We start from the raw sequence: 72,089 nt of genomic DNA, 5'->3' as shown, positions 1-72,089 counted from the left end.
CAATGCAGCACAACAAAGCTCGGCGATACAATCAAAATGTCCATCTTCGCTCATTTCAAGTCTGCGACTTGGTACTCAGAAAAACCGAACAAGTCTGACGATCTCCATCTCATGGGAACTTGTAGCCAAATGGGAAGGCCCATTCTGAGTTGTTGAGTCTTAAGAAATGGAGCATACAAACCTCAATCTTTAGATGGTACAATTTTACCTAATACTTGGAATATTTTCTCTTTAAAACAATGTTACATCTAAAAGACAGGGACGAGCTTGACTTTTTTTCCTATTCACAAGAGTTTTTCCAAAACAAGAGTTTTGCTTGGAGAGGTTTTAACTAGGCATGCCTACCTGCACCTTTGTAACCAAAGGTCTAATAACATTATGTTACCGTTCTATGAAATCCGACTTCTTTGTTCATTCTTTCTTTAATGAACGACCTATACCAATCTGATCTATATCTATTAAGGTCAAATTTATGAATCATTTATACAACTATGACTCAAAGATCCTACCAATCATATGTTCAAAAATGTCAAAGCTTTATCCACTAATGATGATTTCTCAATTTGACACAAACAGAATCAACATATTTACAAAAGCAAAATTTGCCAAATCCAATTCAATAAATACTCAATCATTCACAAAACTCAGAAAAATAGTAATTTTCATCAAAACATCATTTTTATCAGAAAACCTATAAGTAATAGGAAACAAACTTTGGTATAGCACAATACTAACTCCTAACAAATACAGGCAAATTTTACAAAATTACCGATTACCTTACCACTATCCAATAATTCATTCATTGATTTAATCAATCCTCCTCAAAATATCAAACGATTAACATTATCAAAATACTATCTAACAAAGACAAATATCCACAACTAACTATTACATATCCAAAGAGCCAAAACACTTGACAAATGTCAAATTCAAATCATCACAAGTATCATGAAGTGAAGTGAAACAAAAAAAAGCATAAAAACAAAATGCAAACAGCAAACCCTAAATCTCTCTGCTAGGTTTTCATCTTTTTCCTCGGCAGCCTCATCATCATCTACTAACACTCTATCATGAACTACTTTACCTGGATCTATCTAAGAGAAATCATTCTTCGGAGCCAAAAACTTTGCTTGCGTTACTGCACGCTCAAATCCTTTAGCAAAAGCATAGAGAATTTCAGTCTCCCTACCGTTTTCCAAATTCTTCAACTTCATAGTCACTTCAATCACTTGATTCTTCATATTAGAAAGATCACTCTCCTTTTTCTTCAGTAGCTCTAAGTCTTTTTCATGGCTGTCCTTTACTAATTTCAGCTCTTCTTCTTTTTCAATCACTTTCTTTTCATATCCTCAATCACACTTTTCTTCAACTCCAAATCCTCCTTCAAATTTGTCGATTCATCATCTTTCTCCAAAAGCTTCTTATGTCTCCCTTCTTGGCTCCGACCAATACTAGCCAATCAGAATCTAAGTACCTGAACAAAAACAAAATAGCAGTTATATAATATATAACTCATAACCATCAAACATCATGCAATTAAGGTAAATAAATATAATACTTGAAGATATTGGTCAACCGCAATATCTCTAACCTCATCAATCAGGGAAATGTCGAAAGATGCTTGCAATACCTCGTCAGCAACGACCATAAAAGGAAACTTCTTATCCCACACCGAGGAGTCATCCCCATCCTCAGCAAATCCATGCAGCCCTTCTTGTTTACTCACGAAAGCAGTAAGATCTTCCAAGGGAATTTTCCTATCCTTCACTACTAATGAATTGACGACGTCAGCCTTTCTCTTTTTGAAAATAATACTCTTCTTCTTCAGAGCTGGTTGATTCACTTCTCCCTCTCCGTCCACCTTACCAGGGTACGATAATGAACCCTCTTTTTCAATATTTTTGGTCTTCAGCCGAGCTCTTATGCTCCGTGTTGAAATCCCTGAATACTTTCTACCTACAAAATAAAGAAAAACAGTTTCAAAAAAATAGTCACTCACTTTATTTATAAACATGTTTTATAAACTCTTACTAACATAGTTCACCATAGACATTCTATCTTCTTCCTATGGAAGCAGATCAAACACGGAAATTAAATTTTCTCTATTAACAACCTCCACCAGATAACCTATTATGCATTCATTCATAGCACTTATCTCTTCTGGATCTAAAATGTGTTGCGGTTGTGAACATTAAAACAGAAAAAACTTCTCACCGAGACGCTCGTCTATATAAAAAAAAATTTATCTACTGATTTTACTTTTAGAAATATTTCTTTAAAGTCTTTGAAGGAGGACTTATAAAGTTTGAAAACAGCAAAATCAGGAGAGCAATTTAGATTAATCCAAACCCCTTTCCAAATTCCTTTAGCTTAAAAAAAGAAAAAAAAAACTCCACTGAAGGTTTTATCTTCAAAAACTCCATTAAAATTTCAAAATACCTCAAAAACGCCCAACTGTTTGGGTGAAGTTGCGAAGGAGCATAGTTTAATTGTTTCAAAACATCATATTCAAAATCAGTAAATGGCAGTTTCACACGAAGTTTTTCAAGTACAACTATACATATAGAAGTATTCGAAATAATTTTTTCTATGAAAAACACGGTCAACCCTACTACATGGTAACAATTCAATCTTCACTCCAGATTCTTCTCTTACTATTTTTAATGCATCTATCTCACATACACTATCCTTATCAATGAATAAAGTCCTACGAATTTTTACATCCTCACTAACCCACTTGTATGAACCATCATCATCATCTTTTTGTTTTCCTTTCCCCTTTTTTATCAACTATTGTTTTCCAGAAAGCAAAGAAGAAATGGTACAAAAAACAGAAACTAAAATTCACCTCTTTTACTCATGCTTTTATCACTTCTTTTTTCAACACGTTTTCAAAAAAGAGAAGTTACCATTATGAAACCCTTCAGAATTTTAAATAAACACAACATCATATTTAATGAAATCTATTCAGTTCCATCATACACCCCCCGTTGCTTCCTTTTAAACTAACAACCCTAATTACATTGGAAAGTAGAACAGTGGCCTCTATACATTAATGATAAGACTTTTCCTTTCTTCAAAATAATTTACTTCATTTATTTTATTTTATTTTAATAAAGTAAGTTGAACTAGAGGCTCCATATCTATAGCTAAAAGTGCTGAGTTATAACTCACCACCTAAACCTCAACCTCCTTTATCAAAATATCACCAGGTCAAGTTTGGAGGCTATGATATGACCATTATAACTCGGCTATAAATGTTATAGATCGGTTATCAACAACAAAATACTAAAGCGTACCGTAACGCTCTAATATGCTATTATTCCTCATTTAAGTAAAATACTCGGAGAATGTAACCGTTTATACCTCATCCTAAATATAAAAGGGAGGTAAGAAATTGTCTTTGAGACACAAATATACAGAGCTTATTATTCACTCACTAACTTGAATATCGGAGTGCCTTTTCCAGATGTCCACCCCCTTGTTCTCCTGCTACCGAAGTGTAACTCATCTTGACGAAAAGCTTGCAGTTACTCACCGACAAACGAGCTATACAGCGGCCAACCTTCACAAGAATAGTTATCATTATCAAAATTATAACATATATGTCATAAAATTATTTATCGTAAAAACTTAAATAGGTAAAAATATACATAAAAATTGTTATATATCTTACACATTTTTTTATATAAAAGTTTTTTTGATTTGTGTAATTTTGTATAGTTTTTTTCTTTTTTATAAAAATTATTTTATACTAAATTTGATTCTTATAACAGTAATTGGTCAAATTTATTTCTGAAAAATTATTCGTTCTTCAAATTGATTTTCGAAATATATTTTTAATCAAAATTGTCTTTCAAATTAAAGATTTTAAGTTAGTTACATTAGACATTCCGTTATTTCCATTATTAACGACGTCAAATTTTGCTAATATGGCATGTTAAATGACACCACACTGACCACGGTATATACCTGACAGTTTTAATTGGCTACTAACATTATAAGTTTATACAATTAGATTAAATCAATCCTAAATTGAGGCAGATTTTGAGATATTAAAATTTCTTAATTTGAAATTGATTTAATCTAATTTTACAAACTTATTGATCATATTAGCACCTAATTAGTACTGTCAGGTATGTGTTGTGATATTTCATTACATGTTATATCAATAAACATGGAATAGAAGTGATAAAAAAATTAATGTGACCAACTTAAAATTTTTAAGAATGAATTTGATTAAAAAATCTTTCGGTGATCAACTTAAAGAATAAATAATATTTTAAGAAAAAATTTGACTATTTGGTCTTCTCGTAAAATGACAAATTTAAAGGTCAAATTATACATTGTTTAGCTATATAAAATCTGCTATCATATCAAGTAGCATCATTTATAAAAACAATTAAACTAATATGTAGAGGGACAATTTATTAATAATTATATATCTTATAATGTCATAGTAATTGTAGTGTATTCTTGGTTTATATAATTTAACAGAAGGAAATCTCATCAAAGTCATATTGGACCTAAGGCACCTACTTGGTCCAAAAGAAACACATTCATAGGTACAAATTCCTCTTGTATTCAACAAAATACACCATATATATGTGTGTGGTAGAACATCCACCAAAAGGTATATATGTCAATTATCCTAATTTTTTTATCTCTTTGATAATGACTGAACTGATCGTCAGAGTCCTTTACAGATATTATTTTCAATTCAACCAGAAAATTCTTGCTGATTGAAAATAATCTTTACTCTAAAGATCAATATTAAAAGTTATTGCTGAATACGTTCATATCTTGTCTCAAATTATAAAGTCAGGTCCAATAAAGACAAAAGGCCCACTTCAAAGGTGGCTTCTACCGGATATTCGACCTCTTTGAAAGATAAAACATGACAAAAGGGACCGGCTTGTACTTATCTAAATAAGTAACTGACTCCCTAAATCTCTCCTACTATCTCTATCTTATCTAGAAGATAAAATCTCAACAAACTCCCAAGATATAAGATAAGATAGAACTACCGCCATCAGGGAGGTCATCAAACTCTACTATAAATATACTGGCACCCCCCAGGTATAACTCACGTTCTAATCTACTAAAAACCTGTCTAAAACCCTTGCTAACTTAAGTATCGGAGTCTCTTGCAGGTACCACCCCTACCTTCTCACGAGAAACTCGGACAAACGGCACCACGGTATTAACAAGTCGGACGCTGTTACACAAAGGAATCTAGACCTCATGTTCAGACTCAAATCAACGTTTCAGGTAATTCTCGGAATATTGGCGCCATTGCCGGGGATTTGGAGCTCAACCTTTGATAATGGCGGATGATCAACAAGATGATCAGACAACCACCTGACATGAATGAGATGCGAGCATATTAAAAAGAGGCTGTAATACAATTTCTATGGATACTAAAAATTTCGTAAAAACTTCTCCCAATAGGCAGAGAATATCAGATAGGGATGATAATTCTACTTCTACAGTTGCCTTCTTCTCAAACTCAAAAAGGGGTCGTTTTCCCAGTCCATATCCAAACGACACCCGATTTCCCTAAATAAAGTTCAAGAAAGGGCGGAGAAATACATCAACATGGAAGAAAAATTCCAACTAAGGGAACCTCTTCCTCGGCCAAATCTGCCCTACCAAGCCCGGGAGAAGGAGAAGGGAAGCTGGTTGCTAATTGAAAAGGACCCTACAAAATAGTAGAGGTCTTAGACAAAGGTTACTACAAAGTGTCCGACCTCCAAAGGCGAGAGCTCCCGAGGTCTTGGCACGCATGTAACCTAAGAAGGTACTACAGCTAAGCAGCGAATCTCGTGCAGAAGTGCACTCTTTTTTCCCGATCTCAGAGTTTTTAATGGGGCACCAGTACAGGGATTAGGGGCACTCAATCCCCTTGCACGCAGATTTCTGTAAAGGAGCTTTTTATTAATAAAAATTCCTATTTTTTTCATTCCTATTTTTCCAAAAATTTCCTACTTAAGACGCATTAACTTAAACTCGACAAAACGCAAAAAATCATTGCCCGACCTAAACTCGATCGGCAAGATGAAAGCGACGAGGTACAAGTCAATATAAGAAGTTATATAAACAACTTGTATGAAGTGATCTCAATGAGATCGGATAAAAAACGAGTCATAAAAATAACTTGATAAAGGCCACTTACTCGAAGTCGGACCTATGAAAGGAAACTCAACATCTCAAAAGACCTAGCTTTATTTTAAAGGTAAAAAGGTTTTTTTCGAAAAACAAAAGAGCGATGTGAGCACTATTTATAAGAGTTGCAAAGAACAAAGGTTTAAATTTTCAAACGGGTCAGAAACCCGACCTCCATAGAAAGGAGCACCCGACATCTAAGCAGAAGCCACATAATTGTTCGAGCCTGACCTATATAAAGCTCGTACTCAAGCAGGGGCACTGTTCATATCCTGGCCCAAATTATAAAGCCAGGCCCAATAAAAACAAAAGGCCCACCTCAAAGGATGACCTCTACTAGATACTCGACCTCTTTGAGAGGTTGGACACAACGAAAGGGACCGACTTGTACTTATCTAAATAAGTAACTGCCTCCTCAAATCTCTCCTACTATCTCTATCTCATATAGAAGATAAGATCTCAACAAACTCTCAAAATATAAGATAAGATAGAACTATTGTCACCAGGGAGGTCATTAAACTCTACTATAAATATACTGGTACTCCCCAGGTATAACTCACGTTCTAATCTACTAAAAACCTGCTTAAAGTTCTTACTAACTTAAGTATCGGAATCTCTTGCAGGTACCACCCCCCACCTCCTCACGAAAAACTCGGACATGCGATACCTCAGTATCAACAAGTCGAAAGCTGTCACACAAAGGGATTTAAACTTCACGTTCAAACCCAAATCAATGTTTTAGGTAATTTTTGGAACACGTATCAATACTACAATTATACATCAATCACAATAGATATAAGTTCTTAGAAGAGTTTCCCTCGTCTTATATTGCCAAAGAACATTCTAATGAAAATGAAGAAAATAATGGAGAAAGAGAATAAAAGGGAAATAAGGAGAAGATGAAAGAAAAAAGAAGTTTGAGAATGATTTTAATAAGTTTTGGATTTAGTACTAGTCGACTAAATTGTCATCATCTAATGCTCTACTTTCTCAGTTGCAGACTTTACTGATTCGTTTGACAATGATGACAATAGGGATGGCAAAATTCCCCGAGACGCGGGGATCCCTGCGGGGACTGCCCCAAATGGGATCCGATTGTGGGGAATTTTCTCCGTGGGGATGGGGATGGGGGACAAAATTCTTCCGAAGCAGGCATGGGGACCCCAGCGGGGATCTCCGCCCCGTCCCCGCTATTCCCCGAAATTTATGAATTCCTTGAATTATCATTAATAGTTTATTTCTCATATATGTTTTTTAGTCATTTCTCACACACATATATACAGAAACCCAAAACTCCTAATCTTTATTTGCATAACCCTTCTTTAATTCAGATATTCCTAAGACTGTCTATACTCCATCCAACCTCTCTGCAGCCACCCCCTCGTCACCCTTCTCACCGCATTGTCACACCTCACCATGCCATCACCCTTACCGCGTCGTAATTTCTATTTGCGGCGTTCCTTTTCGTAACTCTGCTGTTGTGTCCATTCTCCTCTCTATTGCCGCATCTCCCACCTCGTCCACTGCTTTTTCCTTTGGCTCGTCATTGCGTTATTTCGAAAGAAGTCACCATCGTGTCATTTAGACTTTTTGTATAAAATCTTGCAGTTTTTGTATAAGATAGATACTTGCAGCTCTATTCATATGAAAATTAATAATTAGTTAGAACTATTATGTAGATGGGAAATGGGGATGGTGGGGAGCAATATTCCCCCACGGCGGAGAATGAGAACGGGGATGGAGAGCAAATCTGAGGGCGGGGATGGGGAGCAGGGAGGCACCCCTGCCCCCGCCCTGCCCCATTGACATCCCTAAATGACAATAATGATAATAAAGAATAGGAGGGAGATACGATCTTTATGACCATAACGATGATTTCTATTAGTTTCATAATGATGACAATGATTTTTTTTTTTTTTTGGATTTTAAGACTAATTGTTAATGTGGTTTTGATGTGATTGTATGATTTTTCATAATGATGTTAATGATTTCAAGTTAGTTTATATATGTTGCATATTATGTATATCTTTGATGAATTGAAAGAAAAATGGTAGAAGAACAACAAAATTTATTATTTTTAATCAGTAATTATTTAATAATATTTAAAGATGGACTAAAAATATATTACTGAATTGTTAGACTAAATAAATTATACTAATAACTAAAAGTATTGATAAAAAATAATAAATTTTATTGATTCTTGAATTTTTTTTCGAATTGAAAATATCGATAATGTTAAATTATAAATTATGTTGAAATTAGTGTATAATCAAGTTTTAGCATTTTGATTTTGTGGGGTTTGTAGAAAAAAAAAAAGAAAAAAATAGGTTATAATTTTTAAACTATTAGCAACAAAATATAGGAATAAAATTCAATGCAATTATCAATGGATTAAATCCTTCGCTATCATCTTAGAAAAAGTGGATCTAGATTCAGGTTAGCACAGATCTTTTAAAAAATTTGTCATTAAATTTGTTACTAATTAACAACAGATGTAATTTCTCATCTTTAACTATTAGTGATGCCATTTTTATCGGCCAATATTATTCGTCATTAATTTTGTCGCTAAAAATAATGTCTGTCTCCAATACGAAAAATTTTAGTAATGATAAATTGGTGGTAGATATTGAAAAACTTTGAAATTTAGAATGGAAAAGGTTTAGAATAGAATCGAGAAGGAAATTAAAGACATCTACAAATAAAGTTATTAGCAATATTTTAAACATACAGTAGTATTCAACTAATTCGGGGAAATGAGGACTCTTTCATAGTCTCTACACTTGGGGAAAAGTTTTCAGTAAACTCTTTTACTTTACAACTAATTACGGTTAGTGCATATCAAATAAAAAAATATAAATAAAAATTATGTCATTTTATTGTTTTTACATTTTAGGTTGACAAAAAACAAATCTTAAAACGGTTTAATCAGGTATCTTTTAAAAATAATTTTTTATTTTGCTTTTTATTATAATAATTTAAAAAAATAAAATAAATACATCTAAATAGATTTAGTATCTTTCTAAAATTAAATACACATCTAAAATGTAAACTAAATAAAACTCAAATTTAAAATTTATGTTTTAGTTTTAGCATTTTTAATTATTAAGATTATAATTTAAATACACATCTAAAAATTAAATAGTAAAATTCAACGTTAATGTTCCAATAAATGATGAAAAGATCCAAGTAATAATAAAAAATAAGAAATATTAGATGCGTTTTAATCGAATAATATATAAAAAAATTAACTTTATTTTTTACGTTTAAATTAAAATTTTAGATTTACGATTTTAGATGTGTTACGTTTCAAACATATTTTTTATATAACTCAATAATTTTATATGTGTTATAATTAAAAAGAATAACCAATTTTTACAAACATACATTTTAATAATTTTAAAAGCGTTAATGTTCAAATAACTAACGAAAAAGTCCAACTAATAATAAAAAATAAGAAATGTTAGATGAGTTTTTATTAAATAAGATATAAAAAAATTAATTTTATTTTTAACGTTTAAATTTAAATTTTCATTTATGATTTTGGATGTATTTCAGAAATATTTTGTGTATAATTTAATAATTTTAGATGTGTTATAATTGAAAAAAAATAATTTATACGAACATACATTTTAATAATTTTAAAAGCGTTAATATTCAAATAAGTAACGAAAAAATCTAACTATTAATAAAAAAAGAAATATTAGATGAGTTTTTATCGAATAAGATATAAAAAAATTAATTTTATTTTTAATGTTTAAATTTAAATTTTAGATTTATGATTTTGGATATGTTTCAAAAATATTTTGTGTATTACTTAATAATTTTAGATGTGTTATAATTGAAAAAAAAATCAATTTTTACAAACATACATTTTAATAATTTTAAAAAAGTTAATGTTTAAATAAGTAATGAAAAAATCCAACTAATAATAATAAAAAAATTATTGAAAACTATAGACATTGTGATTTTAATCTTAAACTATCAACATCAAAATCTCTAACACCATCAAGCACTTGCATAAATAAAATCTTCACAATATACGTGGAGGCAATTATGGAAAACAAAAGTAAATTTTTGTTTCCGCAACAAATTTTTTTCTTTTGCATAGTCATTAATTTTTTTTTACTGTGAATTGCTCATTCCAAATTTGCAAACTAAATATTTAGAAGACTAAGTAATTAAGTAGTTCGCATATACTTTTATTTTCGTATTTTAAAATGTAAAAATATTAAAAATGAGAAAAATGTAATTAACAAATAATCAATCAATCAGATGAAATCAGATAGATATTACGAAATCTTTTTTAATTTAGAACAGAATTTATAAACTTAAATAATAATAATAATAATAATAATAATAATAATAATAATAATAATAATAATAATAATAATAATAATAATAATAATTGTTAGAAACAAGAGAGAAATTTGAGAAAAGTATTTCTGTGTATTATTCAAATTGATCAAAAGTACAATGTACAAGGGGTATATATAGGTAGGGCTGGCAATGGGTAGGGTAGGGTAGGGTTTGGACCCTACTCTAACCCTACCCGCGGGTTGAGAATCTCTTAACCCTAACCCTACCCGCACCCTAAAATTCTAAACCCTACCCTACCCTACCCTACCCGCAGAAATATCAAATTTTTTTGAAGTAAATATAAAATTCAATCATTTTGAATTTTATACATATTAATAACATAAAAAATAAAAAACTAATGCTCTAAATTACTAAATTAACTAACTAGTTTAGTGGTTGTTCACTTATTGTAAGTCATTACATAAGGGAACTTGTGGGTTTAACTCTCACTTCCTTCACTATAAACCTAATTTTTAAAAAATATGTATTGTATATGAGGTGCGGGTTGGGTAGGGTAGGGTACACCCTAAACCCGTACCCTACCCTACCCGCAGGAATACCCGGACCGTACCCTACCCTACCCGAACGGGTTGGACCGGGTTGGGTACCCGCGGGTAGGGTATGAATTGCCAGCCCTATATATAGGTGCCAGAAGAATCAAAGTAATAAAGGTATAGAATCCTACAATTAATATACAGATATGCCATATAAATATAAACGATACTAACTGATCTAAAATGATTCTAATGATTCTCTAACATCCCCCCTCAAACTCAAGTGGGAGCTAAGGATACCATCTTGAGTTTGAATAACAAAGTCCGGAAACGAGTCGGGTGATGAGTTTTCATGAAGATATCAGCAGTCTGATCTAGTGTACCAACAACAATGAGACGAACAACATCAATAAGGATACGTTGCCGAACAAAATGACAATCAATCTCAATGTGTTTGGTGCGTTCATGAAGGACATCATTATAAGCAATCTGAATAGCACTGTGGTTGTCACAAAAAACATCAGTAGGAGACGACTGAGGAGCACCCAAATCTTCGAGAAGCCAACGAATGGAGATAACCTCAACAGTGGTGTCAGCGAGGGCACGGTACTCAGCTTCTGTACTTGATCGAGCAGTGAACGTTTGCTTCTTAGCACGTCAAGAAATGAGAGCGTCGCCAAGAAACAAACAGTAACCAGTAGTAGAACGACGATCAGTGGGATCACCAGCTCAATCAGCATCGGAGTACACCTGAAGGCACAAAGAGGAATGGGCAGAAAAATAAAGGCCATGAAATAGAGTGCCTTTGATGTAGCGAAGAATGCGAAGAACTGCCGCATAGTGAGTAGTCCGAGGAGATGACAAGAACTGGCTAAGTACATGAACTGGATAGGCGATGTCTGGTCGGGTGACAGTTAAGTAGACGAGTCCTCCAACTAGTTGTCGATAGAGAGTAGGATTTTCCAAAATAGTGCCATCCATAGGAGTAAATCAAACATTAGGCTCAAGAGAAGTAGACTCAGTGCAACTATCCGTAATTCCGGCTCGAGCAAGGAGATCTGAAGCATATTTAGCCTGAGAGAGATAGATTCCATGATCAGTGGATATGACTTCTAGACCAAGAAAATAGTTGAGAGAACCAAGATCTTTCATCTCAAAAGTACGCTGAAGGGATGCCTTGAGATCAGAGATACCATCAACATCATCTCCAGTAATGATCATGTCATCAACATACAGAAGCAGAAGAATGACTCCACGTTCACTTTTACGAATAAAGAGAGCATGCTCATGAGGACTGCAAGTGAAACCAAGACCGCATATGGTAGTGCTGAACTTGTCAAACCATTCACGACGAGCTTGCTTAAACCCATAGAGTGCCTTGCGAAGGAGACAAACTTTGCCAGAGGGACAAGGATAACCCAGAGGGGGTTTCATATAGACCTGCTGTTTCAAATCTCCATTAAGAAATACATTCTTCACATCCATCTGACTGAGAGACCATTTTTTGATCGCAGCAATGGCAAGAAGAGCTCGAACAGATGTGAGAGGAGCAACAGGAGCAAAAGTCTCTTCATAGTCAATACCATACTCTTGCGTACAACCCTGAGCAACCAATCGTGCCTTATAACGGTCAATAGAACCATCAGAGCGAGTCTTGATCTTGTATACCCATCTGCTGCCTACAACTTCCTGAGCAGAAGGAGGATCAACCAAATCCCAAGTGTGTGCCTTTTCAAGTGCCTGTATTTCTTCCTGCATTGCTTGTTACCAATGTGGATTTGTGGAGGCTTCTCTGAATGACTTAGGTTCATGTTGATGAAGGATAGTAGAAAAACAATGATAATCAAGAAGATGAGGAGGTGGATTCCTTACCCTAGAAGAACGAGCAGAAGGAGGAGGCATGACAGCAGGAGCAGGATCATCGTCCGGTCTGGAATCATTGGAAGATGGAGAAGGCGGAAGAACAGGAGGCTGTGGAGGGTCACTCGAGATAGAATCTGTAGAATCATCACTAGGAAAAAGATCAACATTGGGGTTAGTAAACAAAGGTGACTGAGTAGTAGGAATTGACTCAAAAGATGAGAACCGAGAAAACATGTGATGCTCCCAGAAGACAACATAACGAGATATACGGACACGTTTAGAGAGAGGATCCCAACAACGATAACCCTTGTGTTCAGTGCCATAACCAAGGAAACAACACATACGAGCCCGAGGTTCAAGTTTACTATGTTCATGAGGCTGAAGAAGAACAAAACATATACAATCGAAAACTCGAAGAGAACTATAATCTGGGGAGGTATGATAAAGACGCTCAAAGGGAGTAACATTACCAAGAATAGAAGAAGGGAGTCTATTAATAACATGGACAGCAGTAAGAACAGCTTCACCCCAAGTACGCTCAGGACACGAAGAAGAAAAAAGCATTGCAAGGACGGAGTCAAGAATGTGACGGTGTTTGCGTTCAGCTCTACCATTTTGTTGAGATGTACTAGGACAAGAAAACTCAGACAAAGTACCCTGTTCTGCAAGAAAGGTTAAGAGTTTGAAATCACGGTATTCCATAGCATTATCACATCTGAAAACCTTAATAACCTTGGAAAACTGAGTTTTAATCATAGTAGCAAAGTTGATATAGATCTGAGGTAACTCATGGCGATTAGTCATCAAATAAACCCAAGTAAAACGGGAATAATCATTAATAAAAATGACAAAGTATCGAGCTCCGCCCATAGAGACAGTGGGAGCGGGGTCCCAAACATCAGAGTGAATGAGATCAAAATGAGAGCAAGCAAGAGATGAATTATTGTGAAAAGATAAAGCAGGTTGTTTGGCAGTTTGGCAAGAAATGCAATCAAAAGATTCATTTGGAACCTGACCTAAAACATCCTGAGACACAAGAGGACGCAGTTTTCTTAAGGAGGTGTGGGCAAGACGTTGATGCCATAAGTGAAGGATAGAGGGAGAAGAAGCAGCACAGAGATTTGGTACAGGAGGAATATGAAGATTCTTGAGTTCAAACAACCTTCCAACCTTACGTCCAGTCCCGATGATTTGTCCCGTCCGAGGATCCTGTACACGACAACCAGAAACAGAAAAAGTGACTTCAAAATCCAGATCAACAAGTTGACCAACTGAAATAAGATTAAAGTTTAATTTGGGAATATAATAAGTATCAGGAAGATTAAGAGTCGACTGGGATATAGAACCCTTGTGTGTTGCGTGCAAGAGGGAACCATTTGCAGTATTGACAAAAGGTCCATTTGTAGTGGTAGACAGAGACGAGAAGAGATTACGCAATGGAGACATGTGATTAAAGTATCCCGAGTCAAAATACCATTTAGAATTACCTGGAGGGGTCGAAAGAGCAGCAGGGGTATTACCAGAAAGGGAGAGAAGACGTTGAAGAAGAGACGCAATATCAGATAGAGAGACAGGAGACGAGTTGAGAGGAGCAGTGGTGGTAGATTCAAGAGTGGTATCAACAGTAGAAGCAGGTGCAGGACGTGGTGGGCAAGTAGGACAGGTAGTAATCAAATGTCCCGAGAGCTTGCAATAATGACAAAACAGTTGTGCACAATGGTAGCTAATATGACCTTTTTGGTGGCATGTGCAATATTCAACAGAGGGACAGCCGGAGAACGAGTGCCCAAAACGGTTACAGTTGCGACAGAAGGTACCTTTTCTATCTGTGGCAGCAAAAACATCTGACTTTTCCATAATAGTAGTCACAGAGATCAAGGAGAGGAGAGAAAACTGCAATTTTGGAGCAGAAAATGAGGAAACGGATGGCAAAATCGGAAAGAGCTCACCAAAAAACCTTAGGGAGGGTCCCACTGTCTGACATGTCAGTGGCCACGTCAGATGCCACGTCAGCTGCTTCGTCAGCAGAGAAAGACACGTGGCAACACGCGATAGGAGGAAGGAGATGCGTCAGCGTTGACGCTGGCACGGAGCTGGCAGCGGGTTGGAGAACGCGGGTCGGTCCGGGTTGGGTCGGACGCGGTCTGGGCGGATCAGCGTGGATGCTGGCGACGACACGTGGCGCTGTCTGGGACCGTTGATCCTGGGCGTGGATCCAACGGTTCTGGATGGCGTCTGGGGAGAGAAAACCTGAAGCGGTGACCGAACTTCTGGCGGCGCGTGAGGGCGCATCTAGCGGCGGTAGGCGGCGAGGTCGGCGGCGTTGGAAAGCTTGCAACGAGTAGAAGATGAAGGTGGCGGCGGTGACGAACCAAGGCTTCAGGAAGAAGTCGAAAACGAAGGACAAAGTACTGCCGGTGAAACAAGATAAAGGAGGTAGAAACCAATTATTTCTGAAAAAAAAAATAACCTAAGCTCTTGATACCATGTTAGAAACAAGAGAGAAATATGAGAAAAGTGTTTCTGTGTATTATTCAGATTGATCAAAAGTACAATGTACAAGGGGTATATATAAGTGCCAGAAGAATCAAAGTAATAAAGGTATAGAATCCTACAATTAATATACAGATATGCCAAATAAATATAAACGATACTAACTGATCTAAAATGATTCTAATGATTCTCTAATGATTCTCTAACAATAATAATAATAATAAGTATAAAGTAGTAAATTTACCTGCAGAAGAGTAATACTCTTGAATTAAATTTTTTATAAAGAACGTGAGAGAGAAGAACGTATAAGAAAGAGAGAGAAGAACGTACATAGAAAATGAAAAAATCATAAAATTGGTAGGAAATTAGAAAAATTTTAGTATTTAAAATTTAAATTAATTTTAATTATCAACATATTTATCTATAAACTAAAAATGTGTTTTAATTAAAATTTAATTAAATAATATTATTTGAATTAAAAAACTGATCAAAAAGTGAAAATTAAAGGACAACTAGCATTTTTCATCTTAAAACCCACTATTTTGTATATATAATTTTTAACATTTAATCCTAAATATATTTTCTTGTCTTTTAATTTTTATATTTGTATCATATTTCAACCATGAAACGACCACTTAAGAACCCTAAAAATTTTCTCCAGGAATACTTTAGTATATGTGCATCCAGCTGGAGTTGACATTGATTGATATAACTAATATAGGGTGATGCCTTCGAAATCTCTAGAAAACATACATGTGTAATATATAGTGGTGTTGTAAATGCAAATTGGCTATATAGCCTTCCCAATTATGAAACATAGTTTTCAAGCTCTTAAATTCTGTGGGCTATATACAAGAGGAGCATGTGGAAGATTCTAGTGCTGCTTTACTTTAATTCCCTTTGATGATTCTCATACATAAAGTTTGTTGATGCCTCAAGGAATTTTTAGTCATTGTACCACCAAAATTTTTAATTTGTTTTTTTTTTCTTGTTCTTCTTAATTAAATGAAATGTTAGGTTGGTTTCTTTCACTAAAAAAGGAATTGGAATTGGAATTTAAAATCTTGCTGAGTATGATATATGTCCTCCAAAATTCAAACAATTGTTCAAGCTGACATCTGAAATTATAAGCATCCTAGCTAACTATGATGTATAAGAAAATTAAGAATGAAGTAGAGAATTTACTATATATGTGCTACCTAAGATATCAAGTTAGAGGAGAAAATATAGTTCAACTTCAAGGCAGGGATTTAGTTAAAAAATAATTTCAATAATTTTAGAAATATTTATTAATGTCGGTGTGTTTGTTAGGATTAGTTTAGGGTTTTTATTTTGTTATGCTTTCAATTTTAAATTTAAACCCCAAATTCTAACAAAAGCTAAACCTTAAAAGCTAAAAGTTGAAATCATAACAAATTGAAGGAGCACAGTGATCAAGCCTATATGGGATTTTCTTATGCTTTCATTTTTTTTTTTTTTCTTTTTGGCTTTTAGTGAAGGAGTGACTGATCTAGTGAGAGTGAAAATGAAATTTTTTGGCTAAAAACCTATTAATCACCTTTTCTGATATCTTTTATAATAAAAAGGATTAGGTTAGCGGCAAACAGTAATTCACAAAAGAAAAAAAAGTATAATTTAGGATTTGGCTTGAAGATTTATAATTTAGAATTTAAAAATTAAAATAAATAAAATAATATTAGAAAAATTTGACTCATATTAGCTAGAAAAAATTAATTCCCTAGTATTGTTCTTTGTAAATAAAGAAGCCTATTATAGATGCCTACCATGCTATATAAATGTGAGAGACAATTAACAAACCATGTCATAGCCCAACCAAATGAACCAAAGCCAAATACAAATATAGGTTTCACAAATAGGGTTTAGAAGATGAAGTTATAAATTGAAATAGAAATCAAATAAGGTAAAAACCTAACTGATGAACTTAATTATTTTTTTCACCTCCATTTATTAATTATTAAAAAAAAATTGTTATGTGTAAATATTAACAAATACAAATGTGTCAAAGAACTTTATTTTGGATGGGGGTGTGGATCCCACCCTACTTAGGTTTCATCCATCAACCACACATCAATTTTCCTCTCCAAAACATTTTCCTTCATGGCTTCATGCCTTACAAGGAAAGTATGCTTTTGGTACTTACTAAGTTGATTGGCTAAAACATTATATTTTTGGTTCTAAAATTTAGTTGTTTTACTTTTTATATCTTGTGCTCATTTTTATTAACTTAATTCCTCTTTATTGATCCCTCACCACTCACAAGGCTAAAAATAAATAAATATCTTTCACTAATAAGTGCATGCAACTTTAACATTTATATGATGGGCTACAGTGAAGCAAATAAGGACCACAGTCACATCTTTCACTCAAATTTTATTGCATGATTGTGGATCTATGCACGTGTCCGAATGAGAATAACTATGTGCTGTATGCAACGAAAATGATCTCGAAAAATTAATAATTATAGTAAAAAAAAAAAAAAAAAATCCTTATATCTAAAATACTAAAACTAGTTAAAAAAAAATAAAGCCAAAGTGGAAAGTGTAGGGATAATAGAATGTACGTATAATAAGTTGGCGCCTAATAAGTTTGGTACCACAAAGAATTTAGAATTTTTTTTTTTTGGACAATTATTATTTAGGTTTGTCACTTGTGTTATAGGTAGGTCTATATCAATTGGACTTTGTTGTTTACATAAAGAGGGACATAGAGCAATGTAACAATGACCCTTTGGAGGGACAAAGCCATGCACACGATTTTGCTTTGTTTCTCCAATTCTTCAGCTTCAGAAAAATTGAGGACCACCATTAATGGCATGGTCAAGTCTCATAGTAGTTATGATGTTGAAATAATATGGATTCACACAGTCACACTACTACTACTATATGCCACAGTGCCAGATTAGGATATTCAAATCATGATATCATATAGTTTATGAAATTTTTTCTATAGCTTTTATAAAGATATTTAAAATCTTCTAAAATAATTAATTAGTGGTTACTAATAAAGGAATTCAGAAGATAGACTAAGTTTGAAGCGAATTTTAATTTATCTACTAGGATAAAAAGATTCGAATACTGAAAACTCTTTTAATTGATGTGCTATGTCTCAAGATTTAGGGTTTCCTACAATAATTAAGAATGAGAATATAAGTTTACCTTAAGTTTAAGTATTCTGTTGGTCTCTATAATTTTATTAAAATTTTAATTAGACATTTATATTTTTTTTCTTTTTAATTGAAATTCTATATTACTTTTTATTTTGTAATTAGATTTCTTTATGTGAAAAATAGTAAAATGATTAGGATATTTTTCCCAAAATACATGCAGTTAAATATCTAATTAGATTTTTAATTATGAATACCTTCAATTTGGATAGAAATATTCAGTTAATTTTAATCTTTTTTATACTCGAAAAAATCTAATTATAAAATTAAAAATAGTATAACAATTTAATTAAAAAAATATAAAAATTTAATTACAAATTCGATAAACTATAAAAATCAACAGAATAATTAAACCAATACATAATAATACATCCCTTAATTAGTATGTGGTGGTGTATATGGAGGACCATAAAACCCTACAAGGGCCATGTGATGCCATGTGAGCAACTTATATGATTTAAACAACAACAAAAAATTCTGCTTCCTAAGGTAACAGAATGGAAGGTATACTCATAGGACATTGACAACAATAACCGAATGAATTGAAACTCCCTTCATATGTATGCATCAATGTGGTCCTCTTATTATCAACATTTGAGGACATAAGGGCCCCAATCATTTCTGAAGTGACTTAATTTCTCAAAGGTTCATCTATTATTTGAGGTTAGGATCTACTAAGCCGAAAACTTTTATGGATTACAATCATCTATAATTATGAGCTTATCATTGGCTAATCATCTTAACCCATCAAGGACCAGTTACATAAACAGTAAGTGTGGGTATATATTCTTCTTTTTTTTCTTATTCTTTTTTAATTTAGTTACGTGTGAACGTGTCTATGTGTCTTTAATTGTCAGAACCATGGTTTGATAGTTAAAAAGGCACTCGTATAAAATATATATAATATATATACTTGTTTATTTATTTGTTTAGAATTTTTACTTTTTTTTTTTAAGGAGAAACAAATTTTACACAGTGAAACATACAAAAAGACATAAATATAAAATTTAGTAATTTTTATGTTATTTTTGGCATAGCTGTCAATAATTTGCACCATTTTTTAGAATAACAAAACGACTTAGTAACACAATCTGTCACATCTGTTGTTTTGTTCTAAAAAATAAACTCATTTCTACACAACTAAATATTTCATATAACTAAAAAGAATTCGACTAATTATATTTTTCACATGTCTTTTCTCGAAAGCATAGAATTTTTACTTTTACTACTCTAAGACTCTTTATTCACATTTTATATTTGATGTCATCTTTCTTTAATAGGGGTGAACGCGGATCGAATTGGATATGGTCAAAATTTCGATCCGATCCGCACTAAAATCATCGGATCGGATCGGATCCAATATCCGCAGTTTTTTAGTTTGGATCCAATCCGATCCGCATATTTGCAGATCAAATCGGATATTGGATATATCTGCAAAACACAAAAATATTTTTAAAAACTTATTTTTATTAAAAAAATATCAATAAAATTTATTTTTTCTATTTTTTTAAATATGTTTACTCTTAAAATAATATTAAACATACTTTTCTTAAATAATAAATTAAAATAATACAACATATATGATAATTATTAGTTGAAATAAAACATAAAAAAATATTTAGTTATTTATTTATTTATGCGGATACGCAGATATGCGGATACCTACACAAAATCCGCAATCCGATCCGATTAGTGTGCGGATTTGATCCGATCTGATCTGATAGCCTTGTGGATCGGATCCATATCCGCAATTTTCGATTCGGATTCGGATAAACACCGCAGATATGCAGATCGAATCCGATTCATGAACACCCCTACTATTTAAAGCTTGATTAATTCTTAAATTTATATATTCAGACACATTAATTAATTGATGTAACACATGTTAACAACTAATTGACAAGTAGCACTTTTCTAGGATAAATCAAGAAATGAAACTACAGAGGTAGATCAAATAATGTTTCATATAATAGTAATTGGCATGCCTTTTTTGTCCAAAAAAAGTAAGAACTAAATTATATTGTAAATAACTAATTAAGGGTATTTTAAAAATTGATATTGGCATCAAATGAGAGTTTTTTTTTTTTCCCTCAACAAACTTTTTCAGTGTTAAAGAAAACAGATTAAAGTCACCAAAAAAAAAAAAAAGAAAACAGATTAAAATAAAGAGTGGAAAGGGAACTTCAAAAATTTTCAAATAAACGTTAGAAGTTGATTGTAATGAGTTATAAGATTTTGGTAGAATCATCACTATAAAAGCTAATTCATATATATGGTGAGAGAGTCCAAAACTTTATAAAACTCTTTCTCAATCTTTTGTGGTATGAGATTCTGCCCCTCGAATTACAAGAACTTGAAAGAACTGTTACCACAAAAACTAACTCATTCGGTGAAAGAGTTCAAAGCCTTATAAAATTATTTTTCAGGTGCTAACTCTTTGACATAGGACTTATTTACAGCAATTTGGTCCATAAAATAAACTCATAATATAGATGACAAATAACATGTATAAAGATGCTTCATAAAATTTTAGAGTTAAAAAAAAAAGTAAATAGTAATATTTTTAAACATTTGAAGTGAATATAATTTTAATGTATGTAGTGCCCGTATTTTATCATGTTAAAAATTTTAATATATCTCTATATATGTATTTGTTTTACATAGAATATTCACGTCATTAATTTTACTATTTCATAAGATATTTATTTTGTGATTGTTTCGTGTCTAACTTTTTACCACCAACAAATATTAGAATTAGTGGTTACCTTTTCACTAACAAATTAAATATCCCATAGTGGTTAAAATTCTATAAAAGAAAAAGAGAAAAAAGACATTTGTTTTCACAACAAAATTGCTAGAGAGTACATTCACCTAATCCTATCATCTTGGTGTGATTGGCTTAGCGGCAGGAAAAAGACAACATATTTAATTTTCTTATCCAATTATCTTCATTGGATATTGTGGTCCGTATTCTGATCGATCATTGTGGCAAATTAATTAATTTTGGCCTTCTTACACTACACCACATTCGACAAATAGCAGCAGTTATATATAGAATTAGCAGCAGTTTTTAACCGCTGTCAAACGAATAACAGCGGTTAATATATCCGCTAAAAGATAGCGTACGACTAAATCGTTAGCGACAGTTAATAATAACCGCTAGTATAATCGCTGCTACCTGCTAACGATGAAAAAAAAATTATTCCATACATATATAAGGAGATTAAATGATTAATTCACCTTATCAAACTTCAGCTCATCATGTATATATTATCATAATTTCAATTGGATTTTAAGGATTTTCTGTTCACTAGGGAATTTTATCATGTATTGTGGTGAGGCATGTCTTAACCCTAAATTGGAATAATGATCATTTCCCTCAACTACTTCAATTTTCATTATGAAAGTGACTTTGAATAATACGAAAAATTAAAATGAATACGTATATATATATTGGAAAGAGTGACAGTAAAATATATGTATAATTATTTAATAATAACGTTTATCATAAGTGTATTTTATGATTAAAATAATACTAATTTTATTGTAAAGATAAAATCTTTCAATACTATTCTTTTTATTCACAATTTTTAATGTTCAAGAAGACATTAACTCTCCCAAGCAAATAATAAATTAAAATGTCACATTCAAATTTTGTTGATAAAAAAGTTGAATTGAAATGATTTTATCTTTATTATCAATTTTTTTGAGTTATAATAAATAAATTAATTATATGAAGAAAGAACTAATAATAAACAAAAAAATAAGAATTGAAATAAAAAACAATGAATTGAAATTGAAAATAAAAAAAAATAAGTTGAAATTGAATACAAAGAACTTTTTTTTTTATTTTTTACTTAATTTTTTGATACAACAAGAAAGGGATTCTTCAATCTAATTTATCCATACTATAGTTTGAAAATTGAATCGAAGAGACTCACTCAACTTTTTACTCAATTTCTCGATGTAATAAGAGAGAGACTCACTGATGAACATTATTTGTCTATACCATGATTTTATTACGAAACTAAAAAGTATTTTGACATTCCTCTAATAACTTAATATGATCTACAATAATTTACGAAGTATTTGTAACATCTTATTAGATTAATAAAAAATTAAAATTCTAAGTCTACAAACATAAAATTTAATTTAATAACTAAATAAATAAAATTAAAATATATCAAATTAAATTAAATATTTTAAAAATATAATCTAATAACTTTTAAATAATATTTAAATTTTTTTATCACAAATATTTTAAGTACGTATCATATTAGAATCTAAATTAATAAGTATTAACTAGATAGGTGATAAATAACAATTAAAATAAAATAAAATACTTGGAATGAAAACTTTTCACGACAACTAAATAATATATGACGAAGAATCTGGAAATGGAATATGTTGAAAGAATATATAAGAAAGAGTAAGAGAGCTAGCTAATTATTAGCTGTCACTCCCAGATTCCTTACTTCGTACATCAAAAGATATTCATATAAAAAATAGAAATTAGCTAACCCATTTTTTTAAAAATGAAAATGTTCAAAAAAATGATCGTATCATATAGTATACGACTATACGGTATATTAGCAAACTTCATCTATAGCATCCTCTTTTGCTTTTTATCTAATTTATTTTTGTATATGTCAAGTGTTAATTTAGCATTAGTGATTATATAGGTTGTTCTTGTCGGCCACACACACACATAAAGAAAAGAATAATATACTTATAATATATATGTTGTTCTTCTATTTTATATGGCATCAAATCATCAACTAAATACGCAAGAAGGTTACGAGATAATTGATGGCAACTACGTACTATACTTAACAATTTAGAACCGTACTTCTCTCTCTTTTCCTTTTTTATATAGTATAGAAGCATGAACTTTAATTTAAGGCTTTATGTACCTAACCCTAGAGATGTAGCATTTGATTCTTGTTATGAAATAACTAGAAAAGAAAGAAATAATGGAATAATTAGATGTGTTTCTTTCTGTGTTAGAATTATATGTTTCTTATATCCTTCTATTTTAAAATATAAAATTTTGTATTAAAACATTAGCAATATTAGTTTTTTTTTAATCTATAATTCCCTCCTTTATATATTTTTGTCCTTTTTAAAAAATAAAAAATAATCAAATACTACCTAACTATTAGTCCTTTTTTTATTCCAAATAGGTATTTATTTTGAGGTGTTTATCTAAAATCAGTACCATATTTAGTACCATATTTTGAGTCTAAACGTGAGGTCTAAATGCTTAGCAAATTTTTTGATATTCTTACCTAAGTGATGGTAAACATATCTGTAAAAGATTCTAATATTTTAGTTAGTAAAAATTCTAATAAATTTATAGTAGAATTGAATTAAAAAATATTTAAATATTAAAATATTAATAGAATAATAAATAAAAAATTACTTTAAATAATTATGGATGATTATTCTCTTAATTGAGAAGTTATCCCATATTTAGACCGAATTGTAGGATAGCAGTCCAGTTTGAGAGCTAAATGCTATTTGATACTTGATAGAATCTAAATTGAAGTGTTCTAACTCCAAGTATGAACAATGCTCCCAAAAGCCAACATAATAAATAATTGCTAATTTAAAGTAATAATGTGGTTGAATAATATATCTTATATATCCAAGCAAATATTTGATTTGTCCCTTATATTTTTTCACTACTAAAAAAATTATTTTTAGCAGTAATAAAAATAGTCGTATTTAGCTGTCTTATATTTTGTCGCTAAAAAGTTTTAGCGACAATTATACAATTGCTAATAAAAAAAATTTAATAACCGTAAAAAATATATATTAAATAAAATATATAATGACGGTTATGTTATTGTCATTAAAAAATTGTTATTAAAAGTAATTTTTATTGTAGTGTTTATTTATTAAGAGAAAATTAAATAATACAATCACTTGGGTATGTATTAATTAAATTCATTAAATAATTTTTTTTCTCATGTTTAAAATGAGCCCTATTTCTTAGAGTAGTCGAAAAACCCCAACATGCATAATAAATTTGACCAAACAAACCTAACAAACAAAAGTACCTAAAAAACTTGCATTGTCCAATTATTCCCAATGATGAGTGCCCCCAATGCAACATCTTAAGGTAACCCCACTTTGTTCACGTGGACATCTCGTGATATACGTGGGAACACAATGCAACTTTTTTATTTAATTGACTTTGTATAATAATGTTGTGCGTATAGTAGAGATGCCATTTTTCTTTATTATTTCCTAAAATAAATATTGGGTTCCCTACATACATATGAAAAAGGCTACCCAAAAGCAAGGCCTACATCAATTTTAAACCATAAAGATTCCCCCAAAACTAAGAATATAGTTAATAGAAAATTAAAATAGTTTATAAGCATATAATAAGTTTAATACATAATCTTATTAGAACCTCAAAAGTTAATAGTGGCTAGCCTTCATTAATAATAATTGATATTATTAATAAAATAGTAAAGTTCACCTTTTCTTTATAAATATGTTTAAAAAGTTTGTATAAAAAATTATATATATACAAGCTAAGAATCTATCAAAAACTTTTAATAATAATAATGAAAAACCCATATAATTTTTTTTTCATGTTTCATTTAATCTTGGAGTAGCAGTCCTCCCTAGCTACTTAATTCTCATTTTCTTCTTTAAAGACATAACAAGGGAAACTCATAAACCCTAATTCTACTTTCTTCATTTACAAAATTAAAAGAAGGAATCTCTTAAGAGAATTAAAACATAACGAACCATGTCCATGGCTAGTTCTTGGATACCCTTAAATGAAAATCAGTACCGCGGCGGATTAGTCCTTAACCTGCCGAGTTAGGAAATACCGTGTTCATGGCTACATCTTGTGCCCTAAATTAAATGACACCCTATGTATGTACAGTTGTATATACTCATATGTACATTTATTATTAAAAACATTATAGGCCCCATAATATCTAGATTCTATACCAAAGTGAAACATACCCCAATAAACTTTCAACTCCCTCTTCCACTTCAACTCCAAGAGTATTTTCCTTTTGTTTTATTTGCCCCCATCCCCTTTAGCTTTTTGGCACATATATATACCCTTCCTCCCTCCCTCCATTCCTCAACATTCAACAACCAAAAATCAAACCATAACGCACACAAAGAAACCTACTTTTCTTTCAACAACACAACAAAACATGTCTGGGGTTTGGGTGTTCAACAATGGTGTGTTCCGTTTGGTTGAGAACCCACAAGCAGGAGGCTCATCAGATGGGAGGCATGGAAAGAGGAAGGTGTTGGTGCACTTGCCAAGTGGTGAAGTTGTTTCTTCATACACCTTCCTTGAACAAATCTTGATTGGGTTGGGTTGGGAGAGGTACTATGATGGTGATCCTGACCTCTACCAATTCCACAAACACTCCTCCATTGACCTAATTTCACTCCCCAAGGACTTCTCTAAGTTCAACTCCATCAATATGTATGATATCGTCATCAAGAACCCCAATGTCTTCCATGTTAGAGACAAGTGATGATCCATAATGAATTACAATGGCTGACAGACAGACAGTCTGACAGCCAGACAGATAGATGATACGACGATCATCTATCTATATGATCTCCTTAATGGCTACATATATATAGATAGTAGCTCTTCTCATCCTTTCTTCTTCTTCTTTTTTTGTTCTTGCTTGTTGCTTCAATGTTATTGTGTGTGAGAGTGTTTTTCCTCTCCCTTTTTCAATTTCCCTTATCATTAGGGCTATTATTATGTTAATTTTCATATATATAAGTATGTATGTTTCTTTCTTTGAACCATGCTTGTGGATGCTTGTGTTATAGTTGTGTGCTCCTATGGCTAGAGGATTATGGCAATAACACTAGTAACTTATTAATTAAGGTATGTAGTAGTTGATTTGTTTTTGTGCCATCTGTATCATAAAGAAATAATTTAGATGATATTTGATGGTGTTTTATTTTAGTGCATATATATGTGCTTGAGAAATGCATGATTATGTAAGATATTGTATGATTTCCAATAATATTTTGTGCATTTCATGAAATTCCCAGTTCTTAATTAACTCTCCTTCTACATCTTCTTCACAATGCTTAACTAATTTACTTACTTAGGAAGTTGGGAGTTCAAAACATTAACAAGAGAGAGTGTGAGTGAATTGAGAGAATATATATCTCCAAATTCTATTAATTAATTAATTAATTAATTAATGTTTTGGCATTTATAATAAGAATACTATAGGAAAGGCCAATTCAGTACACAAAGGTTTCTGTGTGATTGAAGATTATTGGCTGAATTGAGGGGAACAGAAGAAAAAAGATTTGAGTTTTTAATAAGCATGTTCTTTGTCAGTTATATATCATATATGCATTATTTTTTTGGTGACTATATCATATATGCATTAGAACATTTAGAAGGGTAGTTAAGGGAATTAATTAATTTATCACATGGCTTCTTTTTCTTGCTCACAGGTTAATTAACTAACACATGAAACAAAAGTGAGAATGTTTCTGGAATATATAGAATGACTAATAATCATTTAGACATTGTAGAGTATATAAAAGAAATAAATATAAATGCATATTTTTTTAAAATAATTTATAAGTAGGATTATTGTAGAGTATGAAACAAACATGATCTGTTTTCTAGAAGTACATAATTTTATTAAATTAATTAACAATATATAGTTATATACTAACAAAAAGATTCAATCATGAAATGTTCGGGGAAGAAAAAATTCTTGTAAAAATAGTTTTATTTGCTTCCTCGTACACCTCTAGAAGGCCATAAGAATGTCTGCTGAAGAAGAACTAACTCATAGTGAGTTTGAAAGGGCAAAAGAGACAAAACAAGTCTCCGATCAAAAAATAAATAAATAAAATAAAAGAGATAAAACAAGTCATCCAATAAGATTGTAACTGTTACTGAAATTGAAAGATGGATCCCACAGCCAATGATATATCCCAAATATGTGGTACACACATCTATATTCCCTATATCTAAAAAAATAAAAAATAAAAAACTACAAATCATATATAAATAAACAAAACTAGCTTCAATCTAGTATTTAAAATTAAAAAACATATATATTAACGTTTCTAATACTTGAGAAATTTAATTAAATTAAAATTAAATTTAAATAAAAGAATAATAAATAGAAAAAATATAATTATCCAGTTATCCAATGATTTAGGATATAAATATTTGACTCACGTGTAACGACAAGTGAAAAGTGAGGAGAAGGGGATGGGCCTTCACGTGAGCCTTATTGTGAAAACCTCAGTCATTTTCTGTGCCTCACTTGCCACGTGCTTCCCATAGAATCTGCATTTTTTTATTTTTATTTTTTTGGATTCCAGGAATCTGTATAACTGTATTTGAAAACGATATCTCATCCACTTATTTACCAAATACCAAGAGGGAAAAAAAATAATATAAAAAAGAAATCTCATCCATTTTCATTATATCCAGGAAAAAAAAAAGGTGTTTGAATCCATGTTTTCCCCAATGTTCGGAAGTACATAATGTAAAACATAGGGTATCCCCATTATAACAACAAATCTTCATGTCCTAAATATTTTTAGGTATTATTTTAGGATTTAGGGTTTAAATTTTATTTTCATATTATTAATATTTATACTTAAAATTCACAATTTTATTCTTAGCTCTAAAAAAGGCTTTTAAATTAAACGGATTAAAGAGATAAATGAAATTGAATATATATATAACTAAAAAAGGTACTTTTCGAACCAAATAAAGCCCAAAATTCCATTCCATATTTAAAGAAGAACGGAAAAAGAAAAATCACTATTGCAAGTTGTAGAACAACTTGTTCAGCTCTCTCTACCTTTATAAAAGGAGCACCTTCCTTCCAATTTGTGATGAGAAAAAAGGAAAGAAAAGAAAAAAGAGAGGAAAAGCTTTTGCAGGAAAAATTAGAAGAAACAGAGAGAAGGAAATATTAAAAATCAAGAGGCATTGCCAACGAGACTATGAGAAAAGACCAATCCACAGGTATGACAGAATAAACCAAACATTTTGATAACATATCTTGCTTCAATTCATGTTATATATGTGCATATTTATGTGAAGTTTGTGTTGTTCTAAATGAAATAGGCACACTAACATTACTCACTCAAAATTTAGAAGATTATGGATATTATATTAGACCTTGTTTCAATTTTCATTTCATGTCATGTGTACATGTTTAAATGAACTTAGTCTAAGTTCTGGAACAAAAGAATATAATGCAACAAATGAAAATCATACAAGAAGAAAGAATCAAAGAGAAGGCAGAGATCTATCTTCTGTTGTTTATTAACAAATCAAAATTAAATACAATAAAACTTTGCAACAGCAACTAGAACCCTTCACTAATCATTAGAACCATCGCATCACTCAAATTTTCATCATTTTCTTCTTTGAAAAAGAATAATAATAATAATAATATTGCCCTTCTTACTTTTATTATGTACACCACAAAATGTTGGGGATAATAAAACTTCATTCTACCAGGATTATTTTCTGATTAATTTAACATGATTGACTCAAGAGTCAAAACAACCATAGAATGGAAACTATTACTACAGCTAAAGAAAACAGCAAAACTAGAAAAAACAACAAATCAGTAATCACCCAAAATATAACTATATCCAACCTAAACATCAGATCCTGCTACTATAATTTTCTCACATGATAAAACTTTAGTGGATTACCTTCTGCATTGCGATCAGGAGCTACAAAATCTTTAGTTTTTCCTTTTTCACCTTTCAATTGTTCTACATATTTTAAGTTACATCAGCTGCATTATCATTACAATGCCGATGTCAATGCATTTGGCGCTGCAATGATGATTGCAATTACAAACCACAATTTAAATGCTCTATAGTTATCTTACTTACCACTGCAAGTTACTCCATGCTTCTCATTATTCAAGAACAAATTTCTCACTGGCCTCAAATACCTTGCTGAGCTCAAAATTTCCCTTCATCCAAGATTGTATTTGTTGTTGAGACTGAGTTTTCACTTCAATCAGTGTTACTTTACTCAACCCATTTTTTCAAGACCTGTATTCTGCTATAAATAGCTATTGTTTCAGATTCAATAATCAATCTGCAAGTTCATCTTGATGAATTCAAACGCTATGCAATCTTGATCCCTTCCAGTTACCAATGTCAACTGCCAACAACATTGCAGTTTGTTTCTGGTCTATAGCTAGCTAACACAGGGCCACCATACACAAGAACAAATCCATATATAAATTAATGGAGACATCAGGCACTGAACTTTGGAGCCTCGTTCAGAAGTTTATGAATTTAATTATTTTGTAAACATCTTATTCTGTAAAGTTCCTGCACTTTGTTTGGCTACCCCCATCGTATGTTCATCTGATATTAGTATCTTACACAGAGCACGCTCTCGTCCTCTCTAGTGTGACGATCTTGAATTTGACCAGTCCATCTTTTCTGTTGAGTTTAAATAAGAAACCATTCCAGCAAGGCAGCAATGGGTTAAGGCACCTCCTTATATTCTTATAATGTGCTGGGGTTCTGTCTAAATAAATATGCTTCTTAGTTTTCTTGTTATCTACTGCCCCAATGAATTATAACTGTGAAAGTTCCTGATTTGTTGAATCTCCATGTCTAACTATCTTGAACTAACAAATAATAATAATAATAATAATGTTTAGACGTTTTCTTTTTCAAAATCAACTATGTCGCTAAGTCTCTAACTGCCATTGGACACAGCAATAATAAAGCAACCTCTCAAGCCAAATAGAAAACCCACAGGCAGAAAGCTATATATAAAAAATGACTAAAATTAACACGCTCACATACACGGTTTCTTTTTTTGTGGCAACTGTATAAACAGTTTCTGTTTTCACTTTGGGACAGTGTAGAAACCGTGCCAAGCTCAGATTTCTGTCTATGTTAGGATTTATTTAATTATTTTATTAGAAAAAACATTGAAAAAAATAATTCCACCAAAAATAAGACTTTAATTCTAATAAATTGCACAAGATGGTATTAAAAAAGTTATGAAAACTGCTCAAAAGCAATGAGTTCCTTCAAATAAGCATCCAGGATGGAATGCTTCAGTATAGGGATGCTTTTGTATGCTCAAGTTACTATGTCAATATCAGTATTAAAAAAAAATACACGCCTAAAACATTTGGCAATAACAACCGAACAAGATTATGTCCATATACTAGTTCACAATTCTTAAATAGCTTACCGATGATTTTTAATAAAATTATCTAAGAAACCATCAGGAATTTGCACCACTGATCAAGTAATTCATATGATAAAGCATACAATAGGTTAATTTATCCATAAGCATATCTACACTATCTAGAAACCTAAAAAGGTAAAATAGACCAACATCAGCATCAGTGATTCATGTCCTGATTACCCAGCTCAAGCATCAAGCTTGTTTGTAATGGTAGTCATCTATGGTGGAGTACACTAAACCATCATCTCCCAGAGTCTTTAAAGACAACCTGGCATCATAAACAGCTTCAAGTTAATATGCGATTGGAATGCAGATTAGAAGAAAACAAGTACATAGAAGAGTACAAAAAATACATGATCTTGTCCATTGGAAGCTTAAGTTCTCGAGATAGTTCATTGACATGTATTCCTCGTTCATCTGACCTGCAATTTAGAATCATATTGAAGTCTTTCAGCGTCATGTGTACTCTACAATGAGCAATTAACATAAACTAAACCTTGTTCACTAGGTGGAATCTACTACAAGCATCAAACATATCATAACTCATATATGCCCTATTATAGATCATATTTGTGATTAGCCCTATCACAGAGTAGTCAACAATCCTAAATTTATTGAAACCAGTAATTGGAAAGATTCTAAAAAAATTACAAATATGAAAGTTTGGTTGTATAACTCACATGTCTGAATGCTGTTGCAGATAGTCCATAACCAATTTATCACAATCCTTGAGTCCATCCACACTATACTGAGCATACCCCTGAGCAGGAGGGAAATCATATCATAAATCTAATCAAACTAAACAAGTACTATAGCAACTGGAGTGTCAAATGTCATACTGGATTAGATGAAGGTTCCTGTGAACCATTCGATGCATTTTTGACAGGAGTGATCAAAGATGAGCCTGATGAAGGATTTGCAGGAGTGATTCCTTCTGCCTGAAATACATATAAAAAAATTGTAAATTATTATGAATTATTATGTATATACAAAGGAATGATGTATGAGAGTGCACACAATTCTCAAATTATCATATTCTTGAAAGTCTATGCAGTCTAAACTGCTATAATACTACGATCAAACAGAAAATAGACTAGCAGAATAGAAAAACCATGCCTACCTTTACTTTGGTGTGGAGGTGATTATGTATGCAATCAATAAAGTGAAATGAGATCTCATCAAAATTTGTCACAGGCCTGTTAAAATCACCACAAACAAGATAAGCATCGTACAAGCCAATACACCAAACTGGCATGTTACAAATATGAAAAATTCTGCCAGTGATTAAAACATAGATTGTATTTATGCCACACAACAAGGTAAAATGCCATAAAAACATAGACCTTAAACTAGCAGATCAATTTTCCAAATATGCAAATCCATCAAATAGACTAAACTACCAAGATTCAACCCAAAGTTCTACATTTGCAAAATAAATAAATAAACATGAGGACACTAATCACAATCAACAACACATCTAAAATCAAAGTTCCAAGACAAAACCATCAAAGAGTTTTGAACAACATGCATCATATAATCCCAGTAAGACAATCTGAAATAAACTAAAAAAACTACCAAAAACTAAGCTACTTTACTCACATGATTGTAAAGGCACTCAATCAGACAACACAACATAAATAATGCCAAATCATCTTTAAGACTAAAATCAGTAAACACATTCTGTAAGGAATGGTGACAGCCCACCATCAATTCATTCATATCAACTAGTCAACTACAAATGAAAAGGAAGTGAAAAAAAATCTCAAAACTTAAACAATTAACAGCAGAAGCTGAGACAAACATAATCAAGAGGTCCTCAGCTAGCATTAACTTGCATACACATTCAGTGCTTTTTAATATTTGTATAATTTTTTTTTTAAACATTAACTTTAAATATAACTTTATCCAGCAAAGTCAAACACAACCAATAGAAAGTAACTGCTAGTTCTGATATACCCATTAATGAAACATCTTTAAGCAGCCATGACTAAATGCAGTCCAGGAAAACTGCACCCTAATGTAGATTAATAATGAATTCCTAGCTCACTGGGAACACCTGCTGATTGGCAAGAACTCTAGACATCCAAATCAAAGCAACTAACAGCTGCAGGTGATGCCTAAATGAAGTCAGTAATCAGTGTAATCTTTTACTGAATTCAACGGTTGAGACTTGGGCTCAAATGCTTTGGGTCTCTCTTGCAATCCTGCTATATATTAAGGGCCTAAGCAATTGGATCAATTTTAGTGATCATCCAATAATAATATTTTTTATTTTCCACATATTTAGCCTTCAGTTAGGCATTCTGTGAAACTACATTTTGCACGCAACAAACTAACATAGTAAATCTAAAAAGTAAACCATGGCACAATTGATCATAGCATACAACAAATGGATCTAGCACACATGCCTGACTGAGAAGACAACAAGCTGCTTCACGCCTTGAAAGCTTTTCAAGTGGCCATATACACGAACGTACATACCATCCCTGTCATTAAATAATTTGATAAGGTAAGAGATAACAGATGCAGATAGAGACTATGCATGTTGCTAATAAGCACTTTAACATCCAAAGTTAAGAACTTACTGTACTTCTTCCATTTCTTTGGTGTCAAAAGCCTCATTTACCCTAGCCACATCATCAACAAGAAAGTCAAACTCTTTTCAGCTCTCCAAAATACATCGCCTCATATAGTCAAGTTCACAAAAGCCACTAGCACATGTATTAACATTTATTTTAGATAGAGATTAGAAAATTAGAACTTACCATCTTCGGCATTTGATTCGTCCAGTTCCATCATCCAAAACAAAATTAACATCAGTGGTTCTCTCAGCTTTCTCAAACATCATTCCAACCAATGTAACCTGAATACACAGGGTCAAAATAGTACAAAATAAGATAAATTTATTCTGTCCTTCCAAGATCCGATTTTAAACTACACACTTGTAACCAAAAAAATTTACCGTAAAAATCACCAGGAGAAAAACAAATCCAAATTCATACATTTTTTATTAAAATTTGTGTATCAGACAGATAAAATAGCACAGCAGCAGCTAAAACCTTACATTGTTTACATCAATACCGTTAATCACAAAATTCGATTTTTCATCACCAGAATGAGTAGCTTCACTTATCTGCTTCACTGTCACCGGAATCAAACCCTGAGTTTCACGGCTCTGTAAAAAAAATTAAAACTTAAAAAAGTCAAAATAGGTCGAAACCACAAAAAAAGGGGTTAGTCAAGAGATTTAACAAGCGAAAACACAATAATACTGCACAGTATTTCATTACCAACAATCTTTCAAAAGGTAAAGTTGCAATTAAGCTTTCGATGCAAACCAAAACACTTTCTCCTTGTTATTATTTTCCCCTAATTTAGCCCTTTTTTTTTTCTACGATGATTTCCTCTTCAGAGAAAAACCGAAAACTTTGAGAAAAGAGAAGGAGAATAGAAGTGAGAGAAAGAAGAGTTTACTTTCGCGGGGGAAGGGGATGAATCATTGAGGTTGGTGGATTGGGATGCCATGAAACCGCCGCCGGAGAAGGCGGTGGTGGCGTCGAACTGGGAGCCTGAGAACATCTTCAAAAACCCTAGAAAGAGAAAGATAGCAGAAACGAAGAGAGAAGAGTGAAGAAACTGAGAACGCGATGCGAATAGATGAAGTGTTCAAAAAGGGAAATGGGTGCGTTGTTTTTATTTTTTGGTTTTTCCCGCCAATAATGCTTCCATTTTTCCCGCCGTTTGGGTTTCCTTCTTTTAACTCTCTCTTGTCCGATACTCCGATCAGATCTATCTACTGAATCTTTTGTTTGATGCCCTTTTCTTAAAATGAATAAACTACTATTTTATCCTAAGAAAACCCAATTCCAAAAAAAATGAAAAAAAAAATCTCTTAATTCTTCACATATTATTATTTTTCATTTATTCTACACAATTTTATTATATACTTTTTTTTATCAAAGATAAGAGACTCGAATCCGCAATTTTTTAATTGAGTATGGAGAGACTTTTTTTTTTGTGAAAAAGGGGGTCAAAGACCCCAAAAAACAGAAAAGAAATAGAAACTAACAAGAGCCTCTCGGCCTTAGAGAACCATAACTATCTAACCAAAGAGAATTTCTAACGTCAGGAGGCGGAGTATCAAACAGATGAAGATCAAGAGGAAGATGCTGTCCTTTCTTGGCAAGAGTGTCAGCTACAGTATTCGCTTCTCTCAGAGTTTGCTTCCATTCAACCTTATAAATGCCATTTGAATTATAACTTATTAGCAATTTTATCATGTACTTATTGGGACAGAGAGTTTTAAACTATTATTAATAAGATATTTACACAACATAAGAAATAATGGATAACGTGTATAGGTTAGATTCATTTCATAAGTAATAAAAACTTATTAGAAAAATATTAGTAATTTGAGTTCATGGCATATATAGATAAAATATTATAATATAATTTGTTTAAACGATAAATCACTAAAAATGTACCTGAATTATTTTTGTACTGATAAAAATGTTTTTGAATTTTGTTGTCGATAAAAATGTCCTTAAATTATTTAAAAATGTGATAAAAATATCCAAAAAATATTATTTTTTATAAATAATAAACGACTTTTATATTTGACAAACTGTTTATTTATTTAATCCAAAATTTTATAAGAATATTTAGATAACTATTTAAAAAATACACAAAAAATCGAATAAAAATTTGATTTCTAGATTTTTTTTTAAAGTATTATCAATTGTTGACACAAAAAATATACATAGCAAAAAATACCAAATTTTAAGGATAAAAATATTTTATTTTTCTAACAATGTTTGCAAAAAACACATTAAATTTAATTTTTAAAGTATTTTTTTGAGAATGTATATTTAATATTGGACATTTTTATCATGTTTTTAAATAATTTAAAGATATTTTTGTCGATAATAAAATTCAAAAATATTTATGTTAGCACCGAAATAATTTGAGTACATTTTTGGTGGTTTATCCTTTGTTTAAAAGAAGAAGGGTAAACTACCAAAAATAAAATGCAGTCAAATAATTTTTCTATCGACAAAAATGTACTCAAATAATTTAGAAAAATACGATAAAAATATCCAACATCAAATATGTATTTCTTTTAAAATATTTTAGAGATTTAATTTTGATGCAGTTTTTTTCAAACATGGTTAGAAAAATGAAAAAATTTTATTCTTAAAATTTCATGATTTTTCGCTAAATATATATTTTTTGTGATTTTTTTTAAAGTATTATTGGTTGTTGACAAAAAAATAAAAATATATATATACTTAGTAAAAAAATTACCAAATTTTAAGGATAAAAATATCTTATTTTTCTAATCCTATTTACAAAAAATGCATCAAAATTCAATTTTTAAATCATTTTCTGAAAATATACATTTAATGTTAGACATTTTCGTGGCTAATTTTTTTTTTGTTATGGAGGAGGGGCAAGTGTTGTGCTAGGTTATGGAATGAGGGGGTGCTACACCGAAATGTGGGACAGTTTTTGGCTCAGCTTTGGTAGGAAGAAATCGGACCCTCCGAGTTCTTTGTTTTGAAAATTTTGTAAGCAAATCGGAGGGTCCGTTTTGTGTGTAGTATACGAAATTCACCTAGAACAAATCGGACCGTGCGATATGTCCTCACCAAAACGGATGGTCCGTTTTCTTTGTTGGTTTTTTTTTTTGTTTTATTTGGTTATACTAGTCCCTGGGTCCGATTTGTGCGTATGAGAAATTTTTTTCAATTTACAGGAAATCGAAGGGTCCGAGTTCTCATCAACAACTCGCAGGGTCCGATTACTGTGTCTCTGACGTCACAACCCGGTAAAGCTCCCCTCCTCTCCATATCCGCATTCTATACTATCGTTGCCTCCATAATAAAATTAATTTGCGCATTTTCGTCCCATTTTTAAATTATTTAAGGACATTTTTGTTAATAACAAAGTGCATTTTTATCAACAACAAAATTATTTGAGTAAATTTTTTGTGGTTTATCCAAAAAAGGAATAAAGCATATATTTAACTTTAATTTCTAAAAATTTTGAATTTTATACTTAGAATTATTGACAATGTTCACGTTTTATTTATTTATTTATTTATTTATTTATTTTTTGCAAGGTGGTACCATTATTTCTTGAATCAAACTCTTTTTAAGTAAGAAAATTGATAAAGTAAAAATACAAGTATTATAACCACTTTTGAATTAAAATAGTCCAATTTATATATGATAGAAGATACAAATTTAATAAAACAGCTTAGGCTCACAATAAAAAAAAAAAGGGACAATGATCTCTCCCTAACTTTTAATTTTTGCATATAAATTATATATAAATTTTAGTTTAGCTTCTAAAATTTTTATTTTAGTATTGTCTTATTATAAAAATATTTTTGATCTTTTCTTAATATTTCATCTAACTTCATTCCTGTTAATGATGAGTAACTCATTGTTTTATTACTTTATCTTTTTTTTTTTAGAAAATCCAAATTTTTATTTCTTAATAAATTCTAAGGAGAAATTAAAGAGAGATTATGAAAAAAAAAGCTCACTCACTCTTTTTTTTTTTTTTATCAAATCATCACCATCTCAAAAGTTGCATAAAATGATCAAGTGACAACTCTTCTATCTTTTGCTATCTGTTTTATCGCATTATCGCAGGTCAACTAGAGAAATTTATTGCTGGCGCTACATGGAGGTGGTGGTGGTGTGGTGGATAGCACTGGTGGTTGTGATTATAGTGTAAAAAATGAAGAAAAATGAGATTGAAGTATATAAAAGAGTGCAGTAAAATTTGAGGGAGGATGAATTTGTTGATCAAATCTATGATAGCAATGCCAAACAATATAACTCGTACGACTACAAACTCGGCATTATAGTCTAGAGTTTGGATTAAAGAACTTGCCTTCTTTAGAGAATCTACCCCCTCTGTCTCGTCGTCCTCCAAAACCCCTTTCTTGATTGATAGAGGGTGAAAAATTACCTTGTGTCAAATGAGCATGTACCATTAAACTATCTAGATTTCGATACTTATCTACTATATCATCATGAGTCATAATGAGAGTTTCAACTTCACTAATGAATAAATTTCTGATTTTGCATTGACAGTAAAAATTAGTATTTGATAATCAGAATTCTGACTCTCAAGAAGTGCTTTAATATACTCTACTGATGTAAGAAGGCTTTCTAAAATTGCAAGAGACATGTTTAATCTTGATTACATACTCAGAGACAAATAATCCATATTTCTTGATGAGTTTCGATTGTACCTTAAGTTGTTTGATATTGTACATGGTTAACTTGGCGAATTAATCTTAATCTTTTTCCAAATTTAAAAACTATAAGCACTGCCTACCATTTTATTTTTGGAATTCGGATCTATTGATACAAGCATTCGTAACATGAGGTTGTAATCATCTTGTCTCCACTGCTTGTAATGGTAAATTCTTTCCCAACAATTCGATCTTCTTCAGAAAGGTATCAAAAGGAGATTTTCTCTGGTAGAAAATGATCTTGTAAATCTTGTCCATAAATGATAATCATAACTTGTTGTAACTAAGTCTCATGATTATTTTTACCAAGTTTGTCTCCAATTGAGGTGAATAGTCGTTGATTAAGGAAGGATGCAGTAGTGGGAATAAAGGTGACAGCATTTTGAGGGTTGTTATTATTATTGACAGAGTTGAAATTGGAAGGTAATTCAGCCATTAAAAACTAGAAACCTAAGCTCTAGATACTATCTCAAGAGAATTAAAACATGTAATTTTAAAAAGAAAGATGAATAAAAAACACGAATATGGTGATGATGTATATGAGCTAAACAGTAAAACCAAAAAAAGACTTAGTACAACTTAGTAACGAAAAAAATGTAATAAAGCATAATTGTAATTATGAAAAAAATGTATTACACACTTTTTAGAAAACAACATAACTTCCTATTTATAGCATAACTCATACTAACCCATACTAACAGAATCTTTTTTTTTTCTTAACTTGCACTAACACTATTAATCAAATTTATCTTAGTATCTACTACATCTTTCACAAAGAATGATGATACGTTAAAAATATTTACGGGTCAAGTAATACTAGATCTGTCTTAGTCAAAATTCATTTTTAATTCTTAAATATTAATGAATTTATTTTTTAGATTTTCATCCAACTCTAAACCTTTAATAAATTTAATTATTTTTGGGTAATGATAAAAATTGAGCTTTAATAGAGTTAAAATCGAGTTTAAAAAAGTTAAAACTAAAATATTAAATTTTGTATATATTTAATTTGTACGGTAACAGAAAAAAAAATGAAAAGTAGAAAGAAAGTACAAAATTTGTCAACATTAATTCATCGTATTTGAAAAATCAAACATACTCATTATTAAATATTTATATTATCACAAACGATATATTAAATGTCATCATCAAAATAAATTAATATATGGCAATATAAATAAACTATCAAAGTATATGCCAATGAGTAATAGTTCAAATGGCATAGTCTTCCCATACTCAATTAAGAGGTTGCGAGTTCAAGTCTCCTATCTTTGGTTAAAAAAAAAATTATCAAAGTATATAGGTTTTTTTATTTAAATAAATTAAGAGAAGAACTAAATTACTTGATTCCCTAAATGGATTTAAAAAACGTGATTCTCCTAAATCATATAATATATAAATTGTCCTAAACTTTTGTGTTTTAAATAATATATGAATCATGTTACTCTGGGACGATTTATGCATGAAATGCAATGCTCAAAAATACATAAATCGTCCCAGGCCTTTGTGTTTTATAAAATGTATATAAATCGTCCTAGCTAGGCCACCATGAGTTACATTTTTTTATCCTAAATCTCATTGCCCTAGCACGATTTATGTGTAACTAGTCATCCCTCAAGACCCTAGCACGATTTATGTATTATTATGGTAAGGCACATTAGGTTGGGACGATTTACATTCAAAAACACAAAGCTCATGACTATGGAATAATTTATGTGCTAAAAGAGGTTATAAATAAAGGAGAACCATGAATATCGATCCATTGTTAAGTTGAGAGTTTTAGAAAGATGGCTGAGAATGTGTTTTTGTAGTTCATTACCAGATACAAATTAATGAAAAAGTAAAGGTGTAACGTTCAGTAGTAAAAAGTAGGTCAGAGTGTTCGTAAATAGTATATTATAGAAGTAAATAAAATTACGATAAAAAATAAATAAAATTCATATGAATAAAACCAAATAAAAAAATAAAAGATTTTATATACAACATAAATATAGTACAATAAAAGATAAAAAAGAATTTATATAAACAAAAAAATAAAAATAACATAAAAATAAGAATTTATACAACAATATTTGTCATATGAATAAAAAATACAATAAAAATAAATAAAAATCATATGAATAAAATCAAATAAAAATAAAATTCATAAAAAATATACATATAAAAAATAGTTTAGTAAATGATAAAAAAAATCATATAAACTAAGAAGTAATATGTACTCTAAAATATAAGATCAGCACACTAAAAAATAATATAAAAAATATTTATCATGTACATAAAAGTACAATATGATCTTATATTTTTTATATTATTTTTTTAGTATTCTGATCTTATATTTTTAGAGTACATACTATTTTTTTAATTATTTATTATACTATTTTTTATATGTATATTTTGTATGATTTTTTTTATTTTATTTGATTTTGTTCATATAATTTTTTATTTATTTTTATTGTATTTTTTTATTTATATGACAAATATTGTTATATAAATTCTTATTTTTATGATATTTTTATTTTTTTGTGTATATTTTATTGTACTATATTTATGTTATATTTATGTTGTGTATAAATTTTTTTTATTTAATTTTATTCATATAAATTTTATTTACTTTTTATTGTAATTTTATTTACTTCTAATAATATACTATTTCGTAAATCCTCTACATTCGTTGAATGATTTACGAACACTTTGACCTACTTTTTACTATTGAACCTTACACCCTTACTTTTTTATCAATTTTTTTCTGGTAATGAACTACAAAAACACATTCTCAGCCATCTTCCTAAAACTCTCAACTTCACTATGGATCGATATTCATGGTTCTCCTTTATTTATAACCTCTTTTAGCACATAAATTATTCCATAGTCATGAGATTTGTGTTTTTGAATGTAAATCGCCCCAGTCTAATGTGCCTTACCATAGTAATACATAAATCGTGCTAGGGTAATGAGTTTTAGGATAAAAAAATGTAACTCATGGTGGCCTAGAACGATTTATATACATTTTGTAAAACACAAAGGCCTAAGACGATTTATGTGTTTTTGAGCATTGTATTTTATACATAAATCGTCTCAAGGTAACATGATTCAAATATTATTTAAAACACAAAAGTCTAGGACGATTTATATATTATATGATTTAGGGGAATCATGTTTTTAAAATCCATTTAGGAGAATTGAGTAATTTGGTTCTTCTATTAATTTATTTAAATAAAAAAACCTTAAACAAACTAGTTTGCTCGTAAAACTATATCTTATCTTATGATTTCAAGTTAATAGAGCTTATATTATTTGATATCTATTTAATCTCAAATAATATGCATTTGCTTTAGTTATATTATACGTGCGTAAAAATTAAGAAAAAAAGACTTGCGTGCAATTATTTGTATGTAAAATTAATAATTAAAAACTATTAAATAATTTAATTTAAATAATTATAATATAAAAAAATTTTACTTACCAATTCATATAAAAATAATTATATATAAGTTTTTACTAATAAAAAAACTTTTTTATTAGTTATGAAAATTAATATTAAATTATTTTATCGTTCTTCGTTTCTTGTTCTAAAAATCAATAGATGCTATGTCATAGATAAATATATTTATATGATTTTGAAATAACCTCGTAAAAATTAAAAAGTGAGATTTTTCTAAAAAATAAAAAATATACAAAATATTATGTAAAATAACTTATGAATAAATGTATTTAACATATTAGTATTATTTGTTATTATAACAAGAAGGTATAATATATAAAAAAGTAAAAAAAAAATATATTTATGGAAATCATCCTTCAAAAAAATTGAAAAAAAATGAAAAAAAAAACTTTAAACATGTCTAAGAATATTTCATGCATTCCTGACACATTTGTGATAAATAGTAGTTCCTTAGTGTAAATTATAAATATTATTTGTAACTTACATAATATTTATTTTTTTCAAAGCAGAATATAACAAATATTTATAAAAATAATAACAAAAAGAACAAAAATAATAATAAACATATTAATTATATAAATAATATTTTTTTAAATGTACAAAATAATATATACAACACATATATAATTGTTGAGCAATAAAAAATGACAATAGACCTAGTTGGAATATAATATTTGTTGTTACTTTTAGTAATTTATTGTTAAAAATAATAATTCAAACAGGTTATGAATTTAAAGTAATTGTTCAATTTGCTACCAGCAATTACTTTAATAATAATACAAAATACTATTATATTAAAAATTGGAAGTATGATTTTTCTCATATAAACAAATATATATAATTTAAAATTACTAAAAAAAATCACAGTCATTTTATGTCTTCAAAATATGCATTTGAAAGTTGGAACAATAATAAATTAATAATCAATACATAAATTCTTTAGGTAACTTTAAATAAGAATATATAGTTGATTAAGAAAAAAATAATGAAACAATGCTAACAAGATAGGTAACCATAGAGATATAAGTGACTAATTGTAAGATTTGAATCTGGAATCTTGAAATCGAGTAAACCTTTGACTACTTTTAAGAAAGAAAATTAGGACATGTTATGTCACTGCTGAGTGAAAGATTAGAAATTCTTCGACTTCTTCAAAAGCCCATAATTTTCTATGAACTTTTCTCATTTTAGAGAGCAATAAGGTGCATTACAAATCCTTATGAAATAAAAAATTATTGATCTTGTGAAAATGGAGGGAAGTGCAATAAATCGGAATGTATAAAGTGTATTAAAAGTATGAATGATGAATCTCATCTTCTTCTTCTTCTTCTTCTTCTTCTTTACATGCAAGCATCGAATTTCCACATTCATCCATTTAGATGTACTCCAGCAATTTGACTGGGTTCGTGTTGGCGTTGGTTTCTAGCGCCTTCATCGGTTCCAGTTTCATCATCAAGAAAAAGGGCCTTCAACGCGCACGCGCCAATGGCCCTCGTGCCAGTTACTTCCCCTTCTTCTTCTCTAATTCACTCTAATTACTCAATTAATTAATTAATTAACATTTTCATTGTGTTGATTTCCATTTGCAGGTGTTGGAGGCTACGGTTATCTGCTTTAGCCTCTCTGGTGGCTCGGAATGATTATTAGTTAGTATTACACTGCGCCATAACCTTTATGATTTCAAAGTTCAACCTTTTTTGTGTTTTCTTAGCTGATTTTGGAGTGTGTTTGATTACAGTGATTGTTGGAGAGATTGCTAATTTCGTAGCATACATCTATGCCCCAGCTGTTCTTGTTACTCCTCTTGGTGCTTTGAGTATTATAGTTAGGTAAAAGTTCCGATTTTTCAATTTGAGTAGACTCCCAATTTGGTAAACTAAAATAATGAGGAATCAATAAAGTAGAGTTATTGAGGATTTGAATGTTCCAATTCTTTTATACTCAAGTATGTCTGCATGAGTATTTACATCAAATACCGTTGTTACCTTAAACTTCTTATCTTTGTACCTATTTTCCTTTCATAAAATTGAGTTTTTGTGTATCATACCACATACTTGTATTCATATTCTGGCACATTTTTTTGGACGATGGGAACAAATTTGCCATTTTAAAATTTTGAGAAATGACTTTATCCTACATGTTTCTACCATTTCTGCCATTTTTGCTACAATATGTTGTTAGATATATGATTATGTAATTATAATACTTTTTTGTGGTTTGTGAAAATGGGGTAGTGCTGTGTTAGCACATTTTATGCTTAAGGAGAAGCTGCAGAGAATGGGCATGCTGGGGTGTCTTATGTGCATTGTGGGATCGACTGTTATTGTACTCCATGCGCCTCAAGAGAAGTCTCTTACTTCTGTTCAAGAAATTTGGCTATTGGCTGTTCAATCAGTTGTGTTGCCCGTATATCTGTTCTGTGGTTTCTTTCACTCTGTTATATTCACTACGACATGAAGACTCTGGTTTTGTTGTCTCCATTTTTGCCCCTTATAGTGGTGCTGATTTCTGTTTTGCCATGCAGCATTCCTCTTGTACACTGCCTCTGCTATGGCTGTAACATTATTCTTGATCTTGTATTGTGTTCCGCGCTATGGCCAAACTGGTATTCTCGTTTATATTGGAATATGCTCTGTCATTGGATCCTTGACTGTAAGCGACTCTTCCAACCCAATCTACTTTACATTTTAATGGTTGACAAAATTCTATACCTCGTGTCATGTTTTGCTTTACACTTCTGATAAATTTTTTCCTTTCTCTTTTCTTTCTTTCAGGTCATGAGTGTTAAAGCAATCGGAATTGCTATAAAACTTACATTAGAAGGTGTAAATCAACTTGTCTACTATCAGACATGGATCTTTCTGATGGTCGCTATTTCCTGCATCATTACTCAATTAAATTATCTTAACATGGTTAGTGACTTAGTATCACTATTGGTTTTGTTTCCTTTAAAATGTGAACATAATTTTTGGCATTCGAAATAAAAACTTAGAGCCACATAAGTTTGTATTCCTTTTGTAAGAAATGATATGCTTTCATGTTTAGACTTTCTATTATATGTCATTTGCTTAATATGAGGAAACACCTCTCTTTGTTGGAGGTGATTATAGTTTTATGGACTACAAGTCCAGTTTATTTTTCTTTGATCACCACTGATTATCATTCTTGCATTTCTTTCCGTTCCATGTTCATATTGAAGATTTTAGCTAAAGTCACTTTCCAATTGAAGAAATGATTTGAAAGCTAAGAGCTAATCTAGAAGCTCAATGTGTAACCCTCTAACCCAAATAACATCCATGTCATGCTTGACCTAGACTAACAATTGATGATCTAGAAGGCTGGATTCGAATTTTTTATTTCCCATAACTTTTGTTTGCATCATTTGTGTGGAGTTATATGGTGACAAACACTTTCATATTTGCAGGCGTTGGATACATTTAACACTGCAGTTGTGTCTCCAATCTATTATGCCTTGTTCACATCTTTTACAATATTAGCTAGTGCAATCATGTTTAAGGTTAGTATTCACTAAAACAAAACGAAAAGTGTGCCCTAAAAGAATGAGTTATCTGACACATCAATTGCTTAACTATCTGTTGTAATCTTCTATCATCTTTTTCTTATTAGGATTATTTTGGTCAAAGTATAAGCAGCATTGCGTCAGAGCTATGTGGTTTCATCACTGTGTTATCTGGCACAGTAGTATTGCATAGTACAAGAGAGCCAGATCCTCCAGTCTCTACAGGTAATGCCTCATTGTTTCCTATTTTCTCTTAATGTTTCAGTTAAGAAACTTCTGCTGTTTCTGGAAATGATCATCGCCTAATTACCCTTCTTGTACAGATTTGTCCCGAAAGTAACATGGTATATCCAAGGCAATGGTGAGTCTTGGAAACAGAAGGAAGAAGACGGGTCAGCACCTTTTAACTTAATTACGGTTGTACGACAATATCATTTCACGTGATACTGGATTATTAAGTGATAGAACTGCAAATTAGAATCACCTAATGCTGCCATTGAGTTAGACACATCCCCCATACTCCAATGACATTTTTTCTTCGGTTGATTCTACATTAAACTACATAAATGTGGTAGTGTTACTCTGTGACTCCATCTATCTGGTTTTGCAACAAGTTTCAAGAGGCTCCTATCACATTGTTTTGGTAGATAAGTCGTGCTTCCTTTTTTCGGAGGATGTTTGTTTCTGTGGCAGCGTGTGAAATGAAAGCTCGTGCGCACAATCACCAAAAATTCTTGGGTGGTTTTTCTCCTATTTTGTATTTTTTGTTGTATTGTTATTATTTTGCATTATTTTTACCCTCTTATGCTCTTTTCCCAAGTTGTACCCCCCAGTTCTTAGCTAATTTTGTGTTCATATTTTGGTGTTCCTCTGAACGTGGGAGCTAATCCATGTAAATTAATTAGTGTAATTTTAATTATTTAACTAGTTATCATTGGAAACTTATGAATATATATATATATATTACAATTTTGATTCATCTATGGTTTAACACCATCAAGATTCGGAACGAAAGTAAAGCTACTCACTCAGCCTTTAATTGTTTGATCTGAGTTGAGCTATGTCTTGGAGATAGGTCAATGAACTTGCTTGGCCATCTATACAAGAACATTGATTCAATTATAGAAAATGCTTCGAAATGTTATCTTAATTAGTATTGATGCCATTTTGAATCTTAGTTTGAATTCTAAAATTGTGGTTTGGATGAAAGTTACTTTAGTTATAATAGCTATTATTGTATATCACAAGTAAGTGCGTTATTCTGAACTTGAGGAAAAAATGGTTGCCAGAGTTACACTTATCCTACTTTGATTAATATTTTTACATTATCAATTTGAATAGAATTTAAGAAAAATGTCAAATCATAGTGACTTTATTAATGTTATCGTTCTCCTCTAACTTGTAACTATTATCAATGTTATCGTTCTGACTTTATTAGTTAGCATTTAACAGTATATAATTAATATGTTTTAAGAAGCAAAATTAAATTAGACAATATATGTATTTATATATAATATATGATGATTAATTTAATGACTAATTTTTAGTATGTATATAATATTTTTGATAAAAATTATATATAAATATTCTATATTCTATTATAAAAAATTTTCAAAGAGTTCTCACTTAAATTAATATATTTTAAACTAATAATTATTTAAAAAGATACCTTATTCCCACCTAAAGTCCATTCGGCAAAGCCATTGAGACCTTAGATAAGACCTAGCCCACCACTCTTTCGGCATTGCCATCAGAGCAAGAGAGCTAGGGGATCAAATAGTCCAATACTTACGCCATTGTTCTATACATATCTATATTCCTATACCACTGATCAAACTAAGCCATATGCTACCCTCTAATAATGTCAAATTGGCATAATTCACATTTTAGAAAAAAAAACTAAGGTAATAATTAAACCAAACTAAATATACTACTAAAATAAATATTCAGTATATTATTTATATATTTTTCTTGCTTGAATAGTCTCCTCCTCTTTTTGTAAATTCTCTTTGGTCCAATAAAACACACATATTATGTTATAGTTCCTACATAAAACATTAATTAAAACAGAATAACTATCATGATTAAATAATTCAAAGAGTTTAAAGTAACAAATTAAATAATTTTTAGAATAGAGAAAAAACCACGTACGATAATCAGTTATGTCAAGCATACTCTTTCTTTTTAGTTTTTCTCCTCTAGATCTTTTCTCCTGGCGTTCAAAAAATTTTTGAGAGTGACTAACAACTTGTGCGTAAGTTCTTGTTTTAACATATTCACTTGAAATTCTTGACCATTATTTTCCTAATTCTTCGTAGCCTTGGAGAAACAACCTGCCAAAGAGATAGTTTGATATAATGAATGATTACCAAATTTTATAGGAAAGTTCTTTCTGGTATTTTATTATTGGGTATTCAATCCTAAGAGAAATTGGGTTATGCTTTTGGCCACAGGAATTATACCATGAATTACATGCTTTGAATAGATTTGAACAAGATTATCAACATAAATGTACAGACAAAGATCAAAAAGGTAACCATGGAGTATTATTACCCTTTGAATAATATGCAAAACTTTATCTGAAAAGTTTGACAAAAAATTTTTAACCTAAAATCGAAAGATCTTGGAGGAGTCTTGATCAAATACAAATCAGACCCTTATTTTTGCAATGCACACAACTTGATGACAAGACTTATTCAACACTGAATTATTGATCAATTAATTGGATCTAAGACAGTGAGAAAGATATATGCAGGACTCTAAAGTGGAAATTTGAAATAGAAATCTATATGTTATGCTTCAAATGTACCCTCTTTTGTTACACTCCTTTTCCATCTGCCTTTGGGTCTCATAAAAAATTCATAGTTGCCAAATCACCTACTTTGGGTTTCTTCTGATTATTTCTCAAACTTTCATGGAGACAAAACTATATATTCTTGTTGGGAATGTGTTTGAAGCCCTAAACCTTATAATATATTGCACACTTTTGAAGAAATAGTCAACTTGATCCACAAGTTTTACCTTGCAACATATTATATATCTAGTGGTATTTCTTCCTTACAGATGTAGATTTGATCTTCAATATTTTTGTGTAGGTGATACCCTTGCATTCTTGAAGGCATAAGTTAAAACTCAAAAGAAGCAAATTAAGCATATAAAGAAAAGGTCACTTTGGTCTAGAAGTTTGGAGGAGGTAATTTTTATTGTATTTGATCCACTTATAATTTCAGAGATAGTAAAGAGAACTTCTATTTATACATTCATTTTCTGCATAACTAGAGAATTGAGATAAGTTGTATATAATTCATAGTCTAATGTATTGCAGATTATGGAGATGCTTGTAGACATGGTGCAATTTTTGAATTCGGAGATAAACGATGTCTTTGGCGCTGTAGGTATGTACCCGCTAAAGGCTATTAGATCTTGTTTGATTCACTTTATTATGATTTTCTAGCACCTAATGTTAATACTTTTCTATTATCTACATGATTAACTTGGTTGACATTATTGATAAAAGTTAGTTCCTTTTTGTTTATCCATGGATACCTGCAGATGGCCATAGACCATTAGTTGGACACAAGAACAATCACCAAAGATTGGGCCCTGTAGGCCTTGCTTTGCACTATGTAAACATAGTGCTCCAAATCGATACTTCATTGCAGTTCTGCTCTCTTTAGTGCCTTCTGTTGAACTGTGTTTAGATATAACTAATTATAGTTCTCTTGAGTGAAATGGGATGACATGAAAAGCTTAACTTTTTCTAATGAATAAATTATCAGTGTTACTTAGCTTTCACTAGAGTTAAAAGAACAAGTTAGTCTATGCTATCATTGAAATTCTCTGGTTCACAAAGCATTGACTATATGTTCATCTCTTGATTGCACTCGTTGAGTTCTTATGACTTTGTTTGGAGCATATTGTTGGCTGAGCTTAGTCGAAGCTAAAAATTGATAATCAAGGGCTCGACTCAAGTTCAAAATAATAGGCCCGGCCTAACTTTAATAAGCTAGGCATTTAGTCATAAAATCAGTCGCAATACTAATTACAATATTTGATAATATAGCAGATTTAAACAACAAACATATAATTAATCCGTACTTGTGCTCTTGTAAAGTCCAATGAACTGTTTGTCGCCGTTTATTGTTGTCACTAGAAGCCATAGGTAAAGGTTCGTGTTGGATTATGTTGCTGTTGGCATGTTGGTTTTGTTCTCTTCTTGCCCCTGACATGGCTGATGACGGTAAGGTAATATCCATTGGCACTGCCATGTATGCCGTAGGCGCCATTGCCTCCATCCTACCATGATAATATTACCAAGATGTATTTACATCTCAGAAAAACAAAGTATCCAAATATCTGTATGGGCAAAAAATAAATAAAGAAATAAAAAGGGAATGAAAATATTTAGAGGAGCCATCTGTGATGTTGATGATGAATCCAATGAGGCGGTGGTGGTGGTGGTGGTGGTGGTGGTGTTGCATTGACCATGGGAATGGAGAGAGGGCTGTGTTCCAATGGGGTAGCAGGCACAGGTATCATGATGATCATGTTTTCAGGATAACCGTGTTTGATGGCATTAACGTCGGTCATCACTTTCAAGAATCGCTCTTGCAGCTGTGCCGGAGTCTTTCCAGGGAGTTGAGCAGCCACGGTTTCCCAGCGATTGTTTATAGCATCATGGAAACAATTGGCCATAACCGACTCAAAGGCTTTGTTCTCCTCCCAAGTCCAGACCTGAGGTTGCGGTTGAGATTGAAGTGGTTGATGACCACCCACTGCGACAATCATCTCTAACGGTGGTTGATAACCCCAAGTGTCATTAAAAAACTGATCTGTCATCTTTCTTATATCTGTCGGCGACTTGGATTGATGCTGAGACTGAAGCTGGGATTCTAGCTGAGCCAGAGGCAGAGGCAGAGACTGGGAGCAAGGCTGAAGTGGAGATTCTAACTGAGGCAGAGGCAGAGGCAGAGGCTGGGAGCAAGGCTGAAGTGGACATTCCAGCTGAGGTGGTTGATGAACATGGAAGTCAATAGCACATTACTCTTCCATGTTCGTTGAATGCTGGAGCTGAGGCTGAGGCTGAGGCTGAGAATGCTTGGTTGCTTCTGTCTCCTCTCGGTTCGTATCCATCATGAAAAGAGCATCCAGTTCCTCTTTCATCTTTTCTGGGTTATCCTCCATATCCATCTTTGAAAGAGTGTCATCCCAAGAATGCAGTTGATTATCGTCCAAGTCCAAGGGAAACAGGTCTTCCATTATCTCCTTGGTATCCATGGTTAAAAGAGCATCTAGCTCCTCTTCAGTTATTGCTGCATCAAATATTTCCTCTGCAATCATTCCTGCGTTCTGTAGGTCTCCCTTCTTCTTAGTTTCTTAGTCAGCTTCTTGGTTCTTCTTCTTCTTTGTTTCTTGGAGAGTTTCTTTAATTTGGTTGAATCCTAATAACACATTTATTGAAACTTCACTATAGACTAGAGTTGGTTAGTTTAAATTAAATTAAGGGAACTTCCACAAGGATTACATTCCATCATTCCTGCGTTCTGTAGGTCTCCCTTCTTCTTAGTTTCTTGGTCAGCCTCTTGGTTCTTCTTCTTCTTGGTTTCTTGGAGAGTTTCTTTCGTTTGGTTTAATCCTAATAACACATTTATTGAAACTTCACCATAGATTAGAGTTGTTTAGTTTAAATTAAATTAAGGGAACTTCCACAAGGATTACATTCCGTTGGAAGATTTTTTTTCTTCACATTTAATATAAGCTTCATTTTTTAGATTAAAGTGGTTTTGATTACATTAAATTATGGATAAAATCCAGAAAGATTTCATCTTCAAAATTTTATTTTAGAATCTTTTAATTTTTGTATAATGTAAATTTGGAAAATTTTAACTAAATAAAGAAAGTATTCTAATAGGATGTCGAGCTTCTTCTTTCTTGGCGTGATGAAGTGAAGTTAATGGCAGCAACTCTACGAACCCGAAAGAGATGAAAGCCAAAGGAAGAAGCCTATGCGTTGAAAGCAAAGAAGACTTACAGGCAGAGGTAGGGACTTAGGCAGAGGCAGGGACTTAGGTTGAGGCAAGAAATGCAAAATTAAATTAGACAATATATGTATTTATATATAATATATGATGATTAATTTAATGACTAATTTTTAGTATGTATAAAATATTTTTGATAAAAATTATATATAAATATTCTATATTCTATTATAAAAAACTTTCAAAGAGTTCTCACTTAAATTAATATATTTTAAACTAATAATTATTTAAAAAGATACCTTATTCCCACCTAAAGTCCATTCGGCAAAGCCATTGAGACCTTAGATAAGACCTAGCCCACCACTCTTTCGGCATTGCCATCAGAGCAAGAGAGCTAGGGGATCAAATAGTCCAATACTTACGCCATTGTTCTATACATACCTATATTCCTATACCATTGATCAAACTAAGCCATATGCTACCCTCTAATAATGTCAAATTGGCATAATTCACACTTTAGAAAAAAAAAAACTAAGGTAATAATTAAACCAAACTAAATATACTACTAAAATAAATATTCAGTCTATTATTTATATATTTTTCTTGCTTGAATAGTCTCCTCCTCTTTTTGTAAATTCTCTTTGGTCCAATAAAACACACATATTATGTTATAGTTCCTACATAAAACATTAATTAAAATAGAATAACTACCATGATTAAATAATTCAAAGAGCTTAAAGTAACAAATTAAATAATTTTTAGAATAGTGAAAAAACCACGTACGATAATCAGTCATGTCAAGCATACTCTTTCCTTTTAGTTTTTCTCCTCTAGCTCTTTTCTCCTGGCGTTCAAAAAATTTTTGAGAGTGACTAACAACTTGTGCGTAAGTTCTTGTTTTAACATATTCACTTGAAATTCTTGACCATTGTTTTCCTAATTCTTCGTAGCCTTGGAGAAACAACCTGCCAAAGAGATAGCTTGATATAATAAATGATTACCAAATTTTATAGGAAATTTCTTTCTGGTATTTTATTATTGGGTATTCAATCCTAAGAGAAATCGGGTTATGCTTTTGGCCACAGGAATTATACCATGAATTACATGCTTTGAATAGATTTGAACAAGATTATCAGCATAAATGTACAGACGAAGATCAAAAAGGTAACCATGGAGTATTATTACCCTTTGAATAATATGCAAAACTTTATCTGAAAAGTTTGACAAAAAATTTTTAACCTAAAATCCAAAGATCTTGGAGGAGTCTTGATCAAATACAAATCAGACCCTTATTTTTGCAATGCACACAACTTGATGACAAGACTTATTCAACACTGAATTATTGATCAAATAATTGGATCTAAGACAGTGAGAAAGATATATGCAGGACTCTAAAGTGGAAATTTGAAATAGAAATCTATATGTTTTGCTTCAAATGTACCCTCTTTTGTTACACTCCTTTTTCATCTGCCTTTGGGTCTCATAAAAAATTTATAGTTGCCAAATCACCTACTTTGGGTTTCCTCTAATTATTTCTCAAACTTTCATGGAGCCAAAACTATATATTCTTGTTGGGAATGTGTTTGAAGCCCTAAACCTTATAATATATTGCACACTTTTGAAGAAATGGTCAACTTGATCCACAAGTTTCACCTTGCAACATGTTATATATCTAGTGGTATTTCTTTCTTACAGATGTAGACTTGACCTTCAATATTTTTGTGTAGGTGATACCCTTGCATTCTTGAAGGCAGAAATTAAAACTCAAAAGAAGCAAATTAAGCATATAAAGAAAAGGTCATTTTGGTCTAGAAGTTTGGAGGAGGTAATTTTTATTGTATTTGATCCACTTATAATTTCAGAGATAGTAAAGAGAACTTCTATTTATACATTCATTTTTTGCATAACTAGAGAATTGAGATAAGTTGTATATAATTCATAGTCTAATGTATTGCAGATTATGGAGATGCTTGTAGACATGGTGCAATTTTTGAATTCGGAGATAACCGATGTCTTTGGCGCTGTAGGTATGTACCCGCTAAAGGCTATTAGATCTTGTTTGATTCATTTTATTATGATTTTCTAGCACCTAATGTTAATACTTTTCTATTATCTACGTGATTAACTTGGTTGACATTAGTGATAAAAGTTAGTTCCTTTTTGTTTATCCATGGATACCTGCAGATGGCCATAGACCATTAGTTGGACACAAGAACAATCACCAAAGATTGGGCCCTGCAGGCCTTGCTCTGCACTATGCAAACATAGTGCTCCAAATCGATACTTCATTGCAGTTCTGCTCTCTTTAGTGCCTTCTGTTGAACTGTGTTTAGATATAACTAATTATAGTTCTCTTGAGTGAAATGAGATGACATGAAAAGCTTAACTTTTTCTAATGAATAAATTATCAGTGTTACTTAGCTTTCACTAGAGTTAAAAGAACAAGTTAGTCTATGCTATCATTGAAATTCTCTGGTTCACAAAGCATTGACTATATGTTCATCTCTTGATTGCACTCGTTGAGTTCTTATGACTTTGTTTGGAGCATATTGTTGGCTGAGCTTAGTCGAAGCTAAAAATTGATAATCAAGGGCTCGACTCAAGTTCAAAATAATAGGCCCGGCCTAAGTTTAATAAGCTAGGCATTTAGTCATAAAATCAGTCGCAATACTAATTACAATATTTGATAATATAGCAAATTTAAACAACAAACATATAATTAATCCGTACTTGTGCTGTTGTAAAGTCCAATGAACTGTTTGTCGCCGTTTATTGTTGTCACTAGAAGCCACAGGTAAAGGTTCGTGTTGGATTATGTTGCTGTTGGCATGTTGGTTTTGTTCTCTTCTTGCCCCTGACATGGCTGATGACGGTAAGGTAATATCCATTGGCACTGCCATTTCTGCCGCAGGCGCCATTGCCTCCATCCTACTATGATAATATTACCAAGATGTATTTACATATCAGAAAAACAAAGTATCCAAATATCTGTATGGGCAAAAAAGAAATAAAAAAATAAAAAGGGAATGAAAATATTTAGACGAGCCACCTGTGATGTTGATGATGAATCCAATGAGGCGGTGGTGGTGGTGGTGGTGGTGGTGTTGCATTGACCATGGGAATGGAGAGAGGGCTGTGTTCCAATGGGGTAGCAGGCACAGGTATCGTGATGATCATGTTCTCAGGATAACCGTGTTTGATGGCATTAACGTCGGTCATTACTTTCAAGAATCGCTCTTGCAGCTGTGCCAGAGTCTTTCCAAGGAGTTGAGCAGCCACGGTTTCCCAGCGATTGTTTATAGCATCATGGAAACAATTGGCCATAACTGACTCAAAGGCTTTGTTCTCCTCCCAAGTCCAGACCTGAGGTTACGGTTGAGATTGAAGTGGTTGATGACCACCCACTGCGGCAATCATCTCTAACGGTGGTTGATAACCCCAAGTGTCATTAAAAAACTGATCTGACATCTTTCTTATTTCTGTCAACGACTTGGATTGATGCTGAGACTGAAGCTGAGATTCTATCTGAGGCAGAGGCAGAGGCAGAGACTGGGAGCAAGGCTGAGGCGGAGATTCTAACTGAGGCAGAGGCAGAGGCAGAGGCTGGGAGCAAGGCTGAAGTGGACATTCCAGCTGAGGTGGTTGATGAACATGGACATCAATAGCACATTGCTCTTCCATGTTCGTTGAATGTTGGAGCTGAGGCTGAGGTTGAGGCTGAGAATGCTTGGTTGCTTCTGTCTCCTCCCGGTTCGTATCCATCATGAAAAGAGCATCCAGTTCCCCTTTCATCTTTTCTGGGTTATCCTCCATATCCATCTTTGAAAGAGTGTCATCCCAAGAATGCAGTTAATTATCGTCCAAGGCCAAGGGAAATAGATCTTCCATCATCTCCTTGGTATCCATGGTTAAAAGAGCATCTAGCTCCTCTTCAGTTATTGCTGCATCAAATATTTCCTCTGCAATCATTCCTGCATTCTGTAGGTCTTCCTTCTTCTTAGTTTCTTGGTCAGCTTCTTGGTTCTTCTTCTTCTTGGTTTCTTGGAGAGTTTCTTTCGTTTGGTTGAATCCTAATAACACATTTATTGAAACTTCACTATAGATTAGATTTTTTTTTTTTTTTTGAAATAGAGAAAGCTCAACACATTAAAGTGGAGCAGACCAAACAAACATACAAAACATAAACGCTACAGACAAAGCAAACAATCTCCTTACACCCCCAACTAAGCTAACAACCCCCGAAAAGATCACAGCCATTCCACTCGTTGTAGCTCAACACCGTCTTTGTTTGAATGGAGTCAATACTTGCCCGTGCATTCTTGAAAATTCTGGCATTCTGTTCCAACCAGATATTCCAGATCACTGCAAAGAACGCCATCATCCACCGCTTCTATCTTTGTCTTCTGTCGATCATGCCAATCCAACTCCCAAAAAGTTCTTTCATGGTTCCCAGAATAACCCACTTACTACCAAAGGATCGCAACCAGAAGCACCACACCTGCCATGTTACCTCACACCAAAGAAATAAATGCTCAACATTTTCTACCCCCTTGTGGCACAGGACGCAAATATTATCACTATGAATAGCAACTCCTAATCTAGTCAACCTCTCCTTAGTATTAATTCGACCAACTAGCACAAACCATCCAAACAATTCAATTCTTGGGGGTACCAAGCCTCTCCATAGTGCACTGGTGAAGCTATAGCTCGTGATCTCATCTGACAACGTCTCCGTTTAGATAACTTGCAGAAAGGACTTCGTAGAAAAGACACATGTGTTATCAAATTTCCACACCACACTATCCTCGTTCTCAGGTGACATCCTCACTGGCCTTAGTCGCTCATGCAGTTAATGTACAAGTTCTAACTCCCATTGGAACAGCTCCCTCCTCCATTGAAAGTTCCATATCCACTCTAAGCCATCCCAAAAACCACAATCCCCAATCACAGATCCTTGTTGGTTTGAAATAGAGAAGAGCCTTGGAAAATTCACTTTCAGTGGACCACCCTGAACCCAATTATCTTTCCAAAATCGGGTTTTCCTACCATTGCCAACTTCCATCGCCATACCACTAACCATTTTATCCCGCACCCTTTGCTCCTTGATATTTAGCTGACAGATGTCCTTCCAAGGCCCCCCTTTGACCGGTACAGACTGATTAGCTAGCATTACATTAGGGGACAACTTGTTGCAAGAACAGACAATCTTTTTCTACAGCGGGCAATCTTCCTTTGAAAATCTCCACCACTATTTAAACAATAGTGCAGTATTCCTAAGCACCACATCCCCCACCCCCAAACCCCCAAACTTTTTGGGAGCCTGGACCAACTCCCACTTGACCAGCGGAATGCCATAGGTACCGTCCTCCTTACACCACATAAAGTGCCTTTGTAGAGCAATCAGCTTGGTCGCCACCGCCCGTGGCATCTTATACAAGCTAAGGTAATAAATGGGCAAGCTATTCAGAACTGATTTGATAAGAACAAGCTTACCTGCTTTACTCAACACCTTCGCTTTCCATAAGCTAAGCTTCTGTTCCACCTTATCTATGATTGGTTTCCAAGTCTTTACCAATCGCGGGTTAGCTCCCAAGGAAATCCCAAGGTATCGCACAGGCAAATCTTTCTTTTGGCATCCCAATAGGTCACACGCACGATCTATCCACCCCTACTCACAGTTCACCGGGATCAGATTCGACTTCTCAAAATTAATGCTCAGCCCAGACATCAACTCAAAACAACGCAACAACCGCTTATAGTTCACAATTGTTTCCGTCTCTGGCGGGCAAAATAAGATTGTGTCATCTGCAAATTGTAGGTGCGACAACTCCACATGGTCCCCCTATTAGTAATGGTGCAATATGCCCGTTCCTAACGGCTTCCCCCAGCATCCGATGCAACACTTCAACGACGAGTACAAAAAGAAGTGGAGATATGGGGTCTCCTTGTCTTAGTCCCCTTTCTATCTTGAATGGTTTAGACGGTGTCCCGTTTACCAAAACTGACATAGTAGCCGTGGTAACACACTCCTTTACCCAATTCCTCCACCTTTGGCCGAAACCCATCTTCTGAAGCACAATATCGACAAAACTCCATCGTACTCTATCATAGGCTTTTTGGAAATCCAACTTGATGATAACCGCTTTCATTTTACGCGCATTCAGCCAATGGACCGTCTCGCAGGCTATGAGTGCTCCATCATGAATTTTTCTACCCTGCACAAATGCAGTCTGAGTCTGTCCTACCAACCCCGGCATCACGGACCTCATCCTCCTCACCAACACCTTCGAGATTACCTTATACAAACAGCCCACTATACTAATCGGCCGAAAGTCCTTCACCTCCTTTGCCCCTTCAACCTTTGGGACTAATGTCACCCAAGTGACATTTGCATCTGTAGGTAATTGAGCACTTTGGAAAAACCATAGTACAGCTGCACTGAATTCCGGACCAATGTCATCCCAGCATTTCTTTATGAAGTTCATATTATACCCATCACTCCCTGGGGCCTTAGACGATCCGCAGTCCCACACTGCCTCCTTAATTTCCTCCTCTGATGGCAAGACCTCCAACGCCACAGCCTCATTGCTGCTAATCTGTTCCACCAACCCATCCCTGAAACCAATCCTCGGAGAATATTCCTGTCGATATAACTCCTTATAAAACCCCCTAATGGCCCCTTTGATTCTCGCTTGATTCCGCACAAGTCATCCATTTAACATCAGCTCCTCAATCCTATTAGACCTTCTTCTAGCTGAGGCAATGGTATGAAAGTACCTGGTATTCTTGTCCATGTCTGCCGCATGCTTAGAACGAGACATCTGCTTCCAGTGAATTTCCTTCCTGACGTACCATTTTTCACAGAAGCACACCAGCGCCCTTTGTCTAGCCTCCGTTGTACCATCATATATCACATTGCTCACCAAATTGTCCAGCCTTGTGATCTCCTCCTCAAACATCCCCAGTCTCTTATCCATATCCCTAAAATTATTATTCTGCCATTGCCGCAGAGGACCTGTTAAAGCCTTCAGCTTCCACATGAATTGAGCATCTCCTAAACTTCTCCATTCATTTTTTACCATTCGCAGAAAACCGTCATGCGTAAACCAGGAATCCAGGCTTCTGAACGGTCTAGGGCCTCCTTTTAATCTTGTACCTTCCACAATCAGCGGGCAGTGATCAGACAACCCCCGTGGGCCACCTTTTAGCCGAATGTCCGGAAACTTCTCAGTCCACTCCACATTGACCAACACCCTATCAATCCGACTACAGGACCGACCCCGAAACCAAGTGTATTGCCTATCAGTAAGAGGTAAATCCATCAGCTGCATATCATGCACCCACCTCTTAAACTCCTCCGACGATGCCGGCAAGCTAGTCACCCCTTTTCGCTCCTCTATTTGCAGAATTTCATTAAAGTCCCCTAAAAAACAAAAAGGAACCTGATACAAACCCGCAACATAGCTCAGATCTTCCCATACTCCTCTCTTCTCCTCCCTCCCATGTGCTCCATATACCAAACAGAAAGCACACAGGAAATTGGACTTTGTTAATACCCCTTCAACGCACAGCCACCGTTCACCTTTCTAACAACTCCGAGCTATAAATTCTACCTCATCCCACATTAATAGTAGACCCCCCGCCGCCCCTTCCGATTCCACATACTCCCAGCCAACAGAACTATGACCCCACAGCCTTGTAACATCATATTTAGTAAGCATTACTCTTTTTGTTTCAATCAATCCTAACAGGTTCAAGTTATACTTCTTCTTCAAAGTTTTCACCATACTTACTTTTCCATCCCCTCTCAACCCCCAAATGTTCCAACAGCTTACAATCATTTAATCATAACTTGACTCACCTTGATTTTATTCTTTGGCCTACTCCTTCTCACTTTTTCTTTATGCTTCTGTAGCTTTCGTTTTGCTTCTAATTTCTCATTTTGTGCTTGCAAGATTTTCATGATGTCTTCTTCCTCATCATACAAAACTGCTCCGGATTCTACTGCAAGCGCCCAAGTTGTTGCAATTTCCCGCGTCTGATCCTCCATTATCGTCCTCCCTTCAGGACCCCCTGGATCCCGTTCGCTCTCCGAACCCACACCTACTGCTTCACTGACTGATTCCTCCCCTTTTTCCCCCTCTTGGGCATCACACGCTACTGTGCGGTGTGCTCTCCCCTTCCTGCCCTCCTCGGTACACCTGTCCAAGCTCACCATGGAACACACCCCAGGATTCATGGCCTCCATTTCCCCTGCGGTATCTTTCTTCCCCTGTCTAGACGATCCAGCACGATCGTTCCCCCCTCCCCTTGACAACCCGTCGCGCTCCCCTCCAAGGGCCTCGTCCTCGCTGGGGATTCCTGCCACCAGATCCGACGACCCGGGTTCGCGACCTTCAGCCCCCGCAAGTCTCCCCTCGGCGGTGATACTCCTGCCCGTGTCGTCCACCTCCTCCACGGGATCTCCTAGCCGTCCACCCACGCCGCACAAGGTCACTCCCTCCAGCACAATCAGAGGCTGACCCGACCTCTGTTCCCAAGAGACCCCGGTTTATGCCCCTGCCCTAACCCAATAGCTAGCCCATTCTCTAAACCCATCTCACCCAATCTGAGTCCTCTTTCAACACCCTTCTCTGATGGGCCACTACACTCAAAGCCCAATTTAACCCCCACTTCCTTTTCCTATCATGTGGATACAAAGGGTGGCCCACATGATACATATCACCCTGCCCCACTTTGCTATACTTAGCATGTCCTTCCATAAACCCTCCTCCCCCAGTACCACAGAGTTGTGTTACAGTTCTCTCGGACTCCACCTCATCGTTCCTCCCCAACCCCTTGGAAATCTCTTCTCTTTCTTTGTTGGTACTGCTAACTGAATCTGAAGCATTCAACCCATTTTTGAAATTCAAATAATCAACGTTCATATCATTTAAAAGGAAATCTTGAATTACTATTCTATCCTTGGCTGCCTCAGCCACTGATGCCCCTCCTTCAACCAAAGTCGCCGCTGGATCCCACATCACCGGCACCATATTCGGGACCCTTTCCTGATTGCCCATAGTGCCATTCCCATCACAGACTAGGGGGCTCTCCTCCACACTGTCCGCCTCCAACGTCACCAAGCCCACCTCCTTCACAAAAACGCCGAAAACAGAATCTCCAACCGAGAGTTGAACCCACTCTCTAATTATATCAAACACCCCCGTCTCCACTTGGACCCGCCCAGCTCTGAAGGAAGCACCTTCCTTGGTCGGCACATCACACTGCATCACATCCCCCCACTGTCCTCCAATAGCTTTAACTGTCTCCCGCGACCAGACATGTAGTGGGATTCCATAGCATCCGAGCCACACTTTTCGAGTGTCACACCGGTCCGACTCCCCCCAACGCCATACCCTATGGAACAGACGCAACAACGTATCTAGTTTGATATCAAACGCTTCGTCCGCATGTTGAACCGTATCAAAGGTTAGCAGCACTTTCAACGCCCCGAGCTCCCGTACGTCCACAATGTGCGGCATATTTACCTTTGTTGGTTTCTTCAGCGATGTTGGGTCCAAAGGTTTCAATATTTTCCCCACCAAGCTTCTCCTCAACCATTCCATATTAGCTTCAACGATGGGCACCCCAAGACTCTTCAAATCAGTCCAACTCTGATTGAGTGCCGTTTGTTCCTGCACCGGACTTTTCACGACTCCTGGCTCAGTAACCACCTCATTCCCACGATGAGAGTCCACAGGGCCACCTCCCTGGTTGCCTTTTCGTTGGATAGTCATCGGACGATTCCTCACCTCCCCTTGCCTTCTAAACCTTGCTTCCCCTACAGTAATCACCTTCCCTCGTAATCTCCACTGATTCATCTCTGCAATGGCTTTCAGCGCACCCCCTTTGGTCGTATAACGGACAAAAGCAAACAGATAAATCATGCCACTCTTCCATTTTCCGCCTAAATAGATGTCGTTAATCCTTCCCATCCAGCAAAACAAGTGATACAGTTCCCTTCTTGAGATATCCTCCGGAAGATTATCCACAAACACAGAGAAAGAGTCCTTTTCCAATCTTTGATATGCTTCTCGATTCCAGATTCTAGGATCGTCCCTACTTCGAACACCGCTAGTGTTCCCCCCCCCCCTCACGTTCTCTCGTTCTCTCATTGTGTTTCCCTACGATGCTCGAGTCTTGAACAAGAGGGAACACATGATTTTGTAGATTAGAGTTGGTTAGTTTAAATTATATTAAGGGAACTTCCACAAGGATTACATTCCATCATTCCTGCGTTCTGTAGGTCTCCCTTCTTCTTAGTTTCTTTGTCAGCTTCTTGGTTCTTCTTCTTCTGGGTTTCTTGGAGAGTTTCTTTCGTTTGGTTTAATCCTAATAACACATTTATTGAAACTTCACCATAGATTAGAGTTGTTTAGTTTAAATTAAATTAAGGGAACTTCCACAAGAATTACATTCCGTTGGAAGATTTTTTTTCTCTTCACATTTAATATAAGCTTCATTTTTTAAATTAAAGTGGTTTAGATTACATTAAATTATGGATAAAATCCAGAAAGATTTCATCTTTAAAATTTTATTTTAGAATCTTTTAATTTTTGTATAATGTAAATTTGAAAAATTTTAACTAAATAAAGAAAGTATTCTAATAGGATGTCGAGCTTCTTCTTTCTTGGTGTGATGAAGTGAAGTTAATGGCAACAACTCTTCGAACCCGAAAGAGATGAAAGCCAATGGAAGAAGCCTATGCATTGAAAGCAAAGAAGGCTTACAGGCAGAGGCAGGGACTTAGGCAGAGGCAGGGACTTAGGTTGAGGCAAGAAATGCAAAAATAAATTAGATAATATATGTATTTATATATAATATATGATGATTAATTTAATGACTAATTTTTAGTATGTATATAATATTTTTGATAAAAATTATATATAAATATTCTATATTCTATTATAAAAATTTTCAAAGAGTTCTCACTTAAATTAATATATTTTAAACTAATAATTATTTAAAAAGATACCTTATTCCCACCTAAAGTCCCTTCGGCAAAGCCATTGAAACCTTAGATAAGACCTAGCCCACCACTCCTTCGGCATTGCCATCAGAGCAAGAGAGCTAGGGGATCAAATAGTCCAATACTTACACCATTGTTCTATACATACATATATTCCTATACCATTGATCAAACTAAGCCATATGCTACCCTCTAATAATGTCGAATTGGCATAATTCACATTTTAGAAAAAAAAACAAACTAAGGTAATAATTAAACCAAACTAAATATACTACTAAAATAAATATTCAGTCTATTATTTATATATTTTTCTTGCTTGAATAGTCTCCTCCTCTTTTTGTAAATTCTCTTTGATCCAATAAAACACACATATTATGTTATAGTTCCTACATAAAACATTAATTAAAATAGAATAACTACCATGATTAAATAATTCAAAGAGTTTAAAGTAACAAATTAAATAATTTTTAGAATAGTGAAAAAATCACGTACGATAATCAGTTATGTCAAGCATACTCTTTCTTTTTAGTTTTTCTCCTCTAGCTCTTTTCTCCTGGCGTTCAAAAATTTTTTGAGAGTGACTAACAACTTGTGCGTGAGTTCTTGTTTAACATATTCACTTGAAATTCTTGACCATTGTTTTCCTAATTCTTCGTAGCCTTGGAGAAACAACATGCCAAAGAGATAGTTTGATATAATAAATGATTACCAAATTTTATAGGAAAGTTCTTTCTGGTATTTTATTATTGGGTATTCAATCCTAAGAGAAATTGGGTTATGCTTTTGGCCACAGGAATTATACCATGAATTACATGCTTTGAATAGATTTGAACAAGATTATCAGCATAAATGTACAGACGAAGATCAAAAAGGTAACCATGGAGTATTATTACCCTTTGAATAATATGCAAAACTTTATCTGAAAAGTTTGACAAGAAATTTTTAACCTAAAATCCAAAGATTTTGGAGGAGTCTTGATCAAATACAAATCAGACCCTTATTTTTGCAATGCACACAAGTTGATGACAAGACTTATTCAACACTGAATTATTGATCAATTAATTGGATCTAAGACAGTGAGAAAGATATATGCAGGACTCTAAAGTGGAAATTTGAAATAGAAATCTATATGTTATGCTTCAAATGTACCCTCTTTTGTTACACTCCTTTTCCATCTGCCTTTGGGTCTCATAAAAAATTTATAGTTGCCAAATCACCTACTTTGGGTTTTCTCTGATTATTTCTCAAACTTTCATGGAGCCGAAACTATATATTCTTGTTGGGAATGTGTTTGAAGCCCTAAACCTTATAATATATTGCACACTTTTGAAGAAATGGTCAACTTGATCCACAAGTTTCACCCTGAAACATGTTATATATCTAGTGGTATTTCTTTCTTACAGATGTAGATTTGACCTTCAATATTTTTGTGTAGGTGATACCCTTGCATTCTTGAAGGCAGAAGTTAAAACTCAAAAGAAGCAAATTAAGCATATAAAGAAAAGGTCACTTTGGTCTAGAAGTTTGGAGGAGGTAATTTTTATTGTATTTGATCCACTTATAATTTCAGAGATAGTAAAGAGAACTTCTATTTATACATTCATTTTCTGCATAACTAGAGAATTGAGATAAGTTGTATATAATTCATAGTCTAATGTATTGCAGATTATGGAGATGCTTGTAGACATGGTGCAATTTTTGAATTCGGAGATAACGATGTCTTTGGCGCTGCAAGTATGTACCCGCTAAAGGCTATTAGATCTTGTTTGATTCACTTTATTATGATTTTCTAGCACCTAATGTTAATACTTTTCTATTATCTACGTGATTAACTTGGTTGACATTATTGATAAAAGTTAGTTCCTTTTTTGTTTATCCATGGATACCTGCAGATGGCCATAGACCATTAGTTGGACACAAGAACAATCACCAAAGATTGGGCCCTGTAGGCCTTGCTTTGCACTATGTAAACATAATGCTCCAAATCGATACTTCATTGCAGTTCTGCTCTCTTTAGTGCCTTCTGTTGAACTGTGTTTAGATATAACTAATTATAGTTCTCTTGAGTGAAATGGGATGACATGAAAAGCTTAACTTTTTCTAATGAATAAATTATCAGTGTTACTTAGCTTTCACTAGAGTTAAAAGAACAAGTTAGTCTATGCTATCATTAAAATTCTCTGGTTCACAAAGCATTGACTATATGTTCATCTCTTGATTGCACTCGTTGAGTTCTTATGACTTTGTTTGGAGCATATTGTTGGCTGAGCTTAGTCGAAGCTAAAAATTGATAATCAAGGGCTCGACTCAAGTTCAAAATAATAGGCCCGGCCTAAGTTTAATAAGCTAGGCATTTAGTCATAAAATCAGTCGCAATACTAATTACAATATTTGATAATATAGCAGATTTAAACAACAAACATATAATTAATCCGTACTTGTGCTCTTGTAAAGTCCAATGAACTGTTTGTCGCCGTTTATTGTTGTCACTAGAAGCCACAGGTAAAGGTTCGTGTTGGATTATGTTGCTGTTGGCATGTTGGTTTTGTTCTCTTCTTGCCCCTGACATGGCTGATGACGGTAAGGTAATATCCATTGGCACTGCCATTTCTGCCACAGGCGCCATTGCCTCCATCCTACCATGATAATATTACCAAGATGTATTTACATATCAGAAAAACAAAGTATCCAAATATCTGTATGGGCAAAAAATAAATAAAGAAATAAAAAGGGAATAAAAATATTTAGAGGAGCCACCTGTGATGTTGATGATAAATCCAATGAGGCGGTAGTGGTGGTGGTGGTGGTGGTGTTGCATTGACCATGGGAATGGAGAGAGGGCTGTGTTCCAATGGGGTAGCAGGCACAGGTATCGTGATGATCATGTTCTCAGGATAACCGTTTTTGATGGCATTAACGTCGGTCATCACTTTCAAGAATCGCTCTTGCAGCTGTGCCGGAGTCTTTCCAGGGAGTTGAGCAGCCATGGTTTCCCAGCGATTGTTTATAGCATCATGGAAACAATTGGCCATAACCGACTCAAAGGCTTTGTTCTCCTCCCAAGTCCAGACCTGAGGTTGGAGTTGAGATTGAAGTGGTTGATGACCACCCACTGCGGCAATCATCTCTAACGGTGGTTGATAACCCCAAGTGTCATTAAAAAACTGATCTGTCATCTTTCTTATATCTATCGGCGACTTGGATTGATGCTGAGACTGAAGCTGAGATTCTAGCTGAGGCAGAGGCAGAGGCAGAGACTGGGAGCAAGGCTGAGGCGGAGATTCTAACTGAGGCAGAGGCAGAGGCAGAGGCTGGGAGCAAGGCTGAGGTGGACATTCCAGCTGAGGTGGTTGATGAACATGGACGTCAATAGCACATTGCTCTTCCATGTTCGTTGAATGCTGGAGTTGAGGCTGAGGTTGAGGCTGAGAATGCTTGGTTGCTTCTGTCTCCTCCCGGTTCGTATCCATCATGAAAAGAGCATCCAGTTCCTCTTTCATCTTTTCTGGGTTATCCTCCATATCCATCTTTGAAAGAGTGTCATCCCAAGAATGCAGTTGATTATCGTCCAAGTCCAAGGGTAACAGATCTTCCATCATCTCCTTGGTATCCATGGTTAAGAGAGCATCTAGCTCCTCTTCAATTATTGCTGCATCAAATATTTCCTCTGTAATCATTCCTGCGTTCTGTAGGTCTCCCTTCTTCTTAGTTTCTTGGTCAGCTTCTTGGTTCTTCTTTGTTTCTTGGAGAGTTTCTTTCGTTTGGTTGAATCCTAATAACACATTTATTGAAACTTCACTATATATTAGAGTTGGTTAGTTTAAATTAAATTAAGGGAACTTCCACAAGGATTACATTCCATTATTCCTGCGTTCTGTAGGTCTCCCTTCTTCTTAGTTTCTTGGTCAGCTTCTTGGTTCTTCTTCTTCTTGGTTTCTTGGAGAGTTTCTTTCGTTTGGTTTAATCCTAATAACACATTTATTGAAACTTCACCATAGATTAGAGTTGTTTAGTTTAAATTAAATTAAGGGAACTTCCACTAGGATTACATTCCATTGGAAGATTTTTTCTCTTCACATTTAATATAAGCTTCATTTTTTAAATTAAAGTGGTTTAGATTACATTAAATTATGGATAAAATCCAAAAAGATTTCATCTTCAAAATTTTATTTTAGAATCTTTTAATTTTTATATAATGTAAATTTGGAAAATTTTAACTAAATAAAGAAAGTATTCTAATAGGATGTCGAGCTTCTTCTTTCTTGGCGTGATGAAGTGAAGTTAATGGCAGCAACTCTTCGAACCCGAAAGAGATGAAAGCCAATGGAAGAAGCCTATGCGTTGAAAGCAAAGAAGGCTTACAGGCAGAGGCAGGGACTTAGGTTGAGGCAAGAAATGGCTTGATGACGCGTTAAATAATGTGGAATTTGTTGTCTTTGGTAGTTATTTTTTAGTTCTTGATCTGATTATGAAACAAGCTCTTCCCCCATTGCATGCCTTCTAATCAAAAATTGATTTAAATTTGTTTTTTGAAAGATATATTTCTCAATGTAAAACGAAAATTTAAAATTTAGATTTTATTAGACAAATCACATTATTAACTAATTTTGTTAAGTTTAAATAAGTAAAAAAAGTGAGAAAATAAATAAATCTTAAAATAATTTAATTTTTATGCACATGTTTTTATTTCAATCAGGATTTATTACTATAAGAGAATCACTCATTCAGTAACTCTTGAAAAGTATAGCTAAAAATGAAAAAAAAAATATGCCTTTGTCAAAGGCTACGCCATTTTAAATTCATATATATAATTCTGTATTTCTAATTAAATTAATCAATTATTATAAAATAAAAATAAATGTATAATAGGTAACAAACAATCTCTTCTCGCTAACTCTCCTCCCCCACCCCCCACCCCCCTAACTGTGTTTGGACTAGAAGTTTACAAAGACAATTTAATAAAGGTTTTGCGAGCAAATAGCCATTTGATCAGTTGAGGGACTGAGTCCATGGCCAAGACAAATCCTCCAATCCGGTAACAAGGTCAGGAGTCGCACGAATTGGTTTTGGTGCAATGATTGCAGTGCCTTGACTTCCAGGCACAAATGTATTTCTTCTAGTCTTCTAGTCTTCTCAATCAGTGACCAATCAGCATTGAGGAAGGCATTTCTGAAAAGATAATACATAACAAGTTCATAAGGTAGCGTTTGTTTTGAGGTACTGAGACAGAGACTGAGAGACTGAGACTCAATATTGTGTTTGTTGGTTCAGAGATTGGTACTAAAATTTCTGTGTCTGTCTCCAAAATTTCAGTATTTCAGTATCTCCAAAAAGTAGGGACACAAGGGACTGAAATTTTTAGAGATAGAGACTAAAATTTTAATAACATTTTATACCTAAAATACTTTCATTTCAATTAATTAATTCCAAATTTACCCTTTGTGCAAATTAAATTAAAGTTTCATACTTGTTTTAATTCTTGTCTCCCATTTTGCACCAAACAGAATACTGAAATTTATTTCAATCTCTGTCTCTTAGTCTCTGTCTCTCAGTCTCAGTCTTTTTGTCTCTGTCTCTCCACCAAACGCTACCTAAAAGTTCAAATATCAAAGTTTATGACTAAAGAAGAACAATAATAATCACTCATGCAAGAAAAATGATAACAAAATTTAACAATTAACAATGTTTATATTACATTGATACATGAGATAGAGTTTCATATGTAAGCAATTCAAATAATTCTGAAGCAAGGAGATAATCTTATATTAGTAATTTTTTTTTTTAAAAATTGAAGCTGTTAATATTTGTGTAAGCATGCACATGTTTTGTAGAAATTTATCAAAAACAACAGAATAAATAAACACTTAGCCAGATTAGGTTCCAAAACAAATAAACACTTAATCAATACAGGCCTGCTACACATACAAGCTTTTTTGAGTTACAACTCGAACGTAAAAACCATGCGTCTTCTTATGATGAGGAACACCTGTAAGTGGTAAAAAGAAAACAATATCAGGTTTAGCATGAGTCAGATCATCAAGGAAATTGAGCTTCTTATCTTGATAATTAATATAATCTACTTTTGTTAAGTTATGCTTAGCCAATTGGCTCATTATCCTCAAAACAATTATCCTATTGGAGCAGTCATCAGCATATATAACAAGAAATAATATCAAACAATAAAAAATAACTCGATTAATTGAGAAGTCATAGAGTGCAAAAAGACAAAGTCAAAGTGCATCCAAATCCAACCTTTTTTTTTATCAAGGATCATTTCAAGATATGATTTGGTGATCCAAGGTCCATTTATACCAAGCCTCATTGCTTCTGTTCAGTCTGCAGAAAATTATTTTTTCCCCACTTTTGGATAAGTAACTCAGCATATTATTAATAAAAGAATGCATAATTGAAGTAGGCAGCAAGGATATACATAGAAATCTCTAGCCAAACAAGGTTTTTAATATAAAGTGGAAGAGAAGGTAAGAAAAGATACAACAATGAAAATGAGAATAACACAAGATCATAACTGACAGTTGAAATGCCAACGAGCTAGTTAGTATCACAATTGACACTAGGCCCAAGTTGTAAGACTAATTGTTTCCACAGAAGTGGCACTCATCCGAGTGAATGCAGCTGACAGGATAATTTTACAAGTAATGGGGTGAAAACTTCAACAAAATACTTAGGAGAAAACAACAAGACTTTATGATCACTGATAAACCTGAACCGAACTTGCCCTTCAAAATCTCCTGAAAAAGTAACACATACAAGATAAAATCCCAGGGACCATTTATCAAACAGTGGAATAGAACTCATTCGAATTTCAGGGGAAATTATATGAGAAAGCTGCCAGGAAATTGAATAAGTAAACAGCTCTGGTATGCATTGCTTAATCACGTTTCTGATAAAACTTGTGTTCAAGATCAATCATTGAGTTAATAAACTCTAAGAACATGGATGATGATTAATACAGATCAAGTTAGTTGAGATTTAGAGAAGAGATTGAATTTAATTTCCCTTTTTCCATGCTTGCATTCTTAGTATTTCTCTGCAATTATCCATAAATATGGCTTTTAAAAGGTATTAAAAGACTTCCAGATAAGTAACTAACTACCATTAAAAGGGTTTAGGATTTACACTGATGTATCATATTATATTATATTGAAGTTTCTAGAAGAAATAAAACACAGAAGTCCAAACCCCTTAAACTGGCCCAAGCTGAAGAGTTTCCTGCCTTAATATCACATTTTGCCGAACTTATGGTGAACAGGTTTTGCGAAATTTAATATCAAATTAATCAAAGCATATCAGACATTTTACTAACAAAAAGTTGAAAAGAACAAATCAGACAGCAATGCATACTCTTGACATTTCAGAAAGTGAGAAAGAGAAAACTAAGCAAAATTTAAAAGAATCAAGAAAAGAAGAGTTCTTCACTAGTGAAGCAACCAAATGGATGATGATCATCTTCAAGTCCATCATATCATTGCTACTACAACAAAACCAACAGCAATAGACATCAATGCAGTTCCTTGAATGCTAAGTAAGCTCGGTGCAGCAGACTTATCCTGATTCTCTTGATCTTCAGTAGAAGACTTCAGTGTATTAATTGGAACTTCTATTGTCGTAACCCCTGCCATGTTAGAAACTCTCTGTCTCACTTCAGCTACCTGCAGGTTGCACAAGAATGAATCACGACATTTGAAAGAGTATTGAATCGGACTGGATGTTTAATCAAAAGGGCACTTTTCACTTTTCATTCTATATTCTCATTATATATATATATATATATATATATATATATATATATATATATATATATGTTTTTCCCCAATTATTCCACCTCCACTGAAATATACAATTCCTTACAAGTTTGACCATCTAAACCAGGGCATTCAGTTATTTATACCACAAAAATCTCAAATCCAGCACTTAATTATATATAAAATGCAGTTAAATATACCTTCTCTAACAATCAGAACCTAGAACCCTAACAATCAGAAACATACCTTTTCTAACAATCAGAACCTAGAACACCAACAACCAGAAACAATACACATTCAAAAGCTAAATCCCCAAACTTAAAAACCCTATAATCGCAGAACCTCCATAATTCACAGAACCAAATTTAGGAAAAACGAAACATACCATCTCTGTCTCGTTTGGCCATTGTTGTTCATCATCATCATCATCATCATAGCCACACGCACCTTCTTCGACACTGAAACCAGAGAAGAAGTGAGGTAATGAGCAAGAAAGAGAAGATAGAGAGTGAATCAGAGAATGATTATCTAGTGAGTGCACGATGGTTAGCGACGAGACGACGATGTGAGCTACGATGATGAGCCAAGGAGGCTTGTGACGATTGGGAGCAGCGACGGTGAGCGCGCGAAACGACGATTGTGAGCTCACGAGACGACGGCGGTGAGCGCACGAGACGGAGATGGTGAGTGGCGGCGACGGCGAGAGACGAAGGAAGGTGAAGAAGAAAACCTCTGTGAATTCGAATGGCGGGTAAATTCAGTAACTTGAAAACTTGCCTTGTAAAATTTCCGAGTATATACCCATTTTGGTCCTCAAAGAATTTCAGATTGGATACTTTAGTCCCCAACTAAAATTAATTACTCGATTGGTTCCTAATAATTGATTTCGTCAGTCACTTAGATCCTCAGGCACAAAATGGTCCCAGATCTCTTCTGTTCGGAAACTATACTGTTCTCTCTCAATTTTCATCATATCTCGTATAACATTAGCAGTCTAACACTGTAACTTCAAACTACACAATGCACGCTCTATAAATTTAATGTTTACAAGAAAAAAAATCCTCAACTTGTTCTTAACCAATTCATACTCAGGAAATTAATACCTATGTCTCTCAACTAGTTATCGTCTTCGATAGATTGCATGAATCTAGACAGCAAGTCTGATTTGTTAAGACCTGTCGTCGTCGTTGCCATCTCCCTCCTCCTCTGTCCTATCATCTCCATGGCCGCATTGTCCACCACTCAGCTTCTTCTCCGAACCAATGTTCAGTAATCGCTTCAGTTTCCATATGAGCAGCAACGGCGACGTTGCTCGTTGTACTGACAGCTTGGATGCGAGGTCGAAGCTGTCTGCCAACTTGGACTCTGGAAAAGAAGAAATGAAACACTCGGTGTCTATTTCAAATGAGAATTTACATATGATGTTGAAGGAGAATCTTCTTATGATGTTCTAATGTCCAACAATCTATATTGCTTGCTAGAGAGTGGAGAATTTGTGGAACTCGGTCTTGAGGATGTCGTGAACGTGTCGGGGTTGGAGGTGATGTTATCGAAGACGTGGAAGTAGATGCTTTTGGTGGGTGTAGTGCAGAGGAGGTGGATGTACCAGTTACAAAGATTTAGGAAGTGTGTGGTCCATGACATGTTGAGGTAGGTGCGACATGTGTGACAATTACACCATGGCTTAATCTTGAAGCTAAAGAGGAGGAAGGAAAAGATGAAAAAGAAGACTGTGAAGGTGAAGAAAGAGAGTATGAATGTTAGAGTTATGCGAGATATGATAAAAATTGGGGAAAAACAATGTCGTTTTCGAATAAAGGGGTTAGTGATCATTTTGTCCCTTGTTAGAGTTGCCAAGGACCATTTTGTCCCCGTTAGAGTTAACGGAGTAAAGGATCTAAGTGACCGACGGAATTAATTGTTAGGGACCAATCGAGTAATTAATTTTAGTTGGAAACTAAAATGTCCAGTTTGAAATTCTTTGAAGACCAAAATGGCTATATACTCTAAAATTTTCATTAGGCGCATACTAAGCATAGGAAACACTTTTTGAAAACGTTTTTTTAGTAAGAAAAGTATATTCATATGTATTAAAATAAAGTTTACTGTTAGGATTTTTTTTTCTAAAATAAAAGTAAAAAATTTATTATTTTTTTAAATCCAATATTCTAAATTTAATTTTAGAAATGTCATTTTTTTTAACAGTGAGTTGGCTCAATCTCGGTAAACTCCGTTCAAATTTTTTAAAATTTCAATTTTTAAGTTATTATTATCGTCTCCATCAGTTAGAACCGTTAAAATGGGTTAAACTC

General features: G+C 33.3%; 4 protein-coding genes, 3 long non-coding RNA genes and 1 pseudogene across 17 annotated transcripts; 4 read left to right on the top strand and 4 right to left on the bottom strand.

Moving 5' to 3' along the window:
* Positions 1 to 25,690: 25,690 nt before the first annotated feature.
* LOC107605149 (flowering-promoting factor 1-like protein 2) lies at positions 25,691 to 26,525 on the top strand. Its single transcript, XM_016306918.3, has one exon. It carries the CDS (start codon positions 25,746 to 25,748, stop codon positions 26,076 to 26,078), a length of 333 nt encoding a protein of 110 aa, XP_016162404.1. The 5' UTR covers positions 25,691 to 25,745; the 3' UTR covers positions 26,079 to 26,525.
* Positions 26,526 to 28,358: 1,833 nt separating this feature from the next.
* Positions 28,359 to 37,905, top strand: LOC107647512 (uncharacterized). 11 transcript variants are annotated; one of them, XR_015886160.1, is made up of 6 exons: positions 28,359 to 28,576; positions 34,206 to 34,475; positions 34,923 to 34,993; positions 36,238 to 36,452; positions 36,549 to 36,620; positions 37,453 to 37,905. It is a non-coding gene; the product is annotated as an uncharacterized LOC107647512 (long non-coding RNA). The 11 variants fall into 11 exon arrangements; XR_015886161.1 differs by having other exon boundaries at positions 34,923 to 35,011; XR_015886156.1 differs by having other exon boundaries at positions 34,923 to 36,452.
* On the bottom strand, positions 30,587 to 34,402 carry LOC107605148 (replication protein A 32 kDa subunit A). Its single transcript, XM_021105119.2, has 10 exons — positions 34,268 to 34,402; positions 33,858 to 33,968; positions 33,559 to 33,656; positions 33,379 to 33,420; positions 33,202 to 33,279; positions 31,914 to 31,989; positions 31,633 to 31,731; positions 31,474 to 31,553; positions 31,147 to 31,215; positions 30,587 to 31,061 (listed from the first exon to the last, which is right to left on the bottom strand). The coding sequence occupies exons 1-10, from the start codon at positions 34,370 to 34,372 to the stop codon at positions 30,986 to 30,988; spliced, it is 834 nt and encodes a 277-aa protein (XP_020960778.2). The 5' UTR covers positions 34,373 to 34,402; the 3' UTR covers positions 30,587 to 30,985.
* A 4,979-nt stretch (positions 37,906 to 42,884) lies between the features above and the next one.
* On the top strand, positions 42,885 to 45,849 carry LOC107647513 (putative magnesium transporter NIPA7; annotated as a pseudogene).
* Positions 45,850 to 51,589: 5,740 nt separating this feature from the next.
* LOC148563034 (uncharacterized) lies at positions 51,590 to 54,327 on the bottom strand. Its single transcript, XM_088489923.1, has 3 exons — positions 54,053 to 54,327; positions 53,734 to 53,931; positions 51,590 to 51,680 (listed from the first exon to the last, which is right to left on the bottom strand). Exons 1-3 carry the CDS (start codon positions 54,325 to 54,327, stop codon positions 51,590 to 51,592), a joined length of 564 nt encoding a protein of 187 aa, XP_088346049.1.
* A 7,982-nt stretch (positions 54,328 to 62,309) lies between these two features.
* Positions 62,310 to 65,046, bottom strand: LOC148563033 (uncharacterized). The gene is made up of 3 exons (XM_088489924.1): positions 64,772 to 65,046; positions 64,453 to 64,650; positions 62,310 to 62,400 (listed from the first exon to the last, which is right to left on the bottom strand). Exons 1-3 carry the CDS (start codon positions 65,044 to 65,046, stop codon positions 62,310 to 62,312), a joined length of 564 nt encoding a protein of 187 aa, XP_088346050.1.
* On the top strand, positions 62,808 to 63,724 carry LOC107648450 (uncharacterized). Its single transcript, XR_015885823.1, has 3 exons — positions 62,808 to 62,886; positions 63,450 to 63,547; positions 63,680 to 63,724. It is a non-coding gene; the product is annotated as an uncharacterized LOC107648450 (long non-coding RNA).
* A 1,890-nt stretch (positions 65,047 to 66,936) lies between the features above and the next one.
* On the bottom strand, positions 66,937 to 70,633 carry LOC107647515 (uncharacterized). The gene is made up of 5 exons (XR_015885746.1): positions 70,163 to 70,633; positions 68,267 to 69,684; positions 67,940 to 68,000; positions 67,482 to 67,605; positions 66,937 to 67,183 (listed from the first exon to the last, which is right to left on the bottom strand). It is a non-coding gene; the product is annotated as an uncharacterized LOC107647515 (long non-coding RNA).
* Positions 70,634 to 72,089: the final 1,456 nt, after the last annotated feature.

This window comes from Arachis ipaensis, chromosome B6 (assembly GCF_059453495.1).
Source record: "Arachis ipaensis isolate K30076 ecotype BB chromosome B6, ASM5945349v1, whole genome shotgun sequence".
NCBI classification, from domain to species: Eukaryota; Viridiplantae; Streptophyta; class Magnoliopsida; order Fabales; family Fabaceae; genus Arachis; species Arachis ipaensis.
This window is presented reverse-complemented; position numbering and strand designations above follow the sequence as displayed.

Bases quoted from the DNA above. Each gene is read 5' to 3' on its own strand.
- LOC148563034 (XM_088489923.1), bottom strand. From the start codon at position 54,327: ATGGCCAATTGTTTCCATGATGCTATAAACAATCGCTGGGAAACCGTG. The intron at 53,932-54,052 runs GTGGCTCGTCTA...TTATCATAGTAG, and splicing joins ATTCATCATCAACATCACAG to GATGGAGGCAATGGCGCCTG. The intron at 51,681-53,733 runs GTACGGATTAAT...TGTTTTATGTAG, and splicing joins TGGACTTTACAACAGCACAA to GAACTATAACATAATATGTG.
- LOC107605148 (XM_021105119.2), bottom strand. From the start codon at position 34,372: ATGTTCTCAGGCTCCCAGTTCGACGCCACCACCGCCTTCTCCGGCGGC. The intron at 33,280-33,378 runs GTAAGTTCTTAA...ATTTAATGACAG, and splicing joins AAAGAAATGGAAGAAGTACA to GGATGGTATGTACGTTCGTG. The intron at 31,554-31,632 runs GTATGACATTTG...CCTCCTGCTCAG, and splicing joins AGGAACCTTCATCTAATCCA to GGGTATGCTCAGTATAGTGT.
- LOC107605149 (XM_016306918.3), top strand. From the start codon at position 25,746: ATGTCTGGGGTTTGGGTGTTCAACAATGGTGTGTTCCGTTTGGTTGAG.
- LOC148563033 (XM_088489924.1), bottom strand. From the start codon at position 65,046: ATGGCCAATTGTTTCCATGATGCTATAAACAATCGCTGGGAAACCATG. The intron at 64,651-64,771 runs GTGGCTCCTCTA...TTATCATGGTAG, and splicing joins ATTTATCATCAACATCACAG to GATGGAGGCAATGGCGCCTG. The intron at 62,401-64,452 runs GTACGGATTAAT...TGTTTTATGTAG, and splicing joins TGGACTTTACAAGAGCACAA to GAACTATAACATAATATGTG.